The sequence below is a fragment of the Quercus robur genome, chromosome 7 (genome assembly GCF_932294415.1).
Source record: "Quercus robur chromosome 7, dhQueRobu3.1, whole genome shotgun sequence".
In the NCBI taxonomy this organism is placed as follows: domain Eukaryota; kingdom Viridiplantae; phylum Streptophyta; class Magnoliopsida; order Fagales; family Fagaceae; genus Quercus; species Quercus robur.
The window spans coordinates 19,539,113-19,600,060 of NC_065540.1; the positions used below are offsets into that span (position 1 = coordinate 19,539,113).

The 60,948-nt window shown below is 37.4% G+C and overlaps 4 protein-coding genes and 1 long non-coding RNA gene across 6 annotated transcripts; 1 reads left to right on the plus strand and 4 right to left on the minus strand.

Annotated features, from left to right (window-relative positions):
- Window positions 1-5,072: 5,072 nt before the first annotated feature.
- Window positions 5,073-5,420, minus strand: LOC126691127 (glycine-rich protein DOT1-like). Its single transcript, XM_050386201.1, has one exon. The coding sequence runs from the start codon at window positions 5,418-5,420 to the stop codon at window positions 5,073-5,075; it is 348 nt and encodes a 115-aa protein (XP_050242158.1).
- A 16,898-nt stretch (window positions 5,421-22,318) lies between these two features.
- On the minus strand, window positions 22,319-23,710 carry LOC126691128 (uncharacterized). Its single transcript, XM_050386202.1, has 2 exons — window positions 23,504-23,710; window positions 22,319-23,407 (listed from the first exon to the last, which is right to left on the minus strand). Exons 1-2 carry the CDS (start codon window positions 23,708-23,710, stop codon window positions 22,319-22,321), a joined length of 1,296 nt encoding a protein of 431 aa, XP_050242159.1.
- Window positions 23,711-31,583: 7,873 nt separating this feature from the next.
- Window positions 31,584-56,559, minus strand: LOC126692668 (uncharacterized). The gene is made up of 2 exons (XR_007645055.1): window positions 56,295-56,559; window positions 31,584-32,068 (listed from the first exon to the last, which is right to left on the minus strand). It is a non-coding gene; the product is annotated as an uncharacterized LOC126692668 (long non-coding RNA).
- Window positions 43,640-47,183, plus strand: LOC126692667 (uncharacterized). 2 transcript variants are annotated; one of them, XM_050388361.1, is made up of 4 exons: window positions 43,644-44,448; window positions 45,539-45,718; window positions 45,795-46,186; window positions 46,279-46,854. In XM_050388361.1, exons 3-4 carry the CDS (start codon window positions 45,797-45,799, stop codon window positions 46,789-46,791), a joined length of 903 nt encoding a protein of 300 aa, XP_050244318.1. In that variant the 5' UTR covers window positions 43,644-44,448; window positions 45,539-45,718; window positions 45,795-45,796; the 3' UTR covers window positions 46,792-46,854. The 2 variants fall into 2 exon arrangements, with proteins under 2 accessions (XP_050244319.1, XP_050244318.1); XM_050388362.1 differs by having other exon boundaries at window positions 43,640-44,448; window positions 45,539-46,186; window positions 46,279-47,183.
- Window positions 47,243-53,297, minus strand: LOC126692666 (uncharacterized). The gene has a single exon (XM_050388360.1). The coding sequence runs from the start codon at window positions 52,748-52,750 to the stop codon at window positions 47,576-47,578; it is 5,175 nt and encodes a 1,724-aa protein (XP_050244317.1). The 5' UTR covers window positions 52,751-53,297; the 3' UTR covers window positions 47,243-47,575.
- Window positions 56,560-60,948: the final 4,389 nt, after the last annotated feature.

Consider the following 60,948-nt stretch of genomic DNA (forward strand, 5'->3'; position numbering starts at 1 on the left):
ATCAATTTAGAAATTATAGGAGAAGAAGATAAGTACAAAAAAAATTATATTTATTTTTTAATAATTCTAAAAAAAATTTCTGCAATTTAGTGCAGCCACTTGATGCAACTACGGTTTCTAAGTCCAACTTTTATAATATAGTATACGATGTTTGCTTCATTGCTTGTTACGGTTTCTCAAAAAAAAAAAAATGTTTGCTTGTTACTTAGGAACGTTGTCAAGTAATTAATAAGAGTTCCGATTGGTCTATAAGATATGTATAATGCGTGGTAATTTCCCTTTTTCTATCCAAGAAATTTAATGACATTCCTATCTGATTCTGAAGTCTCAACTTCTCTCCAAGTCTTCGTCTATTCTTGATAGAAGCTACACGGTAATTATGAGTTTTTTTTTTTTTTTTTGGTAATAAAAAATGCGTTATGAACTTATTATGATCCATTAATAATTTAGGTCCTTTTGCTTTGATCAGAAATATAGGAAGTCAGATTTGAAATTTGCAAAAGAAAATATATAATCTGGTCTTACTCGATCGTTTCAAAGATCAGGCAAGATAAAATGCCCTTCGACTCCTGCCACTACAAGTACAAGGTAGCATTTGGTGATGCATTCTCTATATATTATTTTAGGCTTTGTAGCTGAATGCATACTGCATAGTGATTTAATATATTGTATTCTTCTTAAAAGGCCATAAGTAGTTAAGTACTACTACCCCCCAAAAAACCGATCCCCTGAGAGCCATAGAAAAATATTCTACTTATAAACATTTTTTTTTTTTGAGGAGATAAACATAAATTAATTTGAGATAATGATATGTAGTCTTTTAAAAATAATCAAGGCATATGGAAAACTTTTCAGATATATTCTCATACTTTCAATAATTCTATATATGATGATTTTTCCCTTTTTTTATTAGAATATAGTAGAACTTTGTTGGATAGAAAGGCATGTGGATAAATCAAACAAATGCCTCTCTATTTGGCAAAATTACTTGTTAGTGTTTGAACAAACACAAATACAAGAATTGAAAATATAATGAAAATAAATTTTCTTAAAATAGACTACCACCCCTTTAATAGCATCAATGAGCCAACCGACCTAGAAATACATTGCAATTCAAAATTTAAAAGAGGAAAAAAAATTTCAAGGCTAGATCCTTCACTACGCGTTTTCTTAAGAAAAAAGAAAAAGAAGATTTGGGAAATTTAAGCCTCATTGGGTTTGGCTGAATTGTAACTTGGCAACATTTTTCCATTCATTGTAATATGAATCATTCACAATTGTCATTTTTATTCAATTTGAAACTTCATTCACAGTACATATTCTAAAAATACAAAAAAAAAAAAAAAAAAAAAAAATCTTTATTTTGGTTTTCAATCTCAAAATCAAATAAACTTGCTTAAAATACCTTTGACTATAATAATCTAAGGTTATGACTTATGCATCACTACGATTCACTCCCCCCCCCCCCCCCCTCGGGCGGTGTTGATGCCCACCATTAATTAAATCAACTTCACTAGTCAGCACCGACCGAGATCAAATAATAGCTAGCGAATATATTGTAGGGGACAAAATTGCCTTATGCCCTTTTCACCCAAATTATATAGCATTTTGCCCCTCTTCCAAAACTAATTAGGGAAATGCCCCTCTTTTGAAACTCGACTTTTTCAAAATCGAGTTAAGTCCTATAGTGACGTTTTTAAGGACCTATAGTGACGTTTTAAGGACCTATTGTGACGTTTTATAACTTGATATCTATGAAATCGATTTATAGGCAATAAAAGCCATGCAAAGGGAGATTGACTATTAGCATGACTCCCAACCCGAGAATGACTTTTATTAGCATGGGTGGTGTGTGCGCTACCTTTTCAATCTCGCTTGCGTTCAAGGTTAAGGAAATCATCCTATCGCCTAGAACCCATGGATTCTTCTAGATGAGGACCTGATCCTATCATATTTAGATGTCGTACTCACTATCACACAAGTTTTTCCCACAGACTGCGCCAATTGTAAGGACCCAAATTACGGCCCAAGCCCAAGATGTATGGGATTTTGGTCCAATAAGCCTAGTCCAATAAATTTGTAGAGAGTGGATCAAAGAACTAGGCCCTAATGAGTTGAACAACGGCTAGTACTGAATTGAATGACACTCAAATACAAATAAGAGATTCTGATATCAATGGACTTTCAGTCTAAAGAGGTTACACTTGTATAAATTGATCACAATTAGATACAAAGATAATTTAGATTGCTACAATGTTCTCTCTCTATTTTTCTGATCCCTTTCTCATGAAGGGTCTCTCACATTATATAGATCCCTTTGGATCATCTTAATCCTACACTTGTTGATCATCTGAACCTTTACTTGAGTACCTGTCCCATCAGATACCCTCTTTGGCTTTCTGTGAGTTGTGGTAGTCAAAGCAGTACTGTTCTAAGGTCTTCTCCACATAAATGCGGTCAGAAAAGTAGCTGCAGTGCATTTAATGCGGTGGTAGCAACTTTTCCTTAGATATTTTTGAGTTTCCTTCCTTCCCATATGTTCATGAAGCACATCCCTATCATTGGAGATTTCTGGAGGGTCATTCTAATTACTGGAATAGATATTAGAGCTGTATTCATCATATCCAAGGAGGAGTTCTTCCTCAGACCACCTTCCATTCGTTCCTTATTTATAAGATTTTAAATTGGAACCTCAAATGACTATTTGTTCCTCCTCAGACCATTAAACGTCCTCGGACTAAGCCCAATGCCTAATATATGATCCTGGGCCCTTATCCCTACAAGTTATTTTATGAGAAAGTGAAAGGGGGGAAGACTCTTCAAGTGAAAATTTAAAGACCTTTAAAAAAAAAAAAAGATGAAAACTCTTTTTAAGTGAGATAGGAAGAAGAAAAATATGGATTTCTTCAATCTTTAGCTAAACATGAACACTTTCATAAATGAAAAAAAAAATGATATGAAATATTTATTTTAAGTTCTTATGCAAGTATAGCATATTCCTGCATGATAAAAATTATGAAGGTTTTAAAAAAAAAAAAAAGATTCTCAGGCACTTCTATAAATGAGATAAGGGGAAATGTTGCAAAACAAAAAATTTCAAGAAAGCCAAATTGAGGACAATGTTAATTACATTCTTGTCCTACATATATGTAGTTTATACACTTTCTTTTTCTTATATATCCATACTATTATTAAGATGATAGCACTCTTTTGTGTCAACTTTTTTTAATGTTCCAAAATATCCTCACACCCAAATGATCAAATCTATAAAATTTTAGGCCAAATAAGTGAAATTAATAATTTTCAGAATTTTGAAATGGAGGCTTCTTTTGTGTCTACTTTTACATTAAAAATAATGAATAAATTTTAAATTACATTCCTAAAGTTTGGGGTTCTTTTAACTTTGCCCGTCAATGCATCATGCCTAATTACCCGTTATAAGTTCAAATAGCCCCCAACATACAGAGTACAAAATCAAAACAAACACAAAGTTAAAGATGTAAAATCAAAACAAATACAAACTCGTGTCATTGGGGGTGCCAATCTGGCAATTATTGGAAAGTTAGGGACAAAATCAATATTACTACAAACTTTAAATATGTAATTTGTAATTTAGTAAAAAATACCAGTATGGTTTTTTTTTTTTTTTCCTTTTTAAAATGAATGCTTGACAATATATTTCTAATTACTCTAAAAAAAATGGTTTACTTGCCTCATCATATGCATGTATAGACTTTTTTTTTTTTCTTTTATTAAAAACATTTCATTCATCCCAACTCAAGGTTTATGCGGGTATATATGTGTTTGTCTAGTGAGATTTATAGCGCAATAAGATGTAGCACCACTTTCTCAAAAAAAAAAAAAAAAAAAAAGATGTAGCACCAAAAAAAAAAAAAAAAAAAAAATACTGAAATATCATTGAAGTCATTATACATATATTAAATTTGGTACATTCTTTGCAATTTTCTCCATTAACTATTTGATTATTTATACTTTTTTCCCTTAATTATTGGATCATTATAATCTCAAGGGTATTTTAATAATTATTTCATTTTAAAATATTCTATGAATCAAAAAGATTCGGTTATATATTAATGGAGTCAAGGTTATTTGTTCTCCCTTAAATTATTGGATCATTATAATATCAAGGGTATTTTAATAATTATTTCATTGTGAAATATTCTATGATTCAAAAAGATTCGGTTATATATTAATGAAGTCAAGGTTATTTGTTCATTTTCAATAATTAAGGAAAGACGTTGCTCAATTTTATAGTTTATGGGGAAGTTGTGAACTTCCCCTATTCCCCCCTTCCCCACACCCCCCCCCCCCCCCCAAAAAAAAAAAAAAAAAAAAAAGAATCATTAAAAGCATACACACAAAGCACCCATGAAGACTAAAGAATCTAATCTAATTTCAAAGGGATTTTCATTTTAAATCCTTAAGTAATCATTGTAAAACTTTAATTTTACACGGTCCCATTATCATTTGTCATGTCGATTCTTAAAAATTTTATCATAGAACTTAATGAAATCAAGAGTTTTTTCTTTCATCAACACTTTGTTTGTGTATATTTAAAACATAAAATAAAATCTTATTTACCGCCAAAAAAAAAAAAAAAAAAAAACCCTTCGATTCCTTTTTCATTCTTTTTTCTTGATTGTTTGGGGCCAATAGGCCTGTTGTTGGTATTTACTTGCACTCTAGCAATAGTTTTGAATCTTTTGATGTTCGAAGTTCGATTGGTATACTAGATAGGGTGATCCAGGAGTAATTATTATAAAATTAATTAATATAATAAAGAATGATTCATCCATTATTCACTATCTCTCTCAAATAAATGGTAAAACTCTTGATCATACTCATACATACAGATAAAATAAAATTCAATATTATTTATTTGATTAAAAGATAAACTTTACATATACCTTCCGTATATATCCAATGCACAACTTCCCCACCACCCCCCCCCCCCCCCCCCCAAAAAAAAAACAAAGCCTTCTGATTTAACTATTGCCATACCCAACAAATTTAAAAAAACAAATTACAAATCATAGATGAAATGATCCCTATCAGCAACCACCACCACCCCCACCACCACCACAACCCCCGCCACCTCCTCCCCCACCACCACCACCTCCACCTCCACAACCTCCTCCGCCCCCACCACCGCCACCACCACCACCTCCACAACCTCCTCCACCACTGCCACTATTAATGATGGCTGAAGTTGCTAGAACAGCAGTTACAGCACCGTAGTCGGTCATAACAACCATGCCACCATCTTTTGTGCCACCATGCTTGCCTGTTGTGGATGAAGAAATACCTCCTCTTCTGGGGGCAGCTTTAGCAGTACTACCACCTGTTGGTTTTTTATTATTTTCTTTCTTCTTACGCCTTCCGTTGCAAAAACAGCCCATAACCTCAACTGCAACTGGCTTTTAGTTTGTACCTTTCTTCGACTTTACAGGAATGGACCAAAAACCAAACAACCATACACCCTCAAATTCCTCTATGCCTCAATTTATATAGCTAATTAAGGTCCTTCCTTTAGGATAATTTAATTAATATATGTGCTTGAAATTCAAGGTATTTCCGTAATAAAATGAGTACAACTAGACAAAGATGAAAAATAACATATATTTCAAATATTGAATTGGGGGACGGTTCTTATCTTTGACATTCATAGAACATAGTGTATAGTAATTGCTTGTCAAATACAGAAGTTTTCAATTAAATTAATTAAGAAGAGTTAGGATTGGTCAATACGATATGTATGATGATGCGTGGCAATTCCCCTTTTTCTATCCAAGAAATTTAATAAGGGCATTCCTCTCTGACTCTCAACTTCTCTCTACCAAGACTTTGTCTATTCTTGATAGAAGCTTTTTTTTTTAGAATCTTTCTTGATAGAAGCTGCAAGCTGATAATGAGGTTTTTTTTTTTTTTTTTGGAAAAGTTATTAGATGCTCTAATAGGGCTGTCAAATGGGTGGATTTGGGATAGACATAACTGGGTTAGGTATATAAAACTTATTTATCCATTAAAACTCATTTAACTAATTGCTTTTAATCCAAATCCAACCCAACCCAATTATTATGGGTAAATCTCAACTCACCCAATTACTTAATTATCAAAATTACCAAAATGCCATTAAAGTGAAAATCCCAACACTTTCTTGGATTTCATTTTCCACTCTCCCTGTCTCCACTCTACTTTTCCGAGAAAAAGAAAAAACTTTTCTGGGATCTGGAAAATCTTTTTTTCTGAAATGATTTTTAAAGTACCGATCTGTGATTTGAAGTGAATGCTGTTATACTCTTGACTGATTGATCTGATTTCAAATCATGATTGTTATTCACTAGCGGCAAATATTGTTTTTTTTTTTTTAGGTGAAAATTTTTGAACTCTGTTTCTGTTTGAATCAGTTAGAAAATCAAATTAAGAAACATTTTCAAGTTTAGTCAATTTCTTGCGTTTTCTCAGCAGCCAAAAAAGAATTCATTTAGATTTTTTTTTTGAATTCTCTCTAACTAACTTTTGAGTAGCTAAAAGAGAGCCTAAAAAAAAAAAACTCAAATAACAGAGTTTGAGTTTTAGACTTTTTAAATTTAATTTAATTTGATTTTTTTTACAAAAAAAAAAAAACTTGATTGTTAATTGTTTGCTACGTGTGGACAAAGATTGCGAAGTTTCTAGACAGAAGGTCTCTGATGAAGCTGGCTGTGACGAACAAATGGTTCAAGTGTGTGATCATGGATGATAGCATTTGGAAATTTGTGTGCCTTCATGGTCTCTGTGCTGTGTTTGTTGTGTCTCATTGTTCTCTGTGAGAGCTAGAGAGAGAAAGAGAAAGAGCAAGAGAGAGAGAAGTGTTTGGAAGCTGAGAAAATGAAGGAAAATAAAAACTCTAAAACAAAGTCTGAGGGCTTCTTCTTTTTTTTTTTTTTTTTTTTTTTTATGGGAAGGGCTAGGTTGAATTTGGGTTATTGTTTTTGGGTTAAATGGGTCTCAATGGGTTTTTAGTTAAAATCCAATAATCACTGGGTCTAATTGGGTTGATGTCCATTTAACCCAACTAATAATTGGGTAGGTTTAAGTTCAATTAGAGTAGGTGGGTTTGGGTGGGCAAATGAGTTTGCACTTACTTTGTCACCCCTATGCTCTAAGGACGTTGATTTAAAAAGAGATTAAATTCTATAATGATGCATTATAAAACCTAAGTTTTACTAGCTCAAATCCCAACATGTCACATCATCATATTACATATTAAAGAATAGACACATCTACACTCAATCAATTCTAATACCCAATTGAAAATCCAATTTAATTGTAAGTTTATTAAGATCGATGTTATTATGTTTGGTAAGATGTATTGAGTTTTAAGTAAAAAATTGATGTGGTTATCTTATTAGATGGTATAAAACATGAGTTTTACACTTCATCCTTACCAAATTCAAACTCATTTATAAGACCACAACTAACTCTAGACCAATTTTTACAACTATTTTATGTGACAAACTATGATTAGATGTCAATCACTTTCATATAAACTCATCATTTTTTTTTCACCACTCACCATACATAGAATAATTGTGCAAATAGGCGTGAAATTGCCTGTGGTACTAGAATATTTTAATTGACTATCAATAAATGCATTTAGAAAGAGAGGAAGTATTAATGGTTTGATGGTGACTAATAGCAAGAGTGATTTTTTGAGGGAGTGATGAAATGGGGAGAAGAAGCTCTTGATGTGAAAATTGAAAGTCTTTTCTTTTTTTCTTTTTTTTTTTTCCTTTCTTTTTTGGGGAGTGAGATAGAAGGAGGAAAATTTATATGGATTTTTTCAATATTTAGCTACTCATAAAACACTTTCACAAAAGAAAAGAATAAATGAGTGTGAAATATATTTTATTTTAAGTTCTTATGCTAGCGTAGCATTTTACCGTATGATCAAAATTATGAGGTATTTTTCTATTTAGAGTCTTAGACAATTGTCTAAACTACCAATGGGTGTTCCAAAAAACATTTCTAAGGAGAACAACCGATGGTGGATAAGGTTAAGGTTAAAGGTTTATCTGCTTTCTTTTATACATTTTGTTCTTATTTACACTTCTATTATATATGATGATATACCACTCTTAGGCATCCACTTTTTAATATTCTAAAAGATCCTCACACCCAAATTATGAAATTTTATACATCTTGAAAAATAGCATTTTGAAATTCTGTATGTCATAAAATCAAATTACTCAAATTAGGGTATGCACATTGCACAATAACCAGGACATTGATTTTTTTTTTTTTTTTTTTTTTTTTTTTTGTGTGGTGTTTTTAAGATCTTAGGTCTATTATTCAATGACAAAAAATTTGACTAGTTGAGTTAAATAAATCCCACAATTTATATATGTATACATATATAAAATATTTTGAAGTAAAAGATAGAAAATTTCATTGATGTCGTAAAAAGTATTACAACAGTGTAAAATCATTGGAGGGCTATGCCAATCCCAACCCAACCCTTAATATTGTCAATGCTTATAAGCTCCATTCCAGCAGCTGGTGGAAGCAATGACAGTGGCTCCTTCCTTCTTCGAATAGATAGCTAGATGGCCAATTAAACCTTAACATTTTCAGTACAAATAGCATAATTAATTAGCAGGTTGAAACCTTCATTGCAACCTTCCACGATGAGCCAGGTTGATTGATTTACCTCTTTATATTTGGATTTAGTCTTTCTTTTTTCTTTTTTCTTTTTTCTTTTTTTAAATACACACAAAGGAAGAAAAGATGAGATTTTAACACTAAAACATCGAAAGTACTTAGGTAGTCCTAGAATATAGTGAAATGATGTTCCTTCCTCTCATTCTCATGATGGATTCAACCATGAATTTAATGAGCGGACTTTACCATGATTGTGAGAGAAATGAACATTATTCACTATGCTCTGGGAGTACTTAAAAATTACTTCAAAAGCACACGTTAGATTTATTTATTACTACTATTTGTTATTTAATTTTTGATAATTTGAACTATTTTATTAAAGGCGGTAATTTGATCAATTGATAACAAAATTAATTAAGAACCATAAAAAAGCTTCAACATGCAATTTTTAATTTTAATTGATTTAAATTCTTTAAATAATCATTTGTCACGCCGGTTCTTAAAAAATTTATCATGAAGTTTGATGACATCGTTGCAAGAGTGTTTTCTTTCATCAACTCTTTGGCTTCTGCCAAAAAAATTAAAAATTAAACCCAAAAAAAAAACCCTCTTCATTTCATTTTTTGTTGTTGATTGTTAGGGCCAATAGGCCTGTTGTCGATCTCAGCCAAAAGAATGGAGAAAGGTATAAATGGTGAAAGGTATAAATGGTCATACTTTTACGTATCAAATTCAATATAACCGTATTTATTCTCATGAGTCATGACAACAACAAAATATATATATGATATATCCATCCCATGCATAAGTCATAACTCTTTATTCAACAAGTAGTATACGCCTATACACAACAAATTACAAATCATAGATGTCATGTTCCTTTTCAGCAACCACCACCTCCACCTCCACCGCCACCACCACAACCTCCACCACCACCACCACCACCGCAACCCCCACCTCCTCCTCCACCACCACAACCCCCTCCACCTCCTCCACCACCACCACCACAACCTCCTCCATAGTTGGTCGTCATAACAACCATGCCACCATGCTTGCCTGTTGTAGATGAAGACTTACCTCCTCTTCTTGGGGTAGTTTTAGCAGTACTACCACCTATTGGATTTTTATTTTCTTTCTTCTTACGGCTTCCGAAGCAAAAACAGCCCATAACTTGAAGACTTGGAAGTGTAACTGTGTTTTACTTTGTATCTTTTTTTTGACTTTATAGGTATATGGCCCAAAAACCAAACGACTATACTGGCTCTAATTCCTCTATGCCTCTCCTTTATATAGCAAATAAATAGAACCCACATTGGGTTGGTTTGAGATATTGATAAATCCATATCCCATGCTAGCTAGGATTAATGAGTACTAATGTCCATTAGGATAACGTAATTAATATATGGTCTCCAAGGTCACGTCATTTCTATATTAAGGTAAGAACCACTTGACGAAGATGAAAAATAACATAAATTTTCAAATTCTGAATATTAAATTGGGAGGAATCTTATTGCGTTTACACTGAATAATTCATAGAACATGTTTGCTTGTTGCGTAGGAACGTTGTCAAGTAATTAATAAGAGTTCAGATTGGTCTATAAGATATGTATAATGCGTGGTAATTTCCCTTTTTCTATCCAAGAAATTTAATGACATTCCTATCTGACTCTGAAGTCTCAACTTCTCTCCAAGTCTTCGTCTACTCTTGATAGAACTTAGAAGCTTCACGGTAAGTATGATTTTTTTTGGTAATAAAAAATGCGTTATGAATTTATGATCCATTAATAATTTAGGTCCTTTTGCTTTGATCAGAAATATAGGTAGTCAGATTTGAAAATTGCAAAAGAAAATATATAATCTGGTCTTACTCGATCGTTTCAAAGATCAGACAAGATAAAATGACCTTCGACTAGTACTCCTGCCACTACAAGTATAAGGTAGCATTTGGTGATGCATTCTCTATATATTATTTTAGGCTTTGTAGCTGAATGCATACTGCATAGTGATATAATATAATGTATTCTTCTTAGAAGGCCATAAGTAGTTAAGTACTACTACGTACCCCCAAAAAACCGATCCCCTAAGAGCCATAGAAAAATATTCTACTTATAAACATAATTTTTTTTTTTTTTTTTTTTGAGATAAACATAAATTAATTTGAGATAATGATATGTAATCTTTTAAAAATAATCAAGGCATATGGAAAAATTTTCAGATATATTCTCATACTTTCAATAATTCTATATATGATGAATATTTTTCCCCTTTTTTTAATTAGAATATGGTAGGATTTTTTTTTTTTTTTTTTTTTTTTTTTTTTTTTTTTTTTTTTTGAGAATGAATATAGTAGAACTTTGTTGGATAAAAAGGCATGTGGATAAATCAAACAAATGCCTCTCTCTCTCTTCTTGGCAAAACTTGTTAATGTTTGAACAAACACAAATACAAGAATTGAAAATACAATGAAAATAAATTTTCTTAAAATAGACTACCACCCCTTTAATAGCATCAATGAGCCAACCGACCTAGAAATACATTGCAATTCAAAATTTAAAAGAGGAAAAAAAAAAAAATCAAGGCTAGAGCCTTCATTACGCGTTTTCTTAAGAAAAAAGAAAAAGAAGATTTGGGAAGTTTTAGACTCATTGGGTTTGGCTGAATTGTAACTTGGCAACATTTTTCCTTTCATTGTAATATGAATCATTCATCATTGCCATTTTTATTCAATTTGAAACTTTATTCACACGTATATATATTCAACATATTCCAAAAATACCAAAAGAAAATTCTTTATTTTGGTTTTCAATCTCAAAATCAAATAAACTTGCTTAAAATACCTTTGACTATAATAATCTATGGTTATGCATACACTACAATTCACCCCAAGCAAATTAAGCCACCACCCCCTCAGCTTCATCCACCACCGCCTCCGCAACCTCCTCCACCACCACCGCAACCCCCTCCACCTCCGCCACCACCACAACCTCCACCTCCACCACTGTGATCAGTGGAGGTGTTTGCATAAGCAGCCGTGCTCATAAAAACCATGCCACCATCATTTCTGCCACCTTTGCGTTTAGGAGCCTTACCTGAATAACCCACCGGGGAAGCATTTTTTTTTTTTTTATTCTCTTTCTTTTTACTCCCTTGTATGCAAAAACACCCCATTGCCGCAAATGTAAACGGTATGGAGAGAGACTTCCTTAATTTCTTCGACTATGAAATTTTTGCCAAAAGACTATATGACTGTATTTCTGCGTGTTTTTCTATGGCTATCTTAGTTTTTATGTATATATATATATATATAAGCTAAGCTGCAAGTTGTCTTGTTAATTTGTTGGAAACTTAATGAGCATTGAAATGTAAGAGGTTTGAACGTACCTTTCAATCCAATATGGGAAATTGAAGTTTCTTAGTTAGCCCCCATAGGATTAACGGGATACATACGCTGCAACTGCAACGACGCGTGCTTTCCGAGTAAATATGGTAGAGACCAGAGACCCAGAGAGGGCTCCACCACGGCACGGACTCTTTAAAACTTATTTTTCTTCTTGCCGCTTTTTTGGTTTTTCATTTTGATAAGAATAAACAGGGGGCAGTAGAGCCCACATTAATAGACCCATGAATAAAAGCCCAACTTTCTAAGCTGTGGGCAGCTTAACACTTCTTGGAATAAAATAAGTGGCCCAGGATATAAAAGTAAAGAGACTTGATAGTCAATGATTAATTATGCACATCAAAAAGAAAAAATGATTAATTACTATGATATTTCAGTCCACTTGAGATGGGAGGTTCAGTGTGTTTGAACGGGGAAAGTATCTCATGCATGTCAATTATATATGTATCACCTTTCTCATATTTTGTGAATTTCACGTGGCTATAATAATAAAATCCATATATTATGAGAAGAAAGATAAATATATCAATTATCGAATGTATAATAAAATAATTACTGGTTTGAATGGAGAGACTTAAGGTCTATTTGGTTTCAAAAAATGGTGTTTTCACTTTTCATTTTATGTATTCCATATTCAAATCATGAATTTGAATATATATATATATATATATATATATATAAATAAAACTCATTTTCACATTTGGTAGTGTTTAGTAAGTTGTTTTGAATACATAATTAAGTATATAATACATCATACCTGAGTTTGATTATTGTTTTCTATTTTTTTTTTAAATTAACTTTTCTCACTTACAATCACATCACTCAAAAAAAGTAACTTTATGCTTTCACAATATTTACGAATATGCCACTGTATTCGTATTTATAGAAAATGAAAACGCTAAAAAGTTGTTTTCATTTTTTGAATTAAAATCCAACTTTTAGGATACTAAAAATGAAAATTGAGTACAAATGCTAAAACCAAATTAGTTTTTTAGTGGTGGGTCCCACAAAAAACTAAACAAGAATATTGAGTATTATTGTTGATTTGGCTAACCAACCAGCCTCTTATTTTCATTGGTTTAAAAAAAGGTTATATAAATTAAATTGATTAGGAGACCCTTAACCACCACATTTTTACTATATGCTCTTTATGTTACACAGAATCATAACAGTGTGTATAGAGGAAATATACGAGCTAAGTCCTTATAACTTACAATATAACCGAACCTCTTGGACGGTTACTCTTGGGCTCTTATTTACATTGGTACATAATAAACCTAATATCTTTACAATAATGGTATTAATTATCTAGAAAATTTTGTTTTTTTTTTTTTAAATTGTACATACACTGACATTAATTAAAATTGGCATTTTAAACAAAAACAAACAAACACACACTTAATGACATTCTGGGAGTCACCTTCATGAATGAAGAATGATGCTCTCTACTTGGTAGCCTAGTTAGATTTCCAGAAAATCAACTTTGACTTCGTTGATTGTGGGATTATAGAACAACAACAGCACCTAGATCATGGGGATGGTTTACTCTAGATGTCACCAAGTCGATACTTGATACTGTTTGGACCATGGTGGGACTAACGTGAGACTGCGGTTGAATTCACTTAAAGTTTCCTCCATAGCTAGGCCCTACAGTATTGGTTCGTCTGTGGACATAACTGGGAACTATTACAATCATGCCGAACAGCCGAAGTGAGGTTTCCACAAATAACCCTTTTTAGATTATATATATATATATATATATATATATATATATATCCTAGAACAAATAATTGAGGATATTTTCATCTTTAGGCAACCAACCCAAGAATAAATTAAAAAGAGAAGTTCATACATGGTACTACTTGGCTCACATGAAAATCCACCCCAAACTAGTTTTGTTGTGTCTATTTTTAATTTTTTATTCAATTATAATTTGCTATGTAGTGGAGCAGAATTTATTTTAAATAACATAAGACCTTGTGAACCCCTGGATTCATGAAAATAAATTTTGTATTATGAAATGGATCCCAAGCAAATGAACTTCGATCTCTCTTTCTCTCTCTCTCTCTCTCTCTCCAAAGAATTATCTCTTGTATTATATACTATTAGATAGAAGTCCAAATCTTCTGTTCCACTTTTCCTGCTTCACTCTATACTCCACCAATAAAAACTTACCACATGTTCATCTAATTAATTAAATACTATCATTATTGACTTATTAATACTGCCGTTATTAATTAATAGTAGTATTTAATTAATTAGGTGAACACGTGGTAAGTTTTTATTGGTAAAGTATAAAGTGGAGTAAGAAAAATGGGACATAAGATTTGGACTCATTATAAGACATTTTGTGGACTAAAACTTCTCCTTTTCCAAATATCATTCGGTTGAAAAAAAAATAAAAAAAATAAAAAAAATCTTACTTGTGGGTGAATTTGAAAAATTAATGCAACCACTAATAAGCTTTATGACATAAACTTTCATACAGATACTACAAATTGAACTTCAAGTTCAAATAATTTGTTGATACATAAATCCACGCAAAGCCCACATTTCATAAACAAATAGCATGCCCTGTTACGACCCGAACTGAAGTATGCGTATCAGCAAACTTTGAAAGCCAAAGGCACTACCCAGCAAAGCCACCACCTCCTCAGTTACAACCACCACCGCCACAACCACCTCCACCAGCATCACTGACAGATATGATTTCAGCTGCAGTACTCACAAAAGCTATTATGTACGGCGTACGCCATCTTTTAGACCTCCATTGGGTTTACCAAATCTACCAGGATCACTAGCATCACCACCACTAGGATAAGCATCGGCAGTAGTTGCATAATTAGGTGGAACAGGAGGGAGGAGCTGTTTGATACATATTTCCCTTCCTTTGACGCCGTCGTCTAATGAAAAAGCAAAACAAAAATGACATGAGTTTATATAACTGGCGCAGAGACAAATCTTCTTTTCTTAAACTATATAGGAAATGAGTTTATGGCCAAATTAAAACCAAATGATGAAACAGCCGGATTTTCCTCTATGGCTCCCCTTTAATCCTTATATATATGGCTAAGTTGCTACGGTGCTTTAGGTGCTTACTGTTCCGCATGCGTGTCTAATTCAAATCAAACAAAGGCTATAATAATGTCCTCTTGCGGAACTTATCAAAGTTTCAATTTTCAGTTGCATACAAATCAACATGTGATTGAATGATTGTCAAAGGTTGTTAAAATTGAAGTTTCATAGGTCAGTGCTATCGTCATCATTTGTCCCTTCGCTATCCAAGAAATCCTTTCTTTGGAGAAGAATTATTCTTCATTCCTCTTGATACATGCAGCTATATACGTTCATTATGTTCTTACCTTTTTTAATTATTCTTATTTTTGGTCTTGTGTATTATTATATACTAGTATATAACTCGTGTTTATGCATGAAAATGATGAATTGAAGTTGTTCTATTTGATGAAGCACGAGCTCGTCAGTAGAAGTGGGCAGATGGAATCCCTTGTTGGTGTGAGTGTATGCTCTATAAGGGTCACCGGTGTGGTGCCTGCCACAACGCCTCCGATGCCAAAGTCAGAATAATGGAAACACCTTATGAAATGAAAAACAATATAAAAAACTAGAGTGCTCTCTCAGAGTGTGAATGTATATCTATACCTTCTGTTGACTGTGTGAAGATTTTATACCTGTGGCTTTGGGGGCTAGCCGTTGTGGTTGTTAATGCTTTCCCAGGTAACGCCTCTGGTCCAATAATGGGACTTTTAAGAGGCTCCCAACGGTCTGCCTGGTTGATTTGGTAACTGCCCAGGTCATTGATTGACTGCATTGAATGACTCCCCTGCCTTCGTCAGTGATGACTGGTTTCTTCGTTATTCAATGGCGACTTCGTCATGGATGCTCTCTTCGTCATTAGTGTTAGCTTCGTCTATGGGATGTAATCTCGTCATTCCCATCAGTTGCCCCCCAGGTTCTGTGGTCGTCTGTGACGTGTCATGACGATCACGGAAGATGAAAAGTTTTCTTGAGCTGTCTGTGACTCTTGGGGTTCTGTTCCGAATTTAATGCTTAGTGGCGGCGCTTCACGCAACGTGGCCATGTGGCGTGTGCGGATCCGTGGAATTAAGGGCATGACTCTTGGGTTTCCCACTGGTTTTTCAATTGTTTTTTTGGCCTAAGTTTAAAACTTCTCCTCTTTTAATTTCTTTTACTTTTCAGAAAGCAAAACAAAAACTCCCAAACGGTACTCCGAGCATTTTTCTCGAGACTTCCTTCTTCTTCAAACCGTTGTGTTATGCCTTGGTGTTTCGCCATTGGAGGTATGTTTTTCCTTACTGGTCTTTTCCTTATCTTTTCCTTTTATCTTACTGTAGTGTAGTTTCTGATTCTCTTTTTCTTTTCTTCCTTTTCTTTGTCGGTCTTTGATTTTCTGGGGATTTAGCTTGTGTTGTCTTTCTTTGCCCTCTGTTTTCTATATTCCCATGGTTGATAGCTTGGAGGTTAGGATAGCTTGCCCATCGATCTCCTTTCTTTTTGCGCGCCTAGGGGGGTCTTTGGGTGTTTTCTCGTTTTTGGAAAATTTTGTGTTTGAGGGCAATTGTCTAAGTGTGGTTTTGGGCGACTTGCTGTCTTTGCTTCGTCAATCGCTTATTTGGTTCGAGGGTTTAGTAAGAAGAGAGGTGATGTCTGAGGTTAGGTCTAGCGATCTCGAGACTAGGTTGTCGTCTAATGGCAACCCAGTGGAAGGGGAAACAGCCGTCTCTGCTCCTCAAGAGTTTAGGGCTTTTTATGCCCTTAGGGAGGCGTGTGGTTTGGACGCCGAAACTATGAATAGATTCAAGGATAGGTTCCAGTTTCCGGCGCGGGTTCGTGTCCGTCTACCCAAGGACGAAGATAGGGCCTACCACTTTTTTCCAAGTGAAGTGTGTTTTTATGAGTCAACCTTCTCCTGCGGGCTTAGGCTCCCCGTCCACCCATTCCTGATGGAACTTTTGGCTCATTTTGGTATTGCTCCAGGGCAGCTCATGCCCAACTCATGGAGGATCGTGATCAACTGTATGCAAATATGGTTGGCCTCCAACGGAGATATAATTAGGATGGGTGAACTCACCTATCTATACAGTTTGAAAGAGTCCAAGGAGTGTGGGTATTATGAGTTAGTCCCTTGGGAGAGAAGAGCGAGGATTGTCAAGGGTTTACCTTCGTCCTTCAAATATTGGAAGTCGCTCTTTTTCTTTGTGTCTGGGGATGATTTCGAGACTCAATCCAGCAGTGATTGGGGTGATATCCCGAGGTTGCTTCATCGGTGGGGAACCCCGACCTTAAGTGCGTCAGTATTTCTCCCCGTCGTTTTAATTTTGTCACCTCTGAGGCTTTAGTATTGCTAACTCCTTTATTTCTTATTTGGTACAGTTAAGAGACGGCCTAAGCTCAAGAGCAGGCACAAGGAGCACATTGAAACCGCAATCGGGTACGCTGAGACGATCGAGAACTGGGACGACCTGGTCGATCCCCGGACCCTCGCTTTCTACAACCTCGATCCTGACCCGTGTCCTTACGTTCTTCGCCAAATCGGTATTGAGGGCAAAAAAAGTAAGAATTATCCTCGTCAGTGTTGATTCTTTTCATGTACACTTAGGTATTCCTGTGAAACGTTTTCCTCTTGCAGAGATGACGACCAAATTTAACAAAGACATGTATGCGAAGATGAGGTCCAAAAAGGACGAACCGCTGTCCAACCTGGGGAAGAAAACCGTGCGTGTGACCGGGAAGGGCCCTGCCTCCAATCCTCTTAGCTCCGTCCCTCCCATAGCTTCTTCTACTGAGACAAAAAAGGACGGCCTCTCCAACCGCGTCAATAGAGGAGATCCCTACTCCAGGCTCCAAAAGGCCACGTGTGACTGGCAAGGAGAAGGAGAAGGCTGATACCCGTTCGTCCACAATATGGGATGATGAGAGGCTGGCCGTGGACAGGGCTCACAAGGTTGTCACCCCAGCGGATTTAAGGGCTCTTTCCGACATGTCACTGAACGAGGTCGTGTCTCGTCATGTCCACAAGTTCGTCTAGGTAGGGTGTTCTTCTTCCCTTTTTCTTTTTCTTTTTTAATACTGACGACTCTATGATTTCTTCCAGGTGTTGGGGGAGAGCTTACATATTACCTCCGAATACCTCACTCAAGAGGCCAAGGTGGCGTCTCTGACATCCCGGATGGAGGCTTTGGAGAAAGAAAATTCGGACCTGAAGAAGAATTTGATTGCCTCTATGGACGAGACAACTTCTTTGAAAGAGAAGGTCAAAGACACTGGATGACGACCTCCGGGTTGAGCGCAAGTTGACTCAGGAGAAGGATGAGCAGCTTCTTTCCGCGAAGGAGAAACTTATAACCATTGCTGCCAGATCTGTGGAGGCTTTCCAGACCACTGACGAGTACAATACCGTACTCTTCAGTTGGTACTTTAAAGGCTTCGAGCTTCTTAGGAGGTATATGGTCAAGCATCCTGCTGGGGTCGACATGGAGAGTCTAGACCTGGAGGAGGTGGATAAGGAGATGGCCATGGACAAAGCTGCTCAGTCTTCTGCACCAGATGGTGATGCCCCTGAGCCTACTACTGACGCACCTACCAGTGAAGATACTGCTGCTGATGCCTGACTCTGTTACTTAGAAAATTTTTTCTTTTGTTTATTTTTTTGGTGGATGCCCGTCATGCTTTGGGGCCCTTTTTTTTTTTGTAAATCTAATTTCGGAATAGTTAATTGTTATCTTATTTTGAAAACAATGCTTGTGGCCCAGTGTTTATGGGTTTTTAATGATGGGTTTTCAATGAAGCATACTTACTTGTTTAACAGATGTTTTGGCCGATTTTCAATCGTCTATATTTTGCACTTTGCGCTCTTTTATTCGTCTATGATATGTTGCTTGATTGTTTTGACGAGCTTGGATGCAGTCTAAGTGTTGTTTTAATTTGTTGCAAGGTTCTTGTCCCTTTTCTTTTTCTTTTTCCTTTCTTTTTGTGTGACTCCGTCAGACGAGATCTTGTCACTTGCACCTGCTAGAGGATTGTGCCCGGGATGACTTACATCCGTCATAGCGGAATCTTGTCACTTAGACTACAGTAGTGATGTACATCCGTCTTAGCGGAATTTTATCACTTAGCTTTCATAGCCTTTGTACCCGTTATAAGGGCCGTCAGTAACTTACATCCGTCAAGGCGGAATCTTGTTACTTTAGTATGTCTCATACCCATTGGGGTTGTCGTCAGTAACTCACATCCGTCGAGGCGGAATCTTGTTACTTTAGTATGTCTCATACCCGTTGGGGCTGTCGTCAGTAACTTACATCCGTCAAGGCGGAATCTTGTTACTTAGTTTTTGTATGCCTTATGATTTATTAGACCTGCTTGCACAAAGACATCAGAGGAATAATTCTTTTATTAAATTCAAGAATGAATGCATTCGTCTATTACATTTACTGGTGGTACTTTTTTAAATGCTCAATGTTCCATGGTCGAGGGAGCCTTTATCCGTCCATGGTTTCCAGGTGGTAACTTCCTTGTCTTGAGTAATGAATGACTCGGTAAGGTCCTTCCCATGTAGGACCCAGCTTTCCTTAGGTAGGGTCTTTAGTTGCTGTGGTGGTCTTGCGCAGGACGAGGTCTCCTATGTCCAATCGCCTGAGTTTAACCCTTTTATTGTAGTACTCGGCCATCTTTTTCTGATACTTTGTCATCTTGCTGGATGCATTGTCTCTTACTTCGTCCAGAAAGTACAGGTTGTGTCGCAGTTCATCGTCATTGAGTCCTTCACTGACCGTTCCTCGTCTGATGCTCGTTACCCCCACTTCTACTGGGATTACTGCTTTCGTGTCATAGGTAAGCCTGAAGGGGGTCTCTCCTGTCGGGGTTCTGGCTGTGGTTCTGTAAACCCACAGGACATTAGGTAATTCTTCTGGCCAGGCACCCTTCGCATCGTCTAGCCTGGTTTTGATAATCTTGAGCAGTGTCCGGTTTGTCACTTTCGTCTGTCCGTTTGCCTGGGGGTGCCCCGGGGATGAGAACTGATTCTTGATTCCAAGATTTGAACAGAATTCTCTGAAGCCTTGGCTGTCGAACTGCATCCCATTATCTGTTATGATCGTCAAGGGAATTCCGAACCTGCAGATTATGTTCTTCCACACAAAGCTCCGAATTCGAGCCTCAGTAATCGTTGCTAGAGCCTCTGCTTCAACCCACTTTGTGAAATAATCAATAGCAACAAGCAGGAACTTTACCTGACCTTTACCTTGAGGTAGTGAGCCGACAATGTCCATTCCCCATTGTGCGAATGGCCATGGGGAAGCTATAGTCATCAGTCTCTCTACTGGAAGCCGTTGCACATTCCCGTATCGCTGGCACTTGTCGCACCTCTTGACGATCTCAGCAGCGTCTACCTGCATGGTTGGCCAAAAATATCATGTTCGTACTACCTTGTTCACCAAGGATCTGGGGCCAGCGTGGTCGCTGCAAATTCCTCCGTGGATTTCCTCCAGGATGTATCTAGCTTCTTCTTCATCGACACACTTCAAGTAAGGCATAGAGAAGCCTCTCTTGTATAAGGTGTCATTAAGGATCGTGAACCTGGCCGCCCTCTTCTTGATCTTTTTAGCTTCCTCCGTGTTCTGAGGGAGGTGCCCGTCCTGGAGGTAGGATATTATAGGTGTCATCCAACTGTCTGTGCTCTGGATGGTGAATGTTGCAATTTCTTCAATACTGGGGTGTTTTTGGACCTCCATCGCCAGATCTATGCTAATCTCCCCTTCTTTTGATGATGCTAGCTTCGAGACTTTGTCAGCCCCCATATTCTGACTACTTGGGATCTATACGAACTCCACTACATCGAACTCCTGAGTTAGATGTTTCGTCAGCTTGAGGTATTTCTGCATCCTTTCTTCCTTTGCTTCGTACTCTCCCCGAATCTGCCCGATCACTAGCTTTGAATCACTTTGGATCAACAAGTTTTTAGCTCCAAGTGCCTTTCCAAGCCTTAGTCCCGTCAGTATCCCCTCGTATTCAGCTTCGTTGTTGGTGGCCGGGAATTTTAGTTGGACCCCATATTTCAGCACTTCTCCGTTAGGGGTGGTTATGACGACCCCTACTCCCCCCTTCCTCTGAGCTGACGAACCATCAATTTGTATTATCCATCTATCTACCTCGTCGGTAATCCTGTCTTCGTCTGGAAGAGTGAACTCTGCGATGAAGTCTGCCAGAGCTTGCGCCTTCGATCCTTGGGTACCTAGACTCAGCTCCTTGGAAGGCTTGGCTGACGTAGTAAACCGGGAGCTGCTTCTTGCCCTCTTCTCTGATCAGGGTTGCACTTACTGCCGAGGCTGACACTGCCAGGTATAAGTATAGGTTTTCCCCTTCTTTGGACGGGCTTAGAAGGGGTGGACTGCTCAGATAACGCTTTAGTTCCTGGAATGCAGCTTCGCATTCGTCGGTCCAGGCAAAGGCCTGCTTCAAGGTCTTGAAAAAGGGCAGGCATTTGTCTGTAGCCCTGGAAACGAACCTGTTCAAAGTTGCTATTCTTCTTGTGAGTTTTTTATCTTCCTTGACGGTCCTGGGCGACGTCATGTCTATGATGGCTCGTACTTTTTCTGGGTTTACTTCTATTCCTCTTTGGGACACCATGAATCCCAGGAATTTTCCCGACACTACCCCAAAGACACACTTACTTGGATTCAACCTCATCTGGTGTGTTTTGAGGGTTGCAAATGTCTCCTTCAGGTCGTCCAGATGTGCGAGCTCTTCTTTGCTCTTGACGAGCATATCGTCCACGTACACTTCCATGTTCTTGCCAATCTGTTGGCTGAACATTTTGTTCACCAACCTCTGATATGTAGCCCCGGCATTCTTCAACCCAAAAGGCATTACTTTGTAACAGTAGAGTCCTTGACTTGTGATGAAGGTGGTCTTCTTCTGATCTTCCTCAGCCATCTTTATCTGGTTGTGCCCTGAGAAGGCGTCCATGAATGTCAGTAACTTGTGCCCGGCTGTGGAGTCCACGAGTTGGTCTATTCTTGGTAGAAGGAAGTTGTCCTTTTGGCATGCCTTGTTCAGGTCGGTGAAGTCTACACACATCCTCCATTTCCCATTTGCTTTCTTTACCAGGACGACATTTGCGAGCCATTCAGGATAATACACCTCCCGGATGAACCCTGCCGTCAGGAGTTTGGTGACTTCCTCTGCAACTGCCTGGTCTCGTTCTGGGGCGAAGGTTCTTCGTCATTGCTGGACGGGTTTCTGTTCTGGGTCCACATTCAACTTATGCTGGATGACTTCTAGAGATATGCCCGGCATGTCCTCGTGGCTCCATGCGAAAACATCTAGATTCTCTTTAAGGAACCTTATGAGTTTTGTTCTCATCTCGGGGCTCAACGTCGTTCCTATCTTGGTCGTCTTGCTCGCTTCTCCTTCTACCAATTCTACCGTCTCCAGGGCCTCTATCCTATCTTCTTCCTTTTCTTCAATCATCCATGTGTGGTTTTCCTTCCCAGCCAGGACGGCTTGATAGCATTCTCTTGCTAGGACTTGATCTCCTTTCACTTCACCGACACCATTATCTATTGGGAATTTTACCTTCAAACAGTAAGTTGACGTCGTCGCTTTCCACTTGTTGAGCGTGGGCCTTCCAACGATGACATTGTAGGATGAGGGACAATCTACCACCAAGAAGTCTACTTGTCGGGTCAACTGCACTGGGTAGGTCCCCGCCGTCACCGTCAATGTCACTATACCCCTGGGGTAGACCCTGTCCCCGCTAAAGCTGACGAGTGGATAGTCAAAAGGGAGCAGTCTTTTCGGATCTAGTCTCAGCTGCTGGAAGGCTGGGAGGTAGATGATGTCCACGGAGCTGCCATTATCGACGAGGATCCTCTTAGTATTGAACCCTTCTATATTCAGCATTATAACGAAGGGATCGTTGTGGGGCTGCTTCACTCCCATGGCGTCTCCTTCACTGAAGGATATGTCCTGGAATGTTCGTCGGTGGTTGGACGGAGGTATGGCGTGGACACTGTTCACCTTTCTCTGGTATGCCTTTTTGAGTGATTTAAATGACCCTCCTGAAAACGGCCCTCCTGTAATCGTGTTTATCTCCCCGATCACCTTGTGTGGAGGCTGGGACGGACGGTCGTCATCCCGGGAGAAGGATTCATGCTGGATTTTATTGTCGTCCCTGAACTTGCTATATTCTCCTTTCTTCACATATTTCTGTAACTTCCCTTTCCGTATTAATTCCTCTATTTGCTCCTTTAGGTCTCTGCAATCTTCTATGTTGTGGCCGTGATCTTTGTGGAACCGATAGTACTTGTTCTTGTCACGGACATTAGGGGATGAGTGCAATGGTCTGGGCCATTTGAGATAATGCTCGTCCTTGATCTGCGTGAAAATTTTGTCAACAGGCATAACCAAGGGAGTAAATCTTTCCGTCCGAGGACTTTTATCATCTTTCCTCCTGTTCCCGTCATTGTTCCGACGATCTAGTCGATCTCTCTTCTGCCCCCTACGGTCGTCTTCCCTCTTGGCCTTGTCGCCTGGCTTCTCGACACCCTTTATGGCAGCTAAAGAATCTTCAGCATTCATGTACTTCTGTGCCTTCAGGAGCATTTCCGCCATCATCTTTGGTGGATTCTTTGCGAGGGAGGCCACAAGATCTCTGGACCTCAGCCCCGCCTTGAAGGTCGTCAGCTGCACCTTGTCATCGGCTTCGTCCACCTCCAGAGTCTCCCAGGTGAATCGTTTGACATACGACCTCAGAATTTCCTTCTCTCCCTGTCTTATGGTGAGTAAGTAGTCTACCGTCCTCTTTGGACGTTGCCCCCCTATGAAATGGTGCAGGAAGGCACTACTTAATTGATCGAAGTTGTCTATGGACGAGGTCGGCAACTTCGTGAACCATTCTCTTGCAGCTCCTCTGAGAGTGGTTGGGAAGGAACGACACAGTATCTCGTCAGGTGGTTGTTGAAGGCCTAGAGTCGTCTTAAAGGTATTAAAATGATCCTGAGGGTCTTTGAGTCTGTTGAATGGCTCAAGTTGAGGCAAGCGAAACTTGGACAGTAAAGGGCATTCAAGTACCGCTAAGGTGAAAGGCGAATTCATAGCCCTTACCATCTTGTCTACGCTTCGGTCTGTCTTCTCCTTAATGGCGCTCCTTAGTTCGTCCATCTCTTTCCTCATTTCTCGAAGGAGATCTGAGTTCTGTTCGTCCGGAGTAGTTGGCCTTTAAGGGGTACCTTTCTTGTGGCTATCCCCTTCTCCCTCCAGGTTACCCTTGGACCGGCTTTCGTCCTGTTGAGCCTATTGGACCTGCTGGAGTCGTAGCTTCATTTCCTGGTTTTGTTTGGTGAGTTCTTCAATGGTGGCTGCAAGGGCTTGAACTTGCTGGGCCAAGGCTGCTGAATCTGGGTTGGATTCCATCTGAATGTAGAGAGTTAATGGAAACCACGTTTTCGAATATGAATCTGAAAATGTCAATCCCCACAGACGGCGCCAAACTGATGAAGCACGAGCTCGTCAGTAGAAGTGGGCAGATGGAATCCCTTGTTGGTGTGAGTGTATGCTCTATAAGGGTCACCGGTGTGGTGCCTGCCACAACGCCTCCGATGCCAAAGTCAGAATAATGGAAACACCTTATGAAATGAAAAACAATATAAAAAACCAGAGTGCTCTCTCAGAGTGTGAATGTATATCTATACCTTCTATTGACTGTGTGAAGATTTTATACCTGTGGCTTTGGGGGCTAGCCGTTGTGGTTGTTAATGCTTTCCCAGGTAACGCCTCTGGTCCAATAATGGGACTTTTAAGAGGCTCCCAACGGTCTGCCTAGTTGATTTGGTAACTGCCCAGGTCATTGATTGACTGCATTGAATGACTCCCCTACCTTCGTCAGTGAGGACTGGTTTCTTCGTTATTCAATGGCGACTTCATCATGGATGCTCTCTTCGTCATTAGTGTTAGCTACGTCTGTGGGATGTAATCTCGTCATTCCCATCACTATTAATGTTAGTTTGGGTTATTAAATATATAAAACATAATTCAACCAGGACATTTAGAGATACTAAAATAGTTTTTCCTTGCAATTTTCATGATGTTGGTTACACCAAGTTTCTCATTACATTGCTATTACGTATATAATTTTGAAAATTGTTATTGGATACTACATATACAATATCAATTCACAATTATTGTTTGTGAAATTCTACTAAATACAACACAAAATAAAATAATATATTAGTCAAATAGTATCTTCTAAATTAAATGGGAATAAGTACATGAAATTGCTCACCTCAATTACAGTTTATTATATTCAATATCTTCGCATACAAATCTAAATAAAAATAGTGTAAAAAAATATGTTCATTAGTTCAGAGAAAAAATAATAGCAAAAATCTAAACAATTTAATTTATATGGAAAGCCAACAAAAGCAAAATCCAATTTTGATTCTATTGAATTTTCTCTCAACTTTGGTTTAAAAAAGCAAATATATATGTGTGTGTATTGAGAATCAACATTATTATATATTATATATGGGCTTAAATTCTATCTAATTTTGAGAATCAACATTATTATGTATCATGTATGTGCTTAAATTCTATCCGGATGTGACGTAAACTCCTTGTATTACGCCACCAATAATATGACCACGTCAACCTCTAACTAGAAAATTAAATATTTCTTTCCACACACAATCCTATTTCAAAAATCAAAACAAATCAAAATCTCAAACATTATCTTTCTATTGTTCAAGTCTTCAAGAATAGAGAAGAAGCACACCCAGCACCCCACCACCCATGCCGCCATATGCCATCATACGCCACTGTATGCCACCACAAGTAACAAAATTTGATGCCGTTGCAATTGTCCTATCTACGATCCCAGTCTCCACAACATATGTTGTATATGGTTTGATTGGGGTTTGAGTGTATGGGTTTTCTGTGGGTTTGAAGGATTTTTTGTGGCAATGGGTTGGTGACTTGGTGGTTCATTATGTGTGTGCAAAGATAGAGATAGGGATGGTGACTTTAGGGTTTGATGATATCCAAGACTTATGGTTTATTTAATATGATCTATAAGATTTTTCAGTAGAGTCACTTTTGGATTGCTCTTTTAGAGAAAATTTAGGTGGGTTTATTGTATTTTTGGTGTATTTTGCGGGTTTCATGAAATGGGTTTTTTAAATTTCATTATTGGTATATAAAATTGGTGTTCAAACTTCAAAGTTTCTTCTTCTTCTTCATCCCAGTGTAGTTCTTGAGGTTTCATTCCAACTTTTGAGATTGTTATGGGTTGGAAATCGATTGAGTACTTTTTACAAATTTAATTTAATGTTAGTTCAAATTTGTTATAGAGAAATGGAGAGAAGATTAGGCGGTGGTGACGGCAGCGACTTTGGCGATGTGGGTGTGGCGGGTTGCTAGATCGGTGCTTCTTCTGACGAAGAGGTGAGATTTTATTTTGACTTGAATGATAGAAGTTAGAAAGGAGGAGATGGGATTTTGTTCTATGAAATGGCATTTGTTTGTAGCAAGTTGTGTTATTGGATGGAGTAAACCAAGGGGTTTACGCCACATCTGGACACAATGCAAACTCATTAGATATTGATCTATTTGTAATTCAAGAACATTAAAGTAAAACTCCAATGCATTTAGGGGGAAAAAAAGGTAACACTCCGTTTCTTTTTATACTAATATTTTCTATAAAAAAAAAAAGTTATTTTTCAAAAAAATATTTCATTTTCCTATGTTTAGTAAGGAGTAATGACCTCAAAATGAGATAAAATTGTTTTCAATAGTTTCCATATTTCCTCTTAACTTAATTTTATTTAGCGTGACTTGAAATAGGGTTGCTTTTCGAAAATTTTTATTGAAATCAATCTCTAAAAAGTAAGTCATATTTTTAATAAGATTTTTCATTAACCAAACATAGGTTTTCTTTGATTTATTATTTCTAGTACTACTAGTCATAAGAAAACTTTTTTTTTTTTTTTTTAATCTGTCTTCATAAGAAATTTTTCATCAAAACAAACTAGCGTAAAACTAAAATGCAACTATATATGGGCCCAGATGAAATGAGAAAAGGTCAGCTCAAAGGAATTGCAGGGCCGTTGGACAACAAAACAATATTGTCCGTCAATTCTTGCAGTTGTTCATAATTTACTTGTCCAAACTCCAAAGCCGTAAATCTATGTCCAACCTTTGCTAAAAAAAATAAATAAATAAATAAATAAAGAAGAAGAAGAAGAAGAAGAAGAAGAAGATATATATCATTGTAACCCTTACATCCTTGGGTTGGGCTCCATAACATTTACAGGTTCAGCTTAAGTTTCTCTTGCTCACATAAGATATAGCTATACAAATTAAATTAATCCTTCACAAAATCTTTGTCTCCGAAAATGGTCCACCTTACCAGTCTGGCCCATACATACTATTGACTCTGCCAATCATGCATGGAGGTGTTCTTAAAGTTGAACGGTTGAACCCCACGCATATGGGAGGTCCCAGTACGTTCAAGTTAAAAGTTTGCGATGGTGGAGAACAAGGCAAGATTAACGGTCAATATGTTTCCCTATATTAATTTGGAAAACTCAAATTAAGCTTTAGGATAGTGCGTAGCACTCTTGTCTGTGACTCTGTGAACCTTTAATGGTAAGAAAATTTAAAGAGTTTGATTATCCTACCATGTACCGTGGATGGTATATTGGTGTCGCTATACCAATTAAAATGATTGAGAGCTACGTACCTATAAATTTAGTGAATACAAAAAAATTTCATATTATTGACCTGATTTTTTGTTAATGGTTATTAATAGATAATAAAAGTTTGTGTCAATAATGTATGCATATGAAGGTGGTATAATTTTAATAAAATCTTATCACTTTAATAAATTATTTTTAAAAAAAAATCAAAAATTGTTTTTATTGGCTCAATATTTTAAGGGTATTCTTAGAAGCGGGGGAATCAAAGAAAGAATGTAAAACCCATGTTCGGGTAGATAAATGATGTAGACCTTGTGCTTCAGGCTATGTACAAGTCCAAAGATCCAAAGAGTTTGGAGGAGATGATCGATAACTTGTTTTGGCTAGTGTTTTTGTTGCTTGTTGATGCCATTGGAGAACAAGGAGAGATTCGTCAGCGCAAGTGGAGTGGAGTTGATGATCATTATTATGAAGCAATCAAGCATAAGAATTTAGCTTATGGCAATATGGCTCCGTCATTAGGGCTTAAGTGATAGGGGATGGGGGCATGCAATGACGAGGCAAAGACCAGCAGGCAAGTGACATTAAAGAAAGAAAAGAGAATATGGATTTAGAGAAAAGACCAAAAAAGAGAGAAAGAAAAAGAAGAAGAATAAGAAGAAGGAAATAAAAAACAAAAAACAAAAAAGTGTATAGCCAAAGTGCCGAACTATAGTGCTCGATGCCTCGATGGTTTGTGTTGGCAAATTGGCTCTATAGTTCGAATTTCCTTACAAAATAATCAAATTTTAAGATAAAATAAATTAGACACATGGCCTAGCATAATTTGTGGAATATAAAGTGAAATATAAAAAGTACAACATAAAATGATTTCTGTTTGCTCAAAATTGTTTTTGAAAGTTTGAAGTTAGTCCAAAAAAAGCTGAAATTTTGGTTTGAAGTTAAATCATTGCTAAAGAGTTATTTTGTGGACTAACGTTCTTTCACTTCTTTTTATTTTGGGGGAAGTCTTTTATTAGAGAATTCACATCAGTCCGTGTAAAATTTTTCATCTATTTTAGCATAAAAATCTATTTTTTCTATTTTACATAACCATTTTTCCAAAACACCCACATCAATCAATCTATTTTAGAAGATATTTCAATAAAATATTCGTTCTTTATTATTTTTTTATTATTTTCTCTAATAGTCATACTTTTTTAATTTAAACTTAAATTTCAAGTCAATCACCAAATCCGGTGGCTCGTCCAGTGGAGCCTCTTATGCTAGAGGTCCGATGGTCAAACCACCGTAATAGTGTTTTCGGCAATCGCTACCAAATTGGTGTCTTCGCCCACCATGCTGCCAGCACTAGTGGCCAAACCACCAAAATAATGGCTTTGTCGCTCCAACGATAGTCGATAAATCGATGTCTTCGACCATCATTATTCCATCAATGAAATATTTCGGTGTGTCGTTTTAGAGTTACGCATTGGAGATATATATATTATTTACTATTAGTATGATTTTTTTTTTTTTTAAAAGGTAATGATTTGAATTAAAAATTTTAATACAGACTTTAATAAAATTCCAAATAAAATCATCAGCTTTGTTTGAAAAGGAAAAAAAAAATTCTCAATTATAATTCTTTTATAATTAAATTATATTGTAGAGATATTTACAAGCAAAGAAGCTTCAAGGAAGCTTCCTTTCCCCTCACTTTTAACCCCTACCACTAAAATATCTGACCTTTTTTTTATTTTTTTCCTTTTTTATCTCACAAAATCACATTTTTCTCTACTTCCTCTCCCAAGGTCTTTTCTCTTAATTTTTTTTTTTTTTTTTTTTGATCTTTTCCTTTGCCATAGCTCTCAAGAACTTGTTCCTCTCCTCTCTCATGGCAGCAACAAGCTCTTCACGAGCAAAGAAAGCAGCAAGCTCTCCATGGCAGTGGTGACGACGGCAGCTTTGATTTGAGTTTGGGTTTGGGTTGATGGGTTTTTTGTTGAAAGTTTGATTTTGGGTTCTAAATTGTTGAGTTTTCCTTTGAAGGTTTGATTTTGGGTTCTAAATTGTTGAGTTTTCCTTTGAAGGTTTGATTTTGGGTTTGGATTCATTTTTGGTTTGATTTTTCTTTGTTTTTGGTTGATTTTGTGATTAGAATATCATGGGTTGTGATGGGTTGTGGTGGTGGTGATTGAGTGGTGGTTGGGCGGTGTTGGGTGGATTTGCAGCAAACTGGGATGGACACAAACAAAGAAGAGAGAGTGAAATTTAGAAGTTTACACAGTTACTATAGCATAGGTTTAGAAAGACTGATGCAAGTGTTTTTTGTACTATATTGTGTAAATTTTTGCACTTTTTTGTATTTTGCAATGATTGATAGAATATTTCAATTGCTCTTATAACTATATGTTTGGAATGAAATTAGGTGAAATTTGGAGAATGTATAGGGTTTGTCATTCAATTGTTTTGCCAAACTTTATTATAATGAGAACTATGGTTCAAATCATTATCTTCCATTTATTGTAACAATTATAAAAATGAAGAATGTATTATGGCCTCTCCTTTTGCCGTGAGAGTGACGTTGTATATGTTAGGCGTATAAGATAATTATTGGTTTGTGATACTTCAAATTATGTGGATTTAATTGAATGTTGGACTATTTAAGCGTGTGTTGTGTTGACGTATGTTGATGAGTTCCACATAAGGGACTTACTAAGTGGATTTTGGGTTTATAATTAATTAGAAATAAATTTAGAATTTCTCATTTCATATAATCAAACCAGCCCTATATAATCTTCCACTACATTCAATTCATTGGATTAAAACCCAAATTAACATATTTCAAAATTCCATAAATTCACCGATTCCCAAGTTTCCTACTTGAATTTTATGATTTATCTTTTTATAAATACGATAAGATTTGAACTAATGTTGTTTGTTACAGGATGATGATGATGATTCTTGTTTACATGATATAAATATTCTACGGACATTTTATGGACTAAAATTTCTCACCTTTTCCAAATATCATTTCTATCAAAAACCAACAACAATACATAACTACAAATAGCCCAAACCAGCAGCACTTCTGACAAGGCCCCTTAAAAGGAAGACACAACAACAGACCAACAAGAACCTCAACTAAGCCCCAGCCAGTCGAAGCAACACAACAAACAAACCTTCAGAACCATAACAAAACTACAACACCAAAAACCACTAACAAATGCACAACCAACAGTACTCCATTGATCTTGTACTGATTAATATTATATATAGAGAAGTGAAAATCTTAGCCTTAGGAATAAAATAGACATAGCTTCCTGTAATTAATTTGAGTGAGTAATCTCGCATATTGTCTAGAGTAGTTCTACATACACAATAAAATTTATAATATTTTATTTTCACAACAAGTTGAGGTGTTTACAACTATAGATCAAAACATATTGAAATAAATAAATAAATATTATACCAAAACCCATCTCAACTCAAAATAAGTACATTATAAAAATGTTGTGAGATTCTGCTATGTTCTTAAACTTTTGAGATTAAATTATTGAGATATTGAAGATACTGTAAATTGTTTCTTATGATAAATTCAAAAATAAAAATGGCGGGAATGCATATCTATAAAAGCAGGAGGAAAGGCCATAAAACACATAAAGCATTCGAATCAAACATATTTTCTCTCATATTTTAAGAGAAGTGATGGTCTTTAGCCTTTGGGATAAAATAACCCCAAAAAAAAAAAAAAATTGTGTGAACGCACTTTCTTAATAAGCTCTATATATAATATTAATCACTACAAGATCAAATCTAACTGAGACTTATTCATTGAATTAAATAAATATATTTAGAATATAAAAATACACCTTTGTTCTACATCCTCATGAATCATGAGTCATGAGACTAAGCAAAAAAAGGCGGGAAAAAAAATATACATGCAATAACCTCTTATAGTTATTGCCAAGTAATAAACTTCACGTAAAACCCAACAATTCATGAACGAATAACAAAACTATAATTCCATGCTTAACAAACTTGAAAGCCGTTTCTCAAAAAAAAAAAAAAAAACTTGAAAGCCAGCACCAGTAGTCCACCACCACAAACCCCAAGCAAATTAAGCCACCACCCACTCAGCTTCATCCACCACCGCCTCCGCAACCTCCTCCTCCACCACCGCAACCCCCTCCACCTCCGCCACCACCACAACCTCCACCTCCACCACTGTGATCAGTGGAGGTGTTTGCATAAGCAGCAGTACTCATAAAAACCATGCCACCATCGTTTCTGCCACCTCTGCGTTTAGGAGCTTTACCTGAATAAGCCGCTGGGGAAGCATTATTTTTATTTTTATTTTCTTTCTTTTTACTCCCTTGTATGCAAAAACACCCCATTGCTGCAAATGTAAACGGTACGGAGAGAGACTTCCTTAATTTCTTCGACTATGAAATTTTTGCCAAAAGACTATATGACGACTATGTATATCTGCGTCTTCCTTTATGGCTATATTAGTTCTTATATAAGCTAAGCTGCAAGTTGTCGTCTTCTCAACGCTTGATTAGACTTAATAACGAAGTTTGAAGTTTGAACATTGAAATGTAAGGTGGCTTTCACTTTTCAATTTTAATGCCACGAAATTCGAAGTTTCTGACTTAGCTCACACGATAAATGGGATTACATGCAAATTTCCCTGCGTTTTCCTGGAAAATGTGGAAGGGCCCCAGAGGGGGAACCGCCACGTACTCTTTCAAACTTTTGTCGTCTAGCACTTTTTTCCTAGAAAGTACTGTCTCTCCTGTTAAAGTTGAAAAAAGCAATTCAGACCGTCCAAATGTGAAAAGAATCTGCGGCTGTGAATAGAGCCCACATTGATAGACCCAAAGGTAGTACTAGAAAAGGCCCCACCTACTAGGTTCTGGGCGGCACAGACTAAACTTTTTGGAAAATAGTGGGCCATATATGAAAGTTGAGAGGCCCGCCTGACTGTAATTAGATCATAATCATATATGTCTCACTTTTCTCAAGTCTTACGAATTTCTCATGGCTACAAAATTCATACATTGTCAGGGCGAGGATGAATATTTTGATTATAGAATATATAAGATAATTACTAGTTTGAATAGAGAGGCTTATTTTCATTGATTTATTTTTTTAAAATAAGTTATATAAATTACAATTGATAAGGAAATCCTTAACCATTGTATCTTTACCAGTTTCATCACACGTGCTTTGCATGTGCAAGCTTTTTTTTTTTTTTTTTTTTGGTTTAATATCATAATTTTCCTTTTAAAATAAAAAATTTGGATAGGTTTTTTTTTTAGAATCAATTTTGGATAGGTCTGTTTTGAAGACATGGATTAGTAGGAAAGTGTTTTATTTTGTAGATATTTTAAGTGGAGTTGAAGATATATTTTTACTAGGTTGTCCTCAAGTTTTTTTCCCCTTTAACATAAGGTTTAGGAGTATTTTTGAATCATATAAAAGTCCAATCCAAAAAAAAGAATTCTCTTATAAATAATATAGATTATATGCTATATGTTACAAAGAACCCTAATGTATAGCCTAAACTATATAAGATAATTAATTTTAACCCTACATGAACTTACAATATAATTGAACCTTTTGAGCCAGTACATATATTAATACATAATAAACCTAATATCTTTAACTATAACCGTATCTTGAAACAATTTTTAAAAAAATTAAATTAAATTGTACATAAACTGAAATTAAATAAATACTAGCATTTTTAAATTAAAACAAACTAACGAACACTTAATGACATTCTGAGGGTTACCTACATGAATGAAAAATGATGCTTTTAATTTGGAGTCCAAATCTTCTGTTTCACTTTTTCTATTCCGCTCGATACTCCGCAGATAAAAACTTGACACATGCATACCAATTCATTTAATTAAATTCTTTTTTTCTTTTCCTTTTTCTTATTTCACTTCCTAAAAGAAATAAATATAAATAAAACTCAAACACATCCCACCAGCCACCACCACCAGTCGTCACCATCAACCCTCATGGTGGCAACGAAATTGTGACCCTTCCTAAGTTTCTTATCCCTTCCTGCATTTTCTTATTTCACTTCCTAAAAGAAATAAAAAATAAATAAAACTCCAACACATCTCCACCGGCCCACGACCACCAACCTTCATCATCACTAATGACCATCCACCACAGACGACGACAACCCAGTAGTGACCCAGCCGAGTCAACTCACATGGTCCTTTCATGGCTTGAATCCTCATCATCTCCACAACCAAGAAAGCTCCTTAAACTTTCATTAAACAAATAATGGGCCTTGACACAGATCCTTTTGGCTCACTCATTGCAGATTGCCTTCTTTGGGCACCTTGTAAGACTAGCCATTCAATCTTTAACATGCAAGGGTTGTTATTCATGTGATTACTAATAAGTGGTCTAACGACTCATTGGATTCAAAAGCTCAACTTCACGGGTGCTAGTGGTGGTGGTGGTCGTTGCCGTTGGTGAAGGTTAGTGGTGGTAGCTGGTGGAATGTGTTGGGTTTGGAAGTGAAATAAGAAAAGGCAAAAAATTAGAATTTAATTAAGTGAGTTGACATGGTTATTATTTGTAGAATATTAAGTAGTGCAGAAAAAAATGAGACAAAGATTTAGACTCCTCTATTCGGTAAACTAGTTAGCTTTCCAGAAAACCAACTTCTTCTTCTTTTTTAGGAACTCCAGAAAACCAACTTTGACTTCGTTGATTGTGGGATGATAAAATTTTAACTTTGTAGTAGCAATGAAAGGAAAATCCTGGATCTCACTCGATTATATATACTAGCAGAATTTATTATAGAACAACAACACCTAGATCATGGAGTTGGTTTACTCTAGATGTCACCAAGTTGATACTTTTTTTTTTGAGGGGCACCAAGTTGATACTTGATACTATTTGGACCATGGTGGGACTAAGGTGAGACTACGGTTGAATTCATGACTTAAAGTGTCCTCCATTTCTAGGCCCTCATGTATTGGTTCCTCTGTGGATATAACTATAAACTATTATAATCATGCGGAACAGCCGAAGTGAGGTTTCCACAAATAACACTTTTTAGGTTTTATATATATCTTAGAACAAATAATTGAAGATATTTTCATCTTTAGGCAACCATGAACCAACCCAAGAATAAATTAAAGAGAAAAGTTCATACATGGTACTACTTGGCTCACATGAAAGTCCACCCCAAACTAGTTTCGTTGTGTTTATTTTTATTCAATTATCATTTGCTATTTAATGGAGCGTAATATTTTAAATAACGTAAGACCTTGTAAACTATTGGATTCATGATGAAAACAAATTTTGCATTATGAAAATGGATCCCAAGCAAATGAAGAAGAATTATCTCCTGCATTATATACATGATTGAATGTTCATGATATGTGATCCCACAAAATATGAGACATTCAATAAATGAGATACTTTCTCTATTAATGGAGTCCAACTCTACCAAGAAATTTTAGACATTATCTGATCATGTCCTTGCCCTTTCCAAAGATAGTTTGAACTTTTGATTGATATAGGTACATTGGTTCCTATGGATGAAGATATGGTCTCTGTGGATACCATTGAATTTCCGTTGGAAGAAGAATCTTACAAAGATCATATTAATTCTTATTAAAGAAAAACATGATTAACTGAGGCTATTCAAATAGGCACGAGTCAACTAAACAGTATTCCCATGGCACTTGGGGTTATGGATTTTTAGTTTATGGGGGGTAGTATGGGCTTCGTGATAGGTGAGAAGATCACTTGTTTGATCGAATATGCTAAAAATCGGTTTTTGCCTCTTATTCTAATGTCAACTCCTTTTTATTCTATGCTTAAATCTTGCTTCGCTTTTAGTTTTTTACATCATGAGTTGCTAAAATGTGATTCTTAGTTTTGATCATTTTCCTCACATCAATGGTCGATTCTAGTTTTCATTCCTTAAAAAATTTTGTTTTTACTTAATAGTCTTAGTGTTTGAATTTTTCACACTAAAAAAGTCTAATAAACATTTTAAAATACAACATCTATACTTGTTGATATCAAAAATTGTAGCTAGGTTGTTCATAGTGTGGTGCGAACAATGTAACAAGACCATTTTGCACACACTTCAAGGGTTGATTTCTCAAAACATTGACTAAATCGAACCGAATCGAAGCTTTCTCGGTTAGCATAGTACAATTTTATAGGAATATCATTCAATTTTGGTTGCTAAAATGTCAAAACTGAAAATTTTGATTTGGTACCAAAATCACCCTCCACACGGAACTTACTCCAAAATTTTGGTTTGGAAACCAATTAATAAATATAGAACTATTCATTTCATATAATCTTCCAATACAGTGGATTAAAACCTAAATTAACCTATCTTTTTAATTCCATAAACTCACTAATTCAATTTGAGATTTTATGATTTATCTTTTTGTAAGTATGATAAAATTTGAATTAATGTCGCTTGTTACATGATGATTCTTCTTTACTAAGGTATATATATTCTAGAGACATTTTATGGACTAAAACTTCTCTCCTTTTCCAAACATCATTTCTATAGAAAAGAAAAGAAAAAAGAAAAAAATCTTTTCTTGGGGCGAATTAGAAAAATTAATGCAACCTCTAATAAGCTCTATGACATAAAGTTTCATACAGATAATACAATTGAACTTTTTTTTGAGAAACTAATACAGATTGAACTTCAAGTTTAAAATTTCCTCAAAAAAAATAAATAAATAAATGAAAGAACTTCAAGTTTAAAATAAATTGCTGATACATAAATGATAAATCCACGCAAAGCCCTACATTTCATAAACAAATAACATGCCCTACGAGACAGTGGCGGAGCTAGGATTTTAGGTTAGGGGGGGCGAGATCAAAAGTCAAGATTGGAGTAAAATTAAATTGAAAATGTATTAATTGATATTAATAACAAAATAAATAAACAACTATATGCAAATGTAATTGTCGTCCACAATTACAATTTGGGTTTGTAAAAAAACTTGGGCTTGAGACTAAAAAATGTTGGTAAAGAAAGAAAAATTTGTTATATGAAACAAAGGTGTTATGAGTAGTTCTAGATCACAAATTATTTCACAATTTTTTTGTCAAAATCCTGACATGAGAAACTATGAGTGGTTAACCAATACTAACACATAAACCCACCATTTTTTTTTCAACAATCACACTTTGCCATATAACAATTATGACAAGAAGTTGGAAAAAAATTTATGTTCCTCGACTTTTTCAAGATGCTTTAGTGACTAGAGAGTGAAGGTAAATATTTTTTTTTCTCATAATTCTATTCAGGAAAATAGTGGTGGAGAAGTAGGCTGTACAAATGGTTTTATTTTGTTATAATATTATTTAAGGTGGGACCCATTATTCTTCTAAAATAATTGCAGTGGGCCGTGGGAATGTGAAATGGGGTTTTCTTGTGAAACTAATACACAGTATTATATTTATGTAAAAAAGCTGATTATCCTTGTGTATACTAATAATTATTACTTGTACTATATACAATACTAGTACTTAAGAATTTTGGGGGCGTCAGAGGGGGCATTTGCCCCCCCCCCCTCGCCCCCCCTTCCCTCCGCCCCTGGCTACGACCCTCAAGTATCAGCAACCATTGAAAGCCAAAGGCACTACCACCTCCTCAATTACAATCACCGCCACCACCGCCACAACCACCTCCACCAGCATCACTGACAGATACGATTTCAGCTGCAGTACTCACAAAAGCTATTACGTACGGCGTACGCCATCATTTAGACCTCCATTGGGTTTACCAAATCTACCGGGATCATTAGCATCACCACCACCAGGATAAGCATCGGCAGTAGTTGCATAATTAGGTGGAACTGGAGGAGGAGCTGTTTGATACATATTTCGCTTCCTTTGACGCCGTCGTCGAATGAACAAACAAAACAAAAATGACATGTTTATATAACTGGCGCAGAGACAAAATCTTCTTTTCTTAAACTATATAGGAAATGAGTTTATGGCCAAATTAAAACCAAATGATGAAGCAGTCGCATTTTCCTCTATGGCTCCCCTTTAATCCTTATATATACTTCTAAGTTGCTTAGGTGCTTTAGGTACTTACAGTTCCGTATGTGTGTCTAATTCAAATCAACAAAGGCTATAATAATCTCTTGCGGAACTGAAAGTTTGAAATATTCAGTTGCATACAAATCAACATGTGATTGATTGATTGTCAAAGGTTGTTAAAATTGAAGTTTCATAGGTCAGTGCTATCGTCATCATTTGTCCCTTCGCTATCCAAGAAATCCTTTCTTTGGAGAAGAATTATTCTTCATTCCTCTTGATACATAATGCTCTATACGTCCGTTATGTTCTTACATTTTTTAATTATTATTATTTTTGGTTTTGTGCATTATTATATACTAGTATGTAACCTTTATTTATGCATGGAAATGATGAGTCGTAGTTGTGTTATTAATGTTAGTCTGGGTTATTAAACATAAAGGACATTTGGAGGTATTAAAATAGTTTTTCCTTACAATTTTCATGATATTTGTTACACCAAGTTTCTCATTATATTATTATTATATATATAATTTTGAAAATCATTGTTGGATATTACATATATAATATCAATTCTCAATTATTTTCTGTGAAATTCTACTAAATACAACACAAAATAAAATAATAAATTAGTCAAATATTATCTCCTAAATTGAATGGAGATAGGTGCATGAGACCATTAAGATCAATTACAGTTTGTTATGTTCAATATTTTCGCATACAAATCTAAATAAAAATAATATAAAAAATATGTTCATTAGTTCAGAGAAAAAATAACAGCAAAAATCTAAACAATTTAATTTGTATGGAAAGCTAACAAAAGCAAATTCCAATTTTGATTCTATTGAATTTTCTCTCAACTTTGGTTTAAAAAATCAATATATATATATTGAGAATCAACATTATTATATATTATATATGAGCTTAAATTCTATCTAAATGTGGCGTAAACCCCTTGAATAACGCCACCAATAATATAACCACATCAACCTTTAACTAAAAAATTAAATACATCTTTCCACACACAATCCTATTTCAGAAATCAAAACAAATTAAAACTCAAACATTTTCTTTCTATTGTTCAAGTCTTCAAGAACAGAGAAGAAGCACATCCAGCACCCCACCACCCATGCTGCCATATGCCATCATACGCCACTGTATGCCACCACAAGCAACAAAATTTGCTGCTATTGCCGTCGTCCTATCTACTATCCCAGTCTCCACAACATATGTTGTATATGGTATGATTGGGTTTTGAGGGTATGGGTTTTCTGTGGGTTTGAAGGATTTGCTATGGCAATGGGTTAGTGACTTGGTGGTTCATTGTGTGTGTGCAAAGATGGAGATAGGGATGGTGACTTTAGGGTTTGATGATATCCAAGACTTATGGTTTATTTAATATTGATATTGCACAGAATCAGTAGGCTAAACGCTCCGGCTTCGGTGGGCTACTAGTGGCTGTGAAAGGCCTACAAAGATGAACACGCAATTAAAAGGGGACCGGAGAAGACTAGTCAAACACCCTCCGATGGCTAAGTTAGTTTCTCACAAGAATGGAGTTCCAACTTTTTAGGAGTAAAATGTCAGAATGTACTTACCCTTGTTTGATTCAGACCGGTCCTTTATATAGAGAACCTTGGAACGGTTGTTAACCTAGTAACTTCCCCAAGATTCGTGGAAGCCAATGAGTCCGGACATAACTTCTTCAACGGCTATAGAAGTTGCAACCGCTAACGGAAGTTAAGTATTCGAGGAATTTATGGCGATAATCATGGGTTTGGTAACCGTTCCAAGGTGTCGAGAATTTCCTAAGTGTTGCACGTCCATCCATCCATTGTATGGACGATTTGGTCATCCTTGGATGTCTAATCATCGTCCATGGACGACCTCGTGATCGTCCATGGAAGATTTCATTGTTCATGAGCGATATTCTCGTCCATGAACATCTTTCTCATCCTTTGGGTGATTCCTGATCCTGCTTGCTCTCTGGGTCCTGGACGATACTTTTGGATGAATTGGAGGTAAAATAATTTTTCGCTATCCCATCAAATATGATCTGTAAGATTTTTCAATAGGGTCACTTTTGAATTGCTCTATTTTAGAGAAAATTTAGGTGGGTTTATTGTTATTTTTTTGTACTTTGCGGGTTTCATGAAATGGGTTTTGTAAATTTCATTATTGGTATATAAAATTAGCGTTCAAACTTCAAAGTTTCTTCTTCTTCTTCATCCTGGTGTAGTTCTTAAGGTTTCATTCCAACTTTTGAGATTGTTGGGTACTTTTTACAAAATTAATTTAATGTTGATTCAGATTTGTTATAGAGAAATGGAGAGAAGATTAGGCGGTGGTAACAGTAGTGACTTTGGTGATATGTGTGTAGCAGGTTGCTGGGTCAGTGCTTCCTGTAAGGAAGAGATGAGATTTTATTTTGACTTGAATGATAGAAATTAGAAAGGACGAGATGAGATTTTGTTCTGTGAAATGGCGTTTGTTTGCAATAAGTTGTAATGTTGTATTCAATTTTATAATAAATGATGATGTGGCGTTGTGTTAATGGATGGTGAAAACCAAGGGATTTACGTCACATCTAGACACAATGTAAACTCATTATATATTGATCTATTTGTAATTCAAGAACATTAAAGTAAAATGTCAACGCTTTTTTTTTTGTTGGGAGGGGGGGGGGGGGGAGTAACACTATTTCTTTTGATACTAAAATTTTCTATAAAAAAATAAGTTATTTTTCAAAAAAATATTTCATTTTCCTATGTTTGGTAGTGAGTAGTGACCTCAAAATGAGATAAAATTATTTTCAATCATTTCCATATTTCCTCTTAACTTAATTTATTTAGCATGACTTGAAATAGGGTTACTTTTCGAAAAAAATTTACTGAGTATAATCTCTATAAAGTAAGTCATATTTTTAATAGGGTTTTTTTGTTAACCAAACATAGTTTTCTTTTTATTTATTTATTTTAGTACTACTAGACATAAATAAAATAAATAAATAAATAAACCAAACAAAAAAAATTAAAAAAAAAAAAAAAAAAAAAAAAAAAAAAATCTATCTTCGTAAGAAATTTTTCACCAAAACAAATGGAGTGGAAAACTAAAATGCAACTATATATGGGCCCAGATGAAACGAGGAAAGGTCAGCTCAAAGGCCTTGCAGGGCCGTTGGACAACATAACAATATTGTACGTCAATTCTTGCAGTTGTTCATAATTTACTTGTCCAAAGCCGTAAATCTAAGTCCAACCTTTGCTACAAAAAATATATATAATAAAAAAATATCATTGTAACTTCTGGGCCCTTACAAAATCGTTTCTCTTGCTCACATAAAATACAGCTATACAAATTAAATTAATCCTTCACAAAATCGGTCTCCGAAAATGGTCCACCTTACCAGTCTGGCCAATACATACTATTGATTCACTCAGCCAATCATGCATGGAGGTGTTCATAAAGTTGAACCCCACGCATAGGGAGGTCCCTGAGAATTTTAGCCTTTTACCCCTATTTTTAAAAATATTTAGCAATATGTCCCTGTTTCCAAACTATCTAAGTTTATGCCCCTGTTTCGATACTTGATTACCTTAAAATCGAGTTTCAATGAAATACTCGATTTGTACAAAATCGAGTTATACCCAATCAAAATTTTTAAAAAAATAATAAAAAAAATTTAAAAAAAATAATAATAATTGCATGGAACTCAAGTTCCAAAACGCCACTATAGCTGATCAAACTAAAAAAAATTGCATGGAACTCGAGCGTAACCTATAGCTACGTTTTGATTGTCCTATAATGGCGTTTTTAATGGAACTCAAGTTCCATGCAATTTTTTTTTTTTTTTTTTTTTTTTTAATAAGTTTGATCGGGCATATCCTATAGCTACGTTTTTGTTGTCCTATAGTGGCGTTTTTAATGGAACTTGAGTTCCATGCAATTTTTTTTTTTTTTTTTTTAATTTTGATCGGGCAAAACTCGATTTTGTACAAATCAAGTATTTCATTGAAACTCAATTTTAAGGTAATCGAGTATCGAAATAGGGGCATTTACCTATATAGTTTCAAAATAGGGGCATATTGCTAAATTTTTTTAAAAATAAGGGTAAAATGCTAGAATCCCCGAGGTCCCAATACGTTCAAGTTAAAAGTTTGCAGTGATGGAGAACAAGGCAAGATTAATGGTCAATATGTTTCCCTATATTAATTTGGAAAACTCAAATTAAGCTTTAGGATATTGCGTAGCACTCTTGTTTGTGACTTTGTGAAACTTTTTATGGTAAGACAATTAAAAGAGTTTGATTATCCTACCATGTACTATGGATGGTATTAGGGTTGTTCATGGGTTGGGCTGCATCGGGTTTGTGCCCGACTCGAACTCCACCAGATATTTTCGGGTAGATAAAATTAAAACTGGAAAGCGACCCAAAATTCTCGTCAAATCGGCCGATTCGAGTCGTTTCAGGTTTTGGGTTGTATCGATCAGTTTTGGGTTTCGTTGTCGGGGTCGAGAGTTGGCTGGATCCGTCGAGATTTAGTTGATACTTGGCCAAATCTGTCAAGATCTCGCCAGATCTCGAAGGATCTAGACTAGATATCGATAGATCTTGATGAAATCTCGCTAAATCTGGTCCAAATCTCAACAAACTAAGGATGTGATTGTAATACCGTCGGGTCAGTTCAATTTCCGCCGGGTTTTGAAACCCAAAACCACCACTCGACCTGCACTTTTCGAGTTCTGACGTCAGAGACCCACTGCCAACCATGGGTTGCTCTGAACGGATCGGCCTCAGTTCAAGAGGCAGTCGATCGATTTCGGCAGGTCACCGATTCACCTAGACAGCCCTAAATGGTATATTGGTGTCGCTATACCAATTAAAATGATTGAGAAAGAATTAAAATGATGGAGAGCTACTTACTAATAAATTTAGTGAATACAAAAAAAAAAAAAAAAAAAAAAATTCATATTATTGACCTGATTTTTTGTTAATGGTTATTACTAGATAATATAAAAGTTTGTGTCAATAATGTATGCATATGAAGGTGGTATAATTTTAATAAAATCTTATCACTTTAATAAATTATTTTTAAAAAATATCCAACATTGTTTTTATTGGCTTAATATTTTAAGGGTATTCTTAAAAGCGGAGGAATCAAAGAAAGAATGTAAAACCCATGTTCGGGTAGATAAATGATGTAGACCTAACCCATGTTTGGGTAGATAAATGATGTAGACCTTGTGCTTCAGGCTATGTACAAGTCCAATTATCCAAAGAGTTTGGAGGAGATGGTAGATAACTTGTTTTGGCTAGTGTTTTTGTTGCTTGCTTGTTGATGCCATTGGAGAACAAGGAGAGATTCGTCAGCGCAAATGGAGTGGAGTTGATGATCATTATTATGAAGCAATCAAGTAAAAGACTTTAGCTTATGGCAATATGGCTCCGTCATTAGGGCTAAAGTGATAGGAGATGGGGGCATGCAATAAGGAGGCAAAGACCAGCAGGCAAGTGACATTAAAGGAAGAAAAGAGAACATGGATTTAGAGAAAAGACCAAAAGAGAGAGAGAAAAAGAAGAATAAGAAGAAGAAAACAAAAGTGGATAGCCAAAGTGCCAGACTATAGTGCTCGAGATGGTTTGTGTTAGCAATTGGCACTATAGTTCGAATCCTGACTTGCCATATATTGTTTTTACTTTCCTTGTAAAATAAATTAGACACAGGGCCTAGCATAATTTGTGGAACATTAAATGAAATACAAAAAGTGGAACATAAGATGATTTCTGATGGAACACAAATCCGTCAGTGAATGTGCAGATGGAATCACCCGTGAGGCGTGAAGGTTTGCTCGTCGAGAGACACCGGTGTGGCGCCTGCCACAAAGTCTCCGATGCCAAAGTTAGGATCACAGTTAAACACAATAAAGAAAAGAATAGATAGTTTCAGAGTATTTTTGCATATATCCCCTTCTGTTGGTTGTGTGAGAGTTTTATACCTGAGCCCATCAGGGCTAGCCGTTGAGGCTGTTAATGCTTTCTTTTGTAACGCACCTGGCCAGTAATGAGACTTTTAATAGGCCCTCCAACGGTCTTCTTGGTTGATTTGGTAACTGCTCGGATCATTGATTGATCGTATTGAATAACTCTTTGCCTCGTCGGTGATGATAGCTTCCTTCGCTGTTTCTGCTCACTTCGTCATGGATGGTTCTCTCGTCAGTAATGTTATCTTCGTCAGCGGTATGTAGAGTTGTCATTCCCGTCAGTTGCCCCCCAGGTTCTGGGGTCGTCGGTGACCTGTCATGACGATCACAGAAGCTGAAAAGTTTTTCTTGTGACTCTTGGGGTTCTGTTCCGCCTTTAATGTTTAGTGGCGGCGTTACACGCAATCATGGCCACGTGGCGCTTGATGGTCTGTGGAATTAATGGCATGACCCTTGGGTTTCCCGCTGGTTTTTCAATCGTTTTTTGGCCCACATTTAAAACTTCTCCTTTTCAACTTTTCGTTTATTTCTCAGAGAGCAAAAGCAAACCAGTTTTTTAGAGATACTCTGAATATTGTGGCTTCCTTCTTCTCCGATCTGCCTTGTGCTGCTTCTGCCGTTCCGCCATTGGAGGTATGTTCTTCTTTCCTTTTTCTTTCTTCTTTTTCTTCTTTTACTGTATAATTTCTGATTTGCTATTCCCTTTTCGCTTCTATTCTGGTGTTGGCTTTTGCTTTTCTTTTGGGGTTTCAGTTTCGTGCTTTGTTTTCCTTTTGGTTTCTGTATTTTCCATGGTTGATAGCTTAGAGGTTAGGACAGCTTGCCCGTCGATCTCCTTCCTTTTTGCGCGTCTAGGGGGATCTTTGGGTACTTACCCTTTTTTGGAAAATTTTGTGTACGAAGGCAATAGTCTGAGTGTCGTTTTGAGTGAGTTGTTACCGTTGCTCCGTCAATCGCTAAATTGGTTTGAGGGTTTAGGAGGGAGAAGATTAATGTCTGAGGTTAGGTCTAGTGACCTCGAGACTGGGCTATCGTCCAGTGGTGGCCCGGCTGAAGGAGATACCGCCGTTTCTGGTTCTCGAGAGGTTAGGGCTTTTTATGCCCTTAGGGAGATTTGTGGTCTGGATGACGAGACCGTGAATAGATTTAAGGATAGGTTTCAATTTCCGTCTAGGGTTCGTGTTCGTCGTCCCAGGGAAGAAGACAGGGCTTGTCACTTCTTTCCAGGCGAAATATGTTTTTATGAGTCAGCCTTCACCTGTGGGCTTAGGTTCCCCGTCCACCCGTTCCTGATGGAACTTTTAAATCATTTTGGTATAGCCCCTGGACAGCTCATGCCAAACTCGTGGAGGATCGTCATTAACTGTATGCAAATATGGTTGGCCTCCAACGGGGATATGATCAGGATAGGTGAGCTCACCTACCTGTATCGTTTGAAAGAGTCTAAAGAGTGGGGATATTACGAATTAGTCCCTTGGGAGAGAAAGATTAGAATCGTCAAGGGATTGCCTTCGTCATTCAGGTATTGGAAGTCGCGCTTTTTCTTTGTGTCTGGGGACGACTTCGAGACCCAATCTAGCAGTGATTGGGGTGATATCCCGAGGTTACTCCGTCGGTGGGGAACCCCGACCTTAGGTGCGTCAGTATTTCTCCCCGTTGTTTCAATCTTGCCAATTTTCAAGTTCTGATCTTGCTGACTTCTTTGTTTCTTTGTTTGGTATAGTTAAGAGACGGCCTGGGCTGAAGAGACGATATAAGGAACGTATAGAGACCGCCATCGGGTACGCTGAGACGATTGAGAGCTGGGACGAGCTGGTTGACCCTCGATCTCTTGCGTTTTACAACCTTGGTCCTGACCCATCTCCTTTCGTTCTTCGTCAGCTTGGCATTGAAGGAAAAAAGAGTAAGTTTTAACTTCGTCAATGCTGATTCATCTTCTGTACACTTAAGCACTTCTTTGACACACTTTCTTCTTGCAGAGATGACGACCAAGTTTAACAAGGACATGTATGCAAAGATGAGGTCAAAGAAGGACGAACCCCTGTCCAATTTGGGGAAGAAGACCGTGCGAGTTACCGGGAAGGGTTCTGCCTCCATCCCGCTCAGCATTGTTCCTTCCATAGCCTCTGAAACGACGAGGACTGCCTCCCCGACCGCTTCAATAGAAGAGATTCCTACTCCTGGCTCTAAAAGGCCGCGTGTGGTTGGCAAAGGAAAGGAGAAGACTGATACTCGTCCGTCCACCATATGGGATGACGAGTCTTTGGCTGTGGAAAGAGCTCACGAGGTCGTTACTTCAGCGGACTTGAAGGCTCTATCTGACTTGTCCTTAAACGATGTGGCTTCCCGTCACGTCCACAAACTGGTCCAGGTTCGGGTTCTTCCCTCTTCATCATTTCTCTTTTTTTTTTTTTTTTTTTTTTTTTTTTTTTTTTTTATAGACGACTTCATAATTTCCTCCAGGTGTTGGGAGAGAGTATCCATATCACTGCTGAGTACCTCACTCAAGGGGCCAAGGTGGCGTCTCTGGCGACCCGGATGGAGGCTCAGGAGAGGGAGAACTCTGACCTGAGGACGAATCTGATTACTTCTATGGACGAGGCCACGACACTGAAGGAGAAGGTCAAGGTGCTGGAGGACGACCTCAGAGTTGAGCGCGGGTTGACTCAGGAGAAGGACGAGCAACTTCAGGCAGCCAAGGAGAAGCTAGTGAACATCGCCGCTCGATCCGTGGAGGCTTTCCAGACCACTGATGAGTACAACACCGTGCTCTTCAGCTGGTATTTTAAGGGATTTGAGCTTCTCCGGAGGTACATGATCAAGCATCCTTCCGGAGTCAACCTGGAGAGCCTGGATTTGGAGGAGGTGGACAAGGAAATGGCCCTGGAGGAGGCAGCTTCGTCTTCTGCCCCCGGTGATGATGTTCCTGAACCCGTTGCTGACGTGCCGGCCAGTGAAGGCACAACTGATGCTTGACTCTACTTACTTAGAAAAATATTATTGTGGGTGCCCGTCTTGTTTTTGGGCTTTTCTTTTTTTTTTTTTTTTTTTTTTGTAAATCTAATTTCAAAACAATTTGCTTTATTTTGAAAACAATGATATCGACCCAGTGTTTATGGGCTGGAATGAAGCGTACTTACTTTTCTTCTGGCTGGTTTACATCCGTCCGTACTTTTTGTGCTTTGTTAATTAGTTGTTGATTTAATGCACTGTGCTCTTCTGTGAACTGACTCCTGCCATTCGACTTACGTCCGTCTAGACGGACTCTTGTCCCTTGTTCTTTTAACGTCAGTAATTTACATCCGTCAAGGCGGAATTTTATTACTTAGTATTTTAACCATAGTATTATGGTCTTCAGTAATTTACATCCGTCAAGGCGGAATTTTATTACTTAGTATTTTAACCATAGTATTATGGTCTTCAGTAATTTACATCCGTCAAGGCGGAATCTTATTACTTAGTCTTTTAACCATAGTATTATGGTCGTCGGTAACTTACATCCGTCAAGGCGGAATCTTGTTACTTAAGTCTTTCAACCAGTGTTATGGCCGTCGGTAACCTACATCCGTCAAGGCGGAATCTTGTTACTTAAGTCTTTTAACCATAGTATTATGGTCGTCGGTAACTTACATCCGTCAAGGCGGAATCTTGTTACTTAGTGATTTATAGGCCTCATGGTTGACCTGTACTGCCTGCGCAAAAACATTGAATGAATAATACTTTTATTAACTTCAATAACGAGTGCATTCGTGTGTTACATTTACTCATGGTATTTCTTTAAATGCTCAATGTTCCAAGGACGAGGGAGTTTTCGTCCGTCCATAGTTTCCAGATGGTAACTCCCTTGCCTAGAGTAATGAACGACGCGATATGGCCCTTCCCATGTAGGGCCCAGCTTCCCTTGAGTCTGGTCTTTAGTAGCTATAGTGACTTTGCGAAGGACGAGGTCCCCTATGGCCAGCCGCCTGAGTTTGACCCTCTTATTGTAATACTCGGCCATTTTCTTTTGATACTTTGTCATTCGACTGGACGCATTGTCTCTTATTTCATCCAAGCAATCCAGGTTGAACCGCAGTCCCTCGTCATTGAGTCCCTCTCTGAAAGCTCCTCGCCTGATGCTTGTTACTCCAACTTCTACTGGGATCACTGCTTCTGAGCCGTAGGTGAGCCTGAAGGGTGTCTCTCCTGTCGGGGTTCTGGCTGTAGTCCTGTATGCCCACAAGACATTAGGCAGTTCTTCGGGCCAGGCACCTTTTGCTTCGTCCAGCTTGGTTTTGATTATCTTGAGCAACGTCCTGTTTGTTACTTCCGTCTGTCCATTTGCCTGGGGGTGTCCCGGGGATGAGAATTGATTCTTGATCCCGAGGTTCGAGCAGAACTCTCTGAAGCCTTGGCTATCGAACTGCTTCCCATTATCGGATATGATCGTCAAAGGGATCCCGAACCTGCAGATAATGTTTTTCCATACGAAGCTCCGGATCCGAGCCTCAGTGATGGTTGCTAGAGCCTCTGCTTCAACCCATTTTGTGAAATAGTCAATAGCAACTAGAAGGAATTTTACCTGACCTTTACCTTGGGGCAGAGGACCGACGATGTCGATTCCCCATTGCACGAATGGCCATGGGGAGGATATGGTCGTCATCTTCTCTGCTGGAAGCCGTTGTACATTCCCGTACCGCTGGCATCTGTTGCATCTCCTGACGAGGTTAGCAGCATCCCCCTGCATGGTTGGCCAAAAGTACCCCGCTCTTATCACTTTGTTTACTAGGGATCTGGGGCCGGCATGGTCGCCACAGACTCCTCCGTGTACCTCTTCTAGGATGTATTTGGCCTCGTCCTCGTCGACGCACTTCAGGTAGGGCATAGAGAAGCCTCTCTTGTACAAGACGTCATTTAGGATCGTGAACCTAGCCGCTCTCTTTCTGACCTTTCTGGCTTCGTCAGTATTCTGAGGTAAGTGTCCGTCTTGGAGGTAGGATATCAAGGGCGTCATCCAGGTGTTTGTGCTCTGGGTGGTGAGCACTGCCACCTCCTCAATACTTGGGCATTTCTGAATTTCTATTGCCATGTCTGCGCTTGTCATTCCTGCTTCTGACGATGCTAGTTTCGACACTTCGTCAGCTTCAATATTCTGGTTTCTTGGTATCTGGGCGAAATCCACTGTGTCGAACTCCTGAGTTAGCTGCCTTGTCAGTTTAAGGTATTTCTGCATCCTTTCCTCCTTTGCCTCGTACTCTCCACTGATCTGTCCGATTACCAGCTTTGAATCACTCTGGATAAGCAAGTTTTTGGCACCAAGAGCTTTTCCAAGCCTCAAGCCCGTCAGTATTCCTTCATATTCGGCTTCGTTATTGGTGGCTGGGAACTCCAGTTGAACTCCATATTTCATCACTTCTCCGTCGGGGGTGGTTATGACGACCCCTACTCCCCCCCTCTTTTGGGCTGACGAACCATCTGTCTGTATTATCCATTTTCCAACTACGTCGGTAGTTCCTGCTTCGTCTGGAAGAGTGAATTCAGCGATGAAGTCAGCCAGGGCTTGTGCCTTGATGGCTGCTCTTGGATGGTACTCGATGTCAAATTGACTGAGTTCGATTGCCCATTGGACCATTCTCCCTGCTGCTTCCGGTTTGTTCATTGACTTCTTGATTGGCTGGTCCGTCATTACGAGGATAGGATTTGACTGGAAATACGGTCTGAGCTTGCGCGAAGCTACTATAAGTGCGAACGCAATCTTTTCAATTCTTGGGTACCTGAACTCAGCTCCTTGAAAGGCCTGGCTGACGTAGTACACCGGGAGTTGCTTCTTGCCTTCTTCTCTAATCAAGGCTGCGCTGACTGCCGACGCTGATACTGCCAGGTACAAATATAGGTTCTCCCCTCCTTTAGACGGGCTCAGGAGAGGTGGACTGCTCAGATATCGTTTCAACTCTTGGAACGCTGCTTCGCATTCGTCAGTCCAAGCAAAGGCCTGCTTGAGGGTTTTGAAAAAGGGCAAGCATTTGTCTGTGGCCCTGGAGACGAACCTGTTTAGAGCTGCTATCCTTCCCGTAAGTTTTTGTACATCCTTGACGGTTTTGGGTGAAGCCATGTCAATGATAGCTTGTACCTTCTCTGGATTGGCTTCTATTCCTCTCTGGGACACCATGAATCCCAGGAATTTTCCCGAGGCTACCCCAAAAACACATTTGCTAGGATTTAACTTCATCTGGTGTTTTCTCAGGGTTGCAAAAGTCTCCTCCAGGTCGTCCAGATGGGCGAGCTCTTCCTTACTCTTGACGAGCATATCGTCTACGTATACTTCCATGTTCCTGCCAATTTGTTGATTGAACATTTTGTTTACCAACCTCTGGTATGTAGCTCCAGCGTTTTTCAACCCAAAAGGCATCACCTTGTAACAATAGAGTCCCTGGCTGGTGATGAAGGCGGTCTTCTCCTGGTCTTCTTCAGCCATCTTTATCTGGTTGTACCCTGAGAAGGCATCCATGAACGTCAACAACTTGTGTCCAGCGGTAGAATCCACGAGTTGGTCTATCCTTGGTAGAGGGAAGCTGTCCTTTGGGCATGCTTTATTCAGATCAGTGAAGTCTACACACATTCTCCACTTTCCATTTGGTTTCTTTACCAGGACGATGTTGGCGAGCCATTCTGGGTAGTATACCTCTCGGATGAACCCTGCTGTCAATAGTTTGGTTACCTCTTCTGCTACTGCCTGATCTCGCTCTGGAGCGAAAGTTCTTCGTCGTTGCTGAACGGGCTTCTTGTTGGCGTCCACATTTAGTCTATGCTGGATGATCCCTGGAGATATGCCTGGCATGTCCTCGTGACTCCATGCGAAGACATCAAGATTCCCTTTAAGGAACTTTATGAGTTTCACTCTCATCTCAGGGCTTAGCGTCGTCCCTATCCTGGTTGTCCTGTCCGCATTTCCTTCTACCAACTCTACTGCTTCCAGGATCTCCATTCTGTCTTCCTCTTTTTCTTCTATCGTCCACGTGTGGTTCTCCTTTCTTGCCAGTACGGCCTGGTAGCACTCCCTCGCCAGGACCTGATCTCCCTTTACTTCACCTACACCGTCGTCTGTTGGGAATTTCACCTTCAAACAGTATGTGGACGTTGCTGCCTTCCATTTGTTTAGGGTAGGCCTCCCAATGATGACATTGTAGGACGAGGGGCAATCTACAACCAGGAAATCTACTTGTTTGGTCAGCTGCAACGGATAGGTCCCTGCTGTTACCGTCAGAGTCACTATACCCCTGGGGTAGACCCTGTCTCCACTGAAACTGACAAGCGGAGAGTCAAAAGGACGGAGCCTTTTTGGATCTAACTTCAACTGCTGGAAGGCTGGGAGGTAGATGATGTCCGCCGAGCTTCCGTTATCAACAAGGATCCTTCTGGTATTGAACCCTTCTATATTCAGCACTATGACCAGGGGATCGTTGTGAGGCTGTTTCACTCCCCTGGCGTCTCCTTCATTAAAGGACATATCTTGGTATGTTCGTCGGTACTTGGACGGAGGAACAGCGTGGACGCTGTTTACCTGTCTGTGGTATGCCTTTCTAAGCGACCTGAATGACCCTCCTGAGACTGGTCCTCCCGTGATCGTGTTTATCTCCCCGATCACTTTGCGTGGAGGTTGGGACGTATGGTCGTCATCCCGAATGAAGGATTCATTTTGGGTCCTGTTGTCGTCTCTGAACTTGTTATGTTCTCCTTTCTTTACAAATTTCTGCAATTTTCCTTTCCGTATTAACTCCTCTATTTGTTCCTTCAGGTCTCTGCAATCTTCCGTGTTGTGGCCGTGGTCTCTGTGGAACCGGCAATACTTGTTCTTGTCACGTACGTTGGGGGACGAGTGTAATGGCCTGGGCCATTTGAGATGATGCTCGTCCTTGATCTGCGTGAAAATCTTGTCAACAGGCATAACCAATGGAGTAAATTTTACCTGACGAGGATTTCTTTCATCCCTCCTTCTATTCCCGTCATTGTTCCGACGTTCTGGTCTGTCTCTCTTTTGCCCTCTGCGGTCGTCTTCCCGCTTGGGCTTGTCTCCCAGCCTCTCGGTATCTTTTATGGCAGCTAGAGCGTCTTCCGCGTTCATGTATTTTTGGGCCTTCAGGAGCATTTCAGCCATTGTCTTCGGGGGGTTTTTGGCAAGAGAGGCTACAAGATCTCTGGATTTCAACCCTGCCTTGAAGGTCGTCAATTGCACCTTGTCATCAGCTTCGTCCACCTCCAGAGTTTCCCGGGTGAATCGCTTGACATATGACCTCAGAGTCTCCTTCTCTCCCTGTCTTATGGTGAGTAAGTAATCTACTGGTCTCCTTGGGCGTTGTCCCCCTATGAAGTGACGCAGGAAAGCGCTGCTTAGCTGGTCGAAGTTGTCTATGGACGAGTTTGGCAACTTAGTAAACCATTCTCTTGCTGCTCCTTTGAGAGTTGTAGGGAAGGAACGGCATAATATCTCGTCAGGTGGTTGTTGAAGGCCCAGAGTCGTCTTAAAGGTATTAAGATGATCCTGAGGGTCCTTGAGTCCGTCAAATGGTTCTAACTGAGGCAGGCGAAACTTTGACGGCACGGGGCAATCAAGTACTGCTGCAGTGAAGGGTGAATCTGTAGCCCTTACCATCTTGTCTACACTCCGGTCTGTCTTTTCCTTGATGGCGCTCCTTAGTTCGTCCATCTCTTTCCTCATTTCCCGAAGAAGATCTGAGTTTTGTTCGTCCGGAGTAGTTGGTCTTCGGGGGGTTTCCCTCTGTTGGCTATCCCCCTCTCCCTCCGTGTTACCCTTGGACCGGTTTTCTTCCTGTTGAGCTTGTTGAACCTGCTGGAGTCGCAGCTTCATTTCCTGGTTCTGCCTGGTGAGTTCCTCAATGGTGGCTGCCAGGGCTTGAACTTGCTGGGCCAAGGCCGTTGAATCTGGGTTGGATTCCATCTGGATATGGTGAATTGATGGAAACTACGTTTTCGACTATAAATCTGAAAACTCGTCCCCACAGACGGCGCCAAACTGATGGAACACAAATCCGTCAGTGAATGTGCAGATGGAATCACCCGTGAGGCGTGAAGGTTTGCTCGTCGAGAGACACCGGTGTGGCGCCTGCCACAAAGTCTCCGATGCCAAAGTTAGGATCACAGTTAAACACAATAAAGAAAAGAATAGATAGTTTCAGAGTATTTTTGCATATATCCCCTTCTGTTGGTTGTGTGAGAGTTTTATACCTGAGCCCATCAGGGCTAGCCGTTGAGGCTGTTAATGCTTTCTTTTGTAACGCACCTGGCCAGTAATGAGACTTTTAATAGGCCCTCCAACGGTCTTCTTGGTTGATTTGGTAACTGCTCGGATCATTGATTGATCGTATTGAATAACTCTTTGCCTCGTCGGTGATGATAGCTTCCTTCGCTGTTTCTGCTCACTTCGTCATGGATGGTTCTCTCGTCAGTAATGTTATCTTCGTCAGCGGTATGTAGAGTTGTCATTCCCGTCAATTTCTATTTGCTCAAAATTGTTTTTCAAAGTTTGGAGTTAATCCAAAAAAAGCTGAAATTTTGGTTTAAAGTTAAATCATTGCTAAAGAGTTATTCTGCGGACTAACATTCTTTCACTTTTCTTTTCTTTTTTTGGGTGAAGTCTTTTACAATAACTATATGTTTGGAATGAAATTAGGTAAAATTTGGATAATGTATAGCTAAGAGCTTTGCCATTCAATTGTTTTGCCAAACTTTATTATATTGAGAACTATGGTTTAAATCATTATCTTCCATTTATTGTAACAATTATAAAAATGAAAAATGTATTATAGCCTCCCTTTGCCATGAGAGAGACATTGTATATGTTAGGTGTATAAGATAATTATTGATTTGTGATACACTGATACTCCAAATAATGTGGATTTAATTGACCGTTGAACTATTTAAGTGTGTGTTGTGTTGACATATGTTGAGTCCCACATAAGGGATTTACTAAGTGGATCTTGGGTTTATAATTAATTAGAAATCAATTAATAAATTAAGAATTTTTCATTTCATATAATCAAACCAGCCCTATATAATCTTCCACTACATTTATTGGATTAAAACCCAAATTAACATATTTAAACATTCCATAAACTCACCAATTCCAAGTTTCCAACTTGAATTTTATGATTTATCTTTTTACAAATACGATCAGATTTGAACTAATATTGTTTGTTACAGGATGACGGTGATGATTCTTGTTTACATGATATAAATATTCTACGGACATTTTATGGACTAAAATTTCTCACCTTTTCCAAATATCATTTCTATCAAAACCAACAACAATACAGAACTACAAATAGCCCAAACTAGCAACACTGCTGACAAGGCCCCTTAAATGGAAGACACAACAACAAACCAACATGAACCTCAACTAAGCCCCAGCCAGTCGAAGCAACACCACAAACAAACCTGCAGAACCATAACAAAAACTACAACACCAAAAACCACTAACAAATGCACAACCAACAGTACTCCACAAAATGCCTAAAGACCTTGAAGTATATATGCGTATGAACAACCTCGAAAGCCAAAGGCACTACCCAGCAAAGTCATTACCTCCTTAACTGCCACCAGCATCACTGACAGCTATGGTTTCAGCAGCAGCACTCACAAAAGCTATGACTCCCTCTTTTAGACCTCAGCTCCATTGGGTTTATCATTAGAAGCTTAGCCTCTTGGGTACTTGCATAACCACCACCAGGATAAGCATTGGCAGTTGCATAACAAGGTGGTGGGACAAGAAAAACAGCCTATTTTCTCTCATATTTTAAGAGAAGTAATAGTCTTAGCCTTAGAAATAGACATAATTTCCTGTGATTTGAGAAAGGAATCTCCAGAATCGCCTAGAGTAGTTTTACCGATGTTATGAATTCCATTCCGTTCCGACCGGAACGGACGGAAAATCTCGTACCGGTCTGCAAACCGGAATGAGATACCCTCTTGTTCCACCTCGGAGAAAATTTCAGCCTATTCCGGTGTGTTTAGGGCGTTTTGGTAAAAAAAAAAAAAAATTTGGTGATGAAGGCATGAAGCACAACCGGTGTGAGAGAGAAAATACAAAAGAAGAAGAAGAAGGGGAAAAAGAGGAGAAAAGAGACTGAAGAGAGCACCTGAGCCACTGAAGATTGAAGAGACTTTGGAACTTTGGAAATGAGAAGAAGAAGAAGAAGAAGAAAGAGCAGTCGGGTGAGATGAGAAGTAAATAGTGTAGGCATGTGATGTGAGTGGGTTGGGAAATGGGAAAAGTTTAGTGAAAGGATTCTTGGAAGTTCCTTCTATATAATTACCCAACTTGTTTCTTTTATTTACAAAAAGACCATTAAAATTTTTCTTTAACAACCATTAGAATCATCTACTCATTTTTTTTTTTTTTTTTTTTTATAGGGAAAATCATCTGCTTGATTTATTTGAATTTTTTTTTTTTTATTAGAAGGTATATATATATATATATATATATACAAGGTAATATATATAAAATAGGCAACCCGAAACACCTCAAAATGGTAACCTGAAATAAGCCGGTACTGAAATATTTCAATGGATAAACCAAAATGGGGTCTAAAACGGTATTCATAACATTAGTTTTACGGAAACAACAAAATTTTACATTATTTTCGCAATAAGTTGAGATGTTAACAATTAGGACTTGGTTTAGGTCCAGTACATCCAGTGCACTGAACCCAGTCAGATGATGACACGTGTTCAAAAATGAACATATGTCATCATCTCAACGGGTCTAATACTATTGGACATTAGACGTAAGCCTGACCATAACAATTATAAATCAAAATGAAATAAAATAAATATATAAAAATTATACCAAGATCCATTACAATTCAAAATAAAAATATTATAAAAATGTTTCAAGATTTTGCTGTGTTATTAAACTTTTTTAGATTATATATTTAAAATATTAAAGAGACCATTAAACTGTTTCTTTTGAAAAATTCAAAGAAAAAACAAGTGGCGGGAATACATATCTATAAAAGCAGAAGAAGGCCAAGACCACAACAAGAGACTAAACATTCGAACCAACATATTTTTTCTCATATATTAATTAGAGAAGTACTGATAGTCTTAGCCTTAGCCTTGGGGATAAAATAACCATAACCAAAATAAAAATAGTGTGAAGTGTGAACACACTTTTTTAATAAGCTCAATATATAATTAATCAGTACAAGATCAAATCAGTACAATTCCTACTTATCAAAAAAAAAAAAAAAACAAAACTACAATTCCATGTTTAAAAAACTTGAAAGCCAGCACCAGTATAGTAGTCCACCACCAACAAACCCCAAGCAAAGCCACCACCCCTCATCAGCACCCACCACCGCCACCACAACCTCCACCTCCACCTCCACCACCACCACAACCTCCACCCCCACCACTGTGAACAGTGGAGGTGCTTGCATAAGCAGCAGTACTCATAAAAACCATGCCACCATCGTTTCTGCCACCTTTGCGCTTAGGAGCTTTACCTGAATAAGCCGCGGGGGAAGCATAAGCATTCTTTTTATTTTTATTTTCTTTCTTTTTACTCCCTTGCATGCAAAAACACCCCATTGCTGCAAATGTAAACGGTACGGAGAGAGACTTCCTTAATTTCTTCGACTATGAAATTTTTTCCAAAAGACTATATATAAGCCTCTAAGATGTAAGTTGTACTTGTCTTCTTGTTAGAAACTTAGACCGAGCAACGGTTTGAACACTAAATTGTAAGAGTTTGGACTTTTCAATTTAATAAACGTACAAAATTGAAGTTCCTCCCTCTGCGTGCTTTCTAAGAAAATATGTTAGAGACCCAGAGCCTAGTCCCCCACCGGCCACCGCCACGGACTCTTTCAAACTTTAATTTTCTTCTTTCCACATTTTTTCTCCTTGGTCAAAGTTCAAACCGTCCTGATATGAAAAGAATCAGCAGCTAGAAATTAATGGAGCCCACATTGATAGACCCCAAGAAAAAGGCCCAACTTAATAGGCCCCGGGCAGATAACACTTTCTTCGAATAAAAATAGTGGCCCAGGATATAAAAGTAGAGAGACTTGATTGTCAATGATTTTAGCTATGATAATGATAATCCAGTCCACTTGAGATAGGGAGCTATTGATAGAGTGTGCTTGGATGAGGAATGTATCTCTGTCTCATGAATTTCGATCATATATCATATATGTATCACCTTTCTCATATCCTGTGAATTTTACATGACTATAAAATTCATACAATGGAGATGTTTTATTTTCATTGATTTTAAAAAATAAAAAATAATAAGTTTTATAAATTATAACTGATGAGGAAATCTTAACCACCACTTTTTTACTGTATGCTCGATTTGCATGTTAAAGAGAACCCTATTAATGCATATATAGATGAACTATGTGAGCTAAGTTTAACCTTACAGTTTACAATATTATTGAACCTCTTGGACGGTTATTCTTGGGCTCTTACATACATTAATACATGATAAACTTAATATCTCTAACAATAATTGTATCAATTATCTAGGAATTTTTTTTTTTTTTAAGTACATAAACTAACATTAAATAAAAACTAGCATTTTAAACTAAAACAAACAAACTAACACTTAATAATGACATTCTGAGAGTCACCTTCATGAATGAAGAATGATGCTTTCTACTTGGTAGCCTAGTTAGATTTTCAGAAAACCAACTTTGACTTCGTTGATTGTGGGATGATGAAAATTTAACTTTGTAGTAAGTAGTAACAATGAAAGGAAAACCATCCTGGATCTCACTCGATTTTACTATAGCAGAATTTATTATAGAACAACAACACCTGGATCATGGGTTGGTTTACTCTAGATGTCACCAAGTTGATACTTGATAGTTGATACTATTTGGACCATGGTGGGACTAAGGTGAGACTACAGTTGAATTCACTTGTGTTTGTGACTTTGTGGTCCTCCATGTCTATGCCCTTATATATTGGTTCCTCTATGGATCTAGGAACTATTACAATCATGCCGAACAGCCGAAGGGAGGTGTTTTTTTAGATCTTATATATATCCTAGAAGAAATAATTGAGGACATTTTCAACTTTAGGCAACCAACCCAAGAATAAATTAAAGAGAGAAGTTCATACATGGTTCACATGAAAATCCACCCCAAACTAGTTTCGTTGTCTATCTTTTATTCAATTATCATTTGCTATTTAGTGGAACGTTATATTTTAAATAACAAAATATCTTGTAAACCCTTGGATTCATGAAAACAAATTTTGTGTTATGAATTGGATCCCAAGCAAATGAAGAAGATTCTAACCTATTAGGAAAAGCAAATGAGAATGTTCACAATATGTGATGTGATCTCACAAAATATAAAACATTCAATGAATGACTTTCTCCAGGAGTCCAACTCTGCAAGAAATATAAGACATAATCTCATCTCCTTCCCCTTTCAAAAGTTGGTTTGCTTTGTTAATTTTTTTTTTTTTTATTCTATGCATAAACTTGCTTTGCTTTCAGTTTTTTACATCATGAGTTGCTAAAATCAAAATTTAAACAATTGCAAGATATGATATTGGCAATTGGAAATAGGGGTGTAGAAATAAACCAGTAAACCAAAAATGCCAACAAAAACTAACCTTGATTCTCAATTTTGATAATTTTCCCCACACTGATGGTAAGTTCTAGTTTTCATTCCCTAAAAATTCTAGTTTTTAATGTTTTGGTGTTTGAATTTTTCACAACAAAAACAACCGAAACACTATACATATATCATTTAGGATATGTTTGGAACAAAAGTAAATGCAGAGAGAGGAGAGTGTAATAAACAATTCAAAATACAACACCTATATTTGTTTATATAAAAAAAAAAAAAAAAAAAAAAAAATTGTAGCTAGGTTGCTCATAGTGTTGTGTGAACAATGTAACAAGATCATTTTGCAAACACTTCAAAGGTCAATTTCTAAAAAACACCAACTGAACTGAACTGAACCGAATCTTTCTCTATCAGCACAACATAGTTTTATAGGAATATCATTCAACTTTGGTTACTAAAATGTCAAAAACTGAAAATTTTGGTTTGGAACCGAAATCGCCCTCCACACCGAACTCATCAACCAATATAATTAATAACTATAGAACTATTCAGTTCATATAATCAAACCCCATATTTCCTCTAAAAAAAATCCCCATATAATTTTCCAATACATTCAGTGGATTAAAACCCAAAATAACCTATCTTTTTTATTCCATAAATTCACCAATTCCAACTTGATATTTTATGATTTATCTTTTAAAAAATTTGATAAAAATTGAATTAGTATCGCTTGTTACATGATGATTCTTCTTTACATAGGTATAAATATTCAAAGGACATTTTATGGACTAAAACTTCTCTCCTTTTCCAAATATCATTCGGTTGAAAAAAATATATATATCTTACTTGTGGGTGAATTAGAAAAATTAATGCAACCTCTAATAAGCTTTATGACATAAACTTTCATACAGATAATTATACAAATTAAACTTCAAGATTAAAATAATTTGTTGATACATAAATCCACGCAAAGCCCTAAATTCATAAACAAATAACATGTCCTACGACCCTGAAGTATGCGTATCAGCAACCTTTGAAAGCCAAAGGCACTACCCAGCAAAGCCACCACCTCCTCAATTACAACCGCCACCGTCACCGTCACCGCTACCGCCATCACCATCACCACCACTACAGCCACCTCCACCAGCATCACTGACAGACATGATTTCAGCTGCAGTACTCACAAAAGCTATTATGTATGGCGTACGCCATCTTTTAGACCTCCATTGGGTTTACCAAATCTACCGGGATCATTAGCATCACCACCACCAGGATAAGCATCGGCAGTAGTTGCATAATTAGGTGGAACAGCAGGAGGAGCTGTTTGATACATATTTCGCTTCCTTTGACGCCGTCGTCGAATGAACAAACAAAACAAAAATGACATGTTTATATAACTGGCGCAGAGACAAAATCTTCTTTTCTTAAACTATATAGGAAATGAGTTTATGGCCAAATTAAAACCAAATGATGAAGCAGTCGCATTTTCCTCTATGGCTCCCCTTTAATCCTTATATATACTGCTAAGTTGCTTAGGTGCTTTAGGTACTTACAGTTCCGTATGCGTGTCTGATTCAAATCAACAAAGGCTATAATAATCTCTTGCGGAACTGAAAGTTTGAAATATTCAGTTGCATTATCATTTGTCCCTTCGCTATCCAAGAAATCCTTTCTTTGGAGAAGAATATTCTTCATTCCACTTGATACATGCAGTTCATACCTTTTTTTAATTATTATTATTTTTGGTCTTTGTGCATTATTATTATTTTTTTTTTTTTTTGGGGAGAATCAGTCTTGTGCATTATTGTAATTTAAGTCTTTAGAGTTTGGAGGTCGGGTTCATACCCTTTTTTTAATTATTATTATTTTTGGTCTTTGTGCATTATTATTATTATTATTATTTTTTTTTTTTGGAGAATCAGTCTTGTGCATTGTTGTAATTTAAGTCTTTAGAGTTTAGAGGTCGGATTCAAGAACTTTAAGTAACGCTCAGGTGATTATTATTATTATTATTATTATTACTTCCTCCGTCCCACTTTGTTTGTCCTTTTTGAAAAGTCAAACATTTTAAGGGAACATCATTTATTATCTTGTCTGTCTTATAAAAATGTATAAGTTTACAAAACTACCCTTAAATAAATTTATCAGCTTTTTTTAAAAGGAGTTATTCTTAATAAGGCTTAGGGGTATAATAGGAATATTAGTAAACTAATGACTTTTATTTTTAGAAACAGGACAATATTTTGGGACATCCCAAAATGGAATAGAGGACAAACAAAGTAGGACGGAGGGAGTATTATTTTTTGGAGAATTAGTCTTGTGCATTATTGTAATTAAGTCTTTAGAGTTTAGAGGTCGGGTTCATACGTTTTTTTAATTACTAGTCGCTAACCCGTGCTATGCACGAGAACTTACCTATTTGTAAAGTAGTCTAAAATAATTTTATAAAATTTAAAATTGATTAAAAAACTACACCATTTGCTCTTGTATGACTTCAATTTGTGTTACAATTTCAAATAATGCAAAAAAAATAACTCAAAAATTCAGATATTAA

Bases quoted from the DNA above. Each gene is read 5' to 3' on its own strand.
- LOC126691128 (XM_050386202.1), bottom strand. From the start codon at position 23,710: ATGGCGGAAATGCTCCTGAAGGCACAGAAGTACATGAATGCTGAAGAT. The intron at 23,408-23,503 runs GTTATGCCTGTT...GTCCGTGACAAG, and splicing joins CGGAAAGATTTACTCCCTTG to AACAAGTACTATCGGTTCCA.
- LOC126692667 (XM_050388362.1), top strand. From the start codon at position 45,797: ATGACGACCAAGTTTAACAAGGACATGTATGCAAAGATGAGGTCAAAG. The intron at 46,187-46,278 runs GTTCGGGTTCTT...AATTTCCTCCAG, and splicing joins ACGTCCACAAACTGGTCCAG to GTGTTGGGAGAGAGTATCCA.
- LOC126692666 (XM_050388360.1), bottom strand. From the start codon at position 52,750: ATGGAATCCAACCCAGATTCAACGGCCTTGGCCCAGCAAGTTCAAGCC.
- LOC126691127 (XM_050386201.1), bottom strand. From the start codon at position 5,420: ATGGGCTGTTTTTGCAACGGAAGGCGTAAGAAGAAAGAAAATAATAAA.